Below are 51376 nucleotides of genomic sequence, written 5' to 3'. Positions count from 1 at the left end.
GAAAATCCAGGGACACATGCAGGGCCCTTTCTGTAATGTGAACTTCACCTCTTAAGATTGACCAAAATGGTTCCCACAGAAAAATGCCGACTCCCAGAAACACGAGATCTACCTCTATTTTTCAGTCCCCAAGTTTCCCAAAATATCTCCTGCTTTTTCACTGCTGTCTTGCCAGACTCATCATTTTAGCTTTCCTTAAAGTCTGGGTGCTGCGCGTGGTGTGCGCCGGTGCTGGGGCTGAATCCAACCAAGGCCTCCTGCTCTGGCTTAGCGCCTTCACTTAAGGCCAGCGCTCTACCGCTTGGGCCACGCCTCCACTTCCAGCTTCTTGCTAGTTCACTGGAGATAAGAGTCTCAGACATTCCTGCCCAGGCTGACCTCAAACTGCAATCCTATGATCTCAGCCTCCTGAGTAGCTAGAATTACAGCTGTGAGCCACTGGCTTCTCATTTCCTACGGTTCAGTTGTGTGTGTGCATAGGGAAGTAAGGGGGGGTTCTTGGCTGGGGGCAGAGTGGGGGGTGGGGGTGGGGGAACTAAGTGCTCTCCAGTCCACGGGGAGGCTGCACAGAGAACTCCGGAGGGATGGCATGAGCCAGAAGCTGGGAACAGCGAGCCTCCGGCTTCCCCGCTGCAGCTAGTTGGAAGGCCAGGCCTGCTCCCTCCTCTGCCACAGCCTACCACCTACCATGCAGCCCAAGAAGCAGGTGGGCACGCGCAGAAAGGGAAGCCGCCCTCCCCACTGCTCTTACAGGCTGGCCGCAGGGAGCTCTGGACACGTTTATTGAGGTGATTCACGAGACAGGGCACTGGGGTCTGCAGGCTGCGCACTCACCCCTACCCCCCACCCCACGCCACCCCAGAGCCTGCCACAGCTGGGTGCCCACCCCGCCCCAGACCCCATGGGGAGGAAATGCAAACACAACCCACAGCAGGAAAAGGGAGAGGGCGCAGGCGTCCCGGGGGGCCGCTGCGCGGTGCGTGCTGCGGGAGGGGCGCGGGGAGGAGCACCGGCGGCGGCCGCGGGCTGCTAGGGCGCCGGAGGCCTGGCGTCTGTGGCGTCCCCGGGGAAGAAGTCCTCCGTCCTGTACAGCGCAGGCAGCTGGTAGCCGGCAGGGGCTGGCGCAGACGGCCTCTGGAATAAAAGCAGCAGGAGTGTCAGCACCGGGACCCCAGCACCCACCCAGGCTTCACGACTGCGTGCTTCTTTTTGATGCCTGTCCTGGGGCTGGAACTCAGGGCCCAAGCGTTGCCCCTGAGCTTTTTGCTAGGTTAATTGGAGACTTTGCTGCCCAGGCTGGCTTTGAACCCCCACCCTCAGATCTCAGCCTCCTGAGTAGCTGGGATTACAGGCGTGAGCCTCGGGTGCCGGGCTTGTCGTGGCGATGTCTGTGCTCCTCGGGCAGTGCTCTCTGCTGCAGTGAAGTGGGGAGCAGGGGACACCTCCACTGGGGAGGCTCTGGGGAGCCCGTGGGTACAGACATCTCACCCAGGGGACAGGGGAAGGCCTGAGCCTGGGGCTATGCAGGTGGCCGAGAGGGGGTCGCGCCTGCACATGTGGTCATCCAAGGGGGGGGAGGTCCTGAGCTGCTTGTGCCACCCGCACCTGGGAGGAGCCCTGGTGGCAGGGGGCAGGCCGGGGAGCTTTCCAGGGGCATCTGTGAGGTACAGGGGCTCGGGGCTCGGCTCTGGAACTTCCTGGGGGCTCTGGGAAACACCAGGCCCTAGATCCACACCAGGGAGCAGGAAGTCGCTGCTCGGGGCAGAGCCCGGGCGTCGGCCCCCTTAAGCAGACCCTAGTGCCAGGGACCTCCACAGGGAAAGCCCACTGCCTTCCCACAGGGAGGCAAACTTCCCAAGCAGGGAGAAAGCCAGCGCTGCACGATGAAACCCAGGAGGGGTGGGAGTGGGGACCCTGCAGCCTCCAAAGTGAGAGGGGCGCAGCATGGGAGGGCGGCTGTGCGGAAATGACCGGCGTGGAGCTGTGGCTCAAGGGGCAGAGCACCAGCCTCGAGTGAAAGAGCCGAGGGACAGCGCCAGCACCAGAATGAAATGCGTGCGTGAATGAATGAGGGGCTGGCTGGGCCAGTGCGGCTCTGTCTCCACCGGGGACGAAGGCCTGACACCTCGGGGAGCACGTGGAGAGGTCCGCGTCCTGAGAGGCGGGGAGGGGCCGGGCGGCCCGGCCCTGCGGAGGGCGGCAGGCGGCGCTGCCGCGACCTGCCCTCCTCCCCTTCCGGGGTCAGCACCCTGACTGGGCTGGGGCTCGGTGTCCCACATATCCTTAAGACCCAGATGTGACGGGCAGAGCGACCATGAAAGAGTGACTCATTAGAAAGCAGGATGGCGCCGGGCTGTGAGCTGCCCCGGACGGTGAAGTTACCCCAGAGGCCGGCTGGGCCGTGGGACAGGCCCCCGCCCTGAGCTGAGCAGCAAGGCCGGGCAGGCGGCCCCCGCCCTCCAGGCGTGACTGCGGGACGCGCCCCGCGCCCCCTCTTGACACCCGCCTTCCCACCCACCGTCTGGCCAAGAAACGCGGCAGCGCCAGGCCGGGGCGCCGGCGCCACGGAGCAGCCCCGCCCCCCCACGGCGATTGGGCCAGCGCTGAGCACGTGACCCCGGCGGAGCCAATGAGAAGCTGCCTGGGATCGGGCCGCGTGTCGCCACACAGGCGAGGCCCGGGCGCCAGGCCGCAGCTGAGGGGCGGGGCCCCAGGAGGCCGCACTCGGACCCGCCCGGCCTGTCCCCTGCCCTGGACGGCCAGATCCACACCGGAAACCTGGCGCCCAGCGCCCCAGCGCCCCAGCGCGGCGCATGCGCGGCCGCGTGCCCCCCCCACCGCAGCACCCCCTTTATCTGACAGATGCCAAGCGGCCGTCACAGCACCCCACAAGACGGGGCCACCTCTCCTGAAGCCTCTGAACCAAGCCAAGCCTCGGACCTCAGGGCCTTTGCTTGCCCCATGCCACTCCTGCTTCCAGAAACTTCCACCAGCCCTCCAAAGCCCTAAGGCCCAGCCCAACCTGTCTGTCTCTCAGAAGGCCCCGCTTGGGCTGCTTTCTGCTCTCTCTCTCGCCACTTTGTCAAGGTTTCAGGGTTAGGGACGATAGTTTCTTTTTCTCCTTTTACTTTTCCCCTGGACACTGTCCCTGAGCTTCGAGGCGTCCAGGGCCGGCCTTCTCCCTGATGAGCCACAACTCCGCTTCTGACTTTAAGCGTCTCAGGGGCTTTCGTGCGCTGGCTGGCTTCAAACCTGGATGCTCAGATCTCAGCCTCCTGAGTGGTTAGGATTTCAGGCAGAGCCACTGGCGCCCGGCCACAGTCTCTGCTGTAGCTACTGAGCTCCGCCCTGTAGTCAGAAGGCTTCCTTAGCCCCAGTGGCTCACGCCTGTCATCCTAGCTGCTCAGGAGGCTGAGATCTGAGGATCGCAGTTCAGAGCCAGCCCGGGCAGGAAGGTCTGTGAGACTTTTATCTCCAATAAACCACTGTGAGACTTTTATCTCCAATAAACCACTCAGAAAACCAGAAGTGGTTCTGTGGCTCAAAAGGCAGAGCGCTCACCTTAAGCTGAAGAGCTGAGGGACAGCGCCCAGGCCCTGAGTTCAAGGGGAAAAAAAAAGAAAAAAGAAATTTCAAACTGGGAGCTGGTGGCTCACGCCAGTAACCCTAGCTACTCAGGAAGCTGAGATCTGAGGATCACAGTTCGAAGCCAGCCATGAGATTCTCAACTCCAATTAGCCACCAAAAAGCCAGAAGCAGAGCTGGTGGCCCAAGTGGTAGATCACTATCCTTGAGCTGAAGAGCTGAGGGACAGTGCCAGGCCCAGAGTTCAAGCCTCATGACCAAAAAAAAAGGCTTCCTTAGACAATATGTAAATCAAAGCATGGCAGAGCTCCAATAAAACTTTATTTACAAAAACAATGGCGGGCCAGTTGGCCCCCAGTGAAGTCTGATGCTAATAGTAAATCTGTCCTCCCAAACAGAAGAGAACCGGGAAACTCTCCCGACATGGGCCACCCCAGGGGGCTCCTCCAAGCAGGGGACCAGCCAGGGGCTGCAGGGTGGGCGGCCAGGCTGCCTCAGACCGTCCGCGGGCCTGAGTTCCCATCTGCTGGGTAGCTTTTGGGTGACCACTGCAGCCCTAGGCTGTCCTAGTTTTCAGACTCTAAACAAAGACTTTACTGAGTCCTGCTGGGAGCACAGCTGTGATGCTGGTGGTGCTGCAGCCATCTTGGGCCCAAGAAGACAAGACCACACAGGAAAGATAAGGCAACAGCCCCCAGGAGTCTGCTTCTTGAGAAGCCAAGTGAGCTCAAATGGCTACCTCAGGACTTCTTTATCATGGGAGGAAAAGCCACAAAACCCTTTCGGTTAAACCACGTTGGTCAGGTTTCTAGGATACAGCCACAGGCAGCCTGACCCACGTGACCATGACGCCCCAGTCCCCAAGGCTATGCGGATAGTGGTGGGCGGAGCCAGAGCCGGCAGGGCCATGGACTAAGGAAATGGGGGATCTCCACAGGAAGAGGCCGGCCAGCTCCAAGAGTGAGCAGGGCACCTGCAACCCTGAATCATCCACAAACACCAGAACTTGAACGTGGTGTCTGCGGGGGGCACCTGGGCCAGCTCCCCAAGGACAGCTGAGAAGCCAGGGCATGTCCTGGCTGGGAGGGGTGACAGGGGCCCACCCGACCAACCCCTCCCCCCCAGCCCGTTCCTGAGACCCTGGCAGCCACCCCGAAGAGAGGGTACTGTTAAGACCCACCCAAGAGCGGCCCTCAAAACCTTCACACCGCCCAGGATGGCTGAGGAAGGCGCCTTGGCCAGGGAGGGGAGGGAGAGGGGAGGGAGTCCCCGAGCAGCCGCCGTCCCTGCTCACGCCTGTCATCCTAGCTACTCAGGAGGCTGAGATCTGAGGATCGTGAGTCAAAGCCAGCCCGGGCAGGAAAGGCCATGGGACTCTTATCTCCAATAAACCACCAAAAATTCTGAAGTGGGGTTGTGACTCAAGTGGTAGAGCGCCAGCCTTGATCAGAGAGAGCTACGTGCTAGTAGCCCAGGCCTGAGTTCACGCCCCAGCACAGGTACACACAGACACACACAAAGAAAAATAATGAACACACCAGCCCAACGCCATCAAGCACCCGAGGTTGCTGCAATTCAGCCGCGTCTCCCACTGTCCCTCCCCACCCCAGGCCTGGGGAGCCCTGCAGCTCTGCACCGCCTTCTCCCCCCCGCTCGGCCACCGCTGAGGGGCAGGGGTCCCCAACCCCGTGGCCACACGGAAAACCCTCCGAATATCCCGGCCACACCACCCAGAAGAAACGGGCAGAGCTGGGATTGGAAACCAGGCCTGTGCGGCTCTACCTGTGCCCCTTCCCACGCGCGCGCAGAGACCTCAGCGCGGCTGGCTCCGCAGAGGCCCAGTGGCCAGCGCTGCAGGACGTGCCCACCGCCCCGGCCTGCGGGCATCGAGAGGGTGGAGGCCGGGAAGGCCGGCCGGGGGCTGCCACAGGCCCAGGGCCCTCCAGCCCCTGCGCGCCTGCCGCACCAGAGAGCCGGCGTGAGGCCAGGCGCGCTGGGCTGGCAAGCGGCCAGGCTGGAATTCAAACCAGGCTCTGCTGAGCTCCGGGCAGGGTGTGGCAGCTGTGCGGCCACGGCCTTCCGGGGGGGCCCAGCCTCCCAGCCTCCCCCCTCCACGTGGATCCGGGACGTCTGCCGGTCCTGCCTGCAGCCTAGGTGTCTGCTGGGGACCGCTAACGTCCAGAGGCTCCTATAGCCAGGCACAAGGTCCTGATGGTGCAGCGGGGCGGGGAGGGGAGGGAAGAGGTGAGGAGGTGAGGGAAGGGCAGCTGCATCCCGGCTCACTCGAGCCATGGTGGCAGCTCCAGAAGCTTCTCCGCCCCCAGCTCTGCCTCCAGCTGGGGGGTGGGGGTGGGGGGGGAGAAAGCAGGATGGGAAACCCGCACAGGAGGGGAGCCGTGCGGAGCGGATCTGGTCCAGGGATAAGTGTGTCCCCCTCCCTGGCAGTGGCTTCCCGTTTCCAGCACCTGCTGGCCCCTCAGTGCTGGGGATGCCAGACCCAGCCTGCCACCGTAAATGCGGGTGCCCCCCAGCACCATGGGAGCTGTCCGGCCTGGGCCGCCCCTGCCCTGGGTCTCGCCAGGGCCCATCCCAACTCGGGCGCTTGGTACCCGCTGTCCCTTCCCAGCTTCTTGCCAGGCTGCTGCTGGTCTCAGCTCAGGGAGCCCCTCCCAGTTCTCCTGCGAACCCCAAGTTCCAGCTTCCATCTGATTTGTTTTTAAGTAATAGGAGTTGAATTCAGTCATACTTGCTAAGCAAGAACTTTACTATCACTTGGACCAAACCTCCAGCCTTTTTTTGGCTTTATTTTCAAGTAGCTTTCAGATTTCAGGCCAGCCTCAGGCTGCAGACCTCCTGCCGGGGCCTCCACACCTCCAGCACCGGGGACAGGATGACAGGATCTTGGTGCAGTTTTATTTGCATTTCCTTTATGACTAAGGAAGTGGAACCTAGGTCCATGAATCTATTCACCATTTGCACTTCTGAGAACTGTCTGCTCAATTCACCCAGCCGTTTATTAACCGGGTCTCTCCTCTCTTCTCAGCTAGAATTTCTAGCCAGAGCAATAAGGCTGGAGAAAGACATAAAAAGGTGTTTAGGTAGGGGAAAATGAGTTCAAATGACCCCTATTATCAGATGACACAATTCTGTTCTAACAGACCCTACATACTCCATGACACGTCTAGGTCTGATCAACTACAGAACCTTGCAGAAAGTAAAGAAGACACCAGGAGCTGGGCGCCGGAGGCTCACGCCTGTTATCCTAGCTACTAAGGAGGCTGAGGTCCGAGGATCTCAGATCAGGCAGTTAAGTCTGTGAGATTCTCATCTCCAATGAACCACCAGAAAAAAAAAACAGAAGTTGAGCTGTGACTCAAAGTGGTTAGAGTGCTAGTGTTGGGCAAAAAAGCCCAGGGACAGCGCCCAGACCCTGAATTCAAACCTCACAACTAACAAGAACAGAAAAAGCTGGAAGTGAAGGCGTGACTCACGCAATGGAGTGCTAACCTTAAGCCAAAGAAAGTGCCCAAGCCATGAGCGCAAGCCCCAGGAGCAGAGCCCACGCACGCACGCGCACACACACACACGGAGTCAGCCACTGTAGCCACCTCTACTTGTAATCCCGGCATTTGGGAGGCTGAGGCAAGAGGATATGTGTTTGAGGCCAACTTGGAACAGAGCAAGACTATCTCAAAACCAATAAACAAACTTTGGGGTGGAGGCGCTGCTCCGGTGGTAAAGCATCTGCCGAGGAAGAGGAAGCAAGTAACTTCAAGTAAGTCACTTGCACATATTAACTAGAAAGGTGGGCCAAAGGGGGGGGCACTCTGGCAGGGAAGGAATTAAACCCGGCCCAGGGCCCAGGGCCAGGTAGGCCTGGCGGGTCTGGGTGCAATGCGGGGCAGGAGGATCTCCGGGTGCACAGGGAAGGGAAAGCAGCCTGGCGGTGGCGGTGGCGGTGGCTGCAGGCTGAGCTTGGCTGCCACCCCCTCCCTGGACGCACCCAACAGAACCTGAACTTAGTCCTCTGGGGCTGGGGGCCGGCTCAGGGTCTGTCATCTACCGAGCCCCTGACGCTCACAGGAAGACTGGCCGGTCTCCAGTGCTCACTTTCACATCCCAGCGGCCCACACAGGGCTGCCAGCCCGAGCATCCCTTCACTTAGCCGTGCCCCCTGCCCGGCATTGCTAGCACTTATCACACACACACACACACACACACACACACACACACACACACACACACACACACACACACACACACCCCACTTTCTAGCTGTGAGACACCATCAAAGTTACCAAAGTCTCTGTGCCAGTCTTCTTATCTGAGCTGAAGAGATGAGGGACGGCGCCCAGGCCCAGAGTTCAAGCCCCACGACCAACCAAAAAAATAAATAACTAGATAAATAGCATGCACATTGCGCAGAGAATCCTTGCTAACTTCGTAGCAGTAGCGGCCCCGGCCTCACATTTGCTTTTAGATGCGGCCGTTAGCTGCGAACAGCCCAGGAGTGTGGTTTGGGACGTCGTGTTTGCAGTACCAGAGGCGTCATTTTAATCAGTGAGCAGGTGCGTGAGACGTGTGCGTGGAGAGGCGGCCAGGCTGCTGGCCAGGCGCTGGAAGGGCCCACGGAAGCTCCGAGAGGCGCCGGGCGCAGGGGAGCCGCGGCTGCCTGGCCTGGGCGGGGTCCACCGCGGTCCCCAGAGCCAGGCCCGGCCGCCCGGGGTGGCGGGGTCTGGGACCCCAGGAGCCACCAGGCACGCATGGGAAGAGGACCTGGAAGTGCAGCCCGGGCCCCACGGACGGGGAAGTGCTGGAGAGCAGCCAGGCCCGGCCCCGAGCGCCACTTCCCCGTCCTGGTCTCTCCCTCACCCCACCGGTGTCTGGGGTTAATTATTAGGACTCTCCGATGCGGGGACTTTGGCCTTACGCTGGTGACCGTGCGCAGGTGTGAACACCTCTGAGGCAGCCCCAGCAAGCCTCGGCTTCACAGCCGAGGGGAACGCTGACCCAGAGCCCGGCCAGACTCACGGCTTCCCTGGCCCTGGCCTCCCCTGCCCCGACCTCCTCAGACCACAGAGGGGACCTTGACAGTCCCCGCGGGCCCCTCCTCCCAGCACAATCCTGCGCCCGCCCCAGTGAGGCTGGGGCCCTGGGAGGTGGTGGAAGGGTCAGGACAGGGGCCTGCTGTGCGGGAACTCACCTGCCTAGAGGGGACGTTGGACCCGGGCCCTTCTCCCTTTCTCTCCCTTCCTTCCCTCCCTCCTTCCCTCTCCTTTCTCCCTCTCCATCCTGTCTGCCCCTCCACACTCTCCCACTGTGAACCCCCATAAATCCTGGCTTGAACTCCCACTGTGAACTCGTGTAAATGGGGCTTGACTATCACAGCAGCACCTCCTGACTGACACACGCGGGGCATTTGCATCAACGCAAACAGGTGCCCTGCTGAAATCCCATCAAACACTTCTGGATTCTGGAGACCAAGAGGAGGGGGGTCCCCAGGGCTGGGGAGGAGGGGGTGAGGGTGCTGCCCTGCGGCTCAGCACAATGGCAGCACGCGGGTCCTAGCCGGAGTGTGGCAGCGCTAGCCCCGCGCCCAGGGCGAGCCGGGCCCGCCCGCCCGGCCCCCAGCCAGCACCCCCAGCCCCGTGTGTCCAGGGTCCACCGCACACTATCAAGTCCCTGTGGGCTCCACGCGTGCCCTTCCGCAGGACAGGATGCCCGCTCAGAGCGGGCTCTGGGTGTGAGGCGCGCTCGCCTCTGATGTCAGCAGCTTCTGCCCTGCACGGGTCCGCAGACCGCCGTGGGGATCCCGAGCTGGCCAGGGCCTGGCATGGCGGCCAGAGCCAGGAAGGTGCGGGCAGGGGACAAAGGGAGGGCTGTGGTCGTGTGTGAGGGCCTTGGGGCGGGGCCCGAGCGTGGCACTCAGTCTGCAGGGACTGGCACAGGGGACTGGCATGGGGGACACTTTTTCTGACACCGAGCAATGACCACAGGGAGCCAGGGCCTGGCCGGCCAGAGCCACACACGGCCCAGTCTCCGCCTGCGGCCACCAGGCCACAGAGCCGCCGCCCGCCACCAGAGCCACGCCAAGCCCAGGGCTCCATCCCCGACCAGGGCCAAAAGCAAGGCGGCCAGGACACACCAGGACAGGGGCACTTGGCATTCTGCATTCTAGAAACTTCTCGACTACAGGAAACACAGGAGAGCCAAGCGAGGACACCAGTGTCTCTTCACCCTGGCAACTGTCAGGGCTCTCTTTCTCACTGGGGCGCTGGCTTTGCTCAGTGCTGGGGAGGCGGTCCCGGTCCCCCCAAAAAACAGCCCCATCCCAAAGGTCAGAATTCTGTCCACAATGCTGAGAGCAGGACACCATGGGGGGTTGCCCCCAAACAGGGAGATCGGGGTGCTTCCCAGGCCTCCACAAATAGCCCCAAAACAAAAACCCGAGGTGAGAAAAAACAGCCCCCCCTTAAAATTTTAACCAGAATGCAATGCTTTCAAACCAGGATCTGGTTCTCAAAGCCGGGCCTGCCCGGAGCCCCCACCGCACCCCCAGAGCGCAGCCCCCCATGGCTCTGGCTGGGCCCCTGTGTGGTGGGGGCTGGGAGGGGGGCTCCGTCCTCCATGGTCCCCTTAATATCTGCCATTTTGCCGCAAGGGCTGCTGGGACAGGGGGAAGGCCGGTTCAGGGCCCGAGCAGGCGCCTGGAACCTCCGGCCGCTCTTTGTGTCTGCGCAGGCCCGGCCACCCCAGCCATCCCCCCAGGAGGCCCCGCTGCGGCCCGGCCTCCTCCCTGCCAGCCAGCTGGGTGAGGCACCGAGGGGGAGGGGCGGGACTCCGGCCTGGCACCGACGCCTCCTACAGGCCAGCCTGGGCAGGGCAGCTCTGCCCACAGCCTGCCTTCCGCCCAGGGCTCCAGGGCCTGGGCCTCCAGAGAAGCCTGGGAGGCTGGTGGGGAGCAGAGGCCTCCCAACCCCTGCTGGTGGGCATTTACTGAATACCTACTGTGTGCTAGTATTGGGCAGGCAGCACAGGCACGCACAGTAGGTACTGGGAATGTCCCTGGGCAGACCAGCTGGGCCCGGAAGCTGACCAAGGCCACCCGACCTCTACGTCGCAAGGAAAAAGACTGGCAATGAAGTCTGATGAAAGCCATGCACACCCTGGGCTGGCCCAAGAATGTGTCAACTGGGTAGATAGTGTGCACCCAGGGTCATCAGCCCAGGCTCCCAGGCAGACAGAGGAAGGAGACACAACTGAGCCAATCCCAGCTCTGCCACTTCTGCTGTGTGACCCGGGGCCAGTGAACAGCCCTCTCTGAGCCTCAAGTCCCTTACTTACAAAATGGAATCATGACATCTACCTCCGTGGCTGGGATAGGAAGCCGGGGTCAGGCACCAAAAGCCCTGCCGCGATGATAGGCACTCAGTAACTCCGTGGGCTGCCACGCAGGCTGGTGCCAAGGGCCAACGGCTCGGGTGGACCAGGTGCATAGGGCGGGGCTAAAGTGCAGAGCTGGGAAGGCCCTGGCACAATCCACAGGTTCAACGTTAGAAAGACAAGAAAACAGGCATAAAATACCCACTACCCGCTTTCTCCCCCCAGCAAGAAAACCTGTCCAAACGGGGCCCCTACTTCTGTCCAGCCACAGCCTGGCACCCCTTTGCGTGCCCACCCGCCCCCGCTGTCAGACGGGTGGGGGGGCTGCTCCACGCATGCCTGCTCCTCCCGCTGGGCCTCACCCAGGCGCCTCGGACCGTGCTTCCTTCCGGGCAGGTCCAACCACCGTGGTGTGGCCAGCACCGCTGGCCCTGCCGGACAGCAATGGACAGGCGGCCCGGGCCAGGCCAAGCCACCAGGGCCTGGCAGCCAGCTCTGCGCGGGAGGCCAGCCCTGGCCACAGCTGGTTCTACCATTCGCCGGCATCTTCCTTGGAAAGCACCACGTTCCGCTCGGTTGGAAAAATTAATCAAAATGACACCTCGTGAACAAGATGTCTTGGCTCGGGAACAAGACGTTTTGGCTTCACAAAAAACAAACAGTGGTTTACAACTAATGAGCAAGGCTGCCCTGCGTTCTTAGCACAGAGGCCGGGGCGAGGCCGGGCCGGGCCGGGCCGGGGGACACCCGCCAGGCCTCCCGCATGGCGCTAAGCCCCAGGCCTCACAGCTCCAACCATCTCCAGAACCCGCCCCAGGACCACTCCAGACCCGAGAGCCTCAGGGTGCGGCGGGGCAGGAGACAGGGCCCCACCCCAGCCTCTTCCCCTCTCTGTCAGGACAGGGGCACGCGGCCCCCAGGCAGGGATTCTGGGGAACCCAGGACCCACAGAAAGAAAACCACCAGCAAGTGAACTCTGCAGCCCAGAGGGAACCAAGCACCCTGCTCCACCATCAGGTTCAAAGCTCCCCAGGAGCCGGGCACAGGCGCTCACGCTTGCCATCCTAGCTACTCAGGAGGCAGAGATCTGAGGATCGAGGTTCAGGGTGGGCTGTGGGGTGCTTACAGGGTTGTCCCCAACAAACATCACCCCAAGACTCTCTCCACGCCTGGGGTGCAGCCGCAGCCCCGACGCTTCGGCCTTGCACACTTGTGCACACGCGCTCACTGCACCTCCCCCCGGGCACACACAGGCTGTCAGGTGACTCACCGCCCCAGCAGGACCCGCTTCCTGGGACAAGTCTCCACAGGTAGGCCGGGGGCCTCTCTGGAAGTCTGGGAGAGGTGAGAGGGCGCGGGTCCTGGCATGTCCCAGCCAAAGGACCCTGCCACAGGGAGGAGGGTCCCCCGGTGAGGCCCAGCACTGACTGACTGCCCTCCGCACCTAGTCTGACCCTGGAGAAGGTGACCGCCACCCCTGCCACAGCCTGGGTCTTCCAGCCTCTCTCCCCCCAGGAGGCGGGCAGGTGCGCAGCAGGTGCTCCAGGCAGATAGGGGATGGGATGGAGCCCCTGTAGGGCCAGGCCTGAGGCCGAAGGTCCCAGAAGACCCGAATCATGGAGGCTAAGCCTGGCCAACAGGACGTGGCGGCCCGGGGCTGCGGCGCTTTCTAAAGCCCCCTCCCCCTCCCCTCTGCCCAAGGGCGGTGAGGTGACCGCAGTGACCCAGCGGGCACAAAGTCGGCAGGGCAGCGCTGGAGGGCCGACACCCCGAGAACCGCCAGCCAGGGCTCCCCAGCCTGGGCAGTCCCGGCCACGTCCCTTCCCTTCCCTTCAGCCTCAGCCATGTCTACACACACAGTGCCGCCAGCCGCTCCCTGTAGGGCCAGGCCCGCTAGTGGTTGACACGGCGTTGGGGCCCCACCCCACCTGAGATGCCAGCATCTGGCCCACCACGCACACAGCTGCCCCAACCCAGCTGTCCCACACGCGGCTGACCACGGCCTGACCCGCAGAGAAGCAGGAAGACGGGGGGCTCTACTTCAGGAGATGGGGCAAGGCGGCTCGGGAGGCTGCTTGCAGGTCACTTCCCCGTTCCTCGGCTCAGGTCCGGGCTGGCTGGAGACCCAGGAAGGGCGAGGCTGTCGTGGTGGCCCTGAGGCCTGAAGAGATTGGGGGGGGGGGGGGGGGGAGGCGGCCTCTGCTTGCTACGGTCAGTGTGGCAGCTGGCAAACAACAGGAGCTCAATAAATGGTGGATGCACAGGGAAAGCAGTCAGGGCAAGGCTGAGCTCCTGGCTCCCTGGACCACGGCGGTGGATGTGGGGGGGGGGGGGGTGGGGAGAGGCCCTGGCTTGCTGGATGGGGGGAGGGGAGGCCCTGGCTTGCTGGATGGGGGGGGCGGGGAGGCCCTTGCTTGCTGGATGGGGGGGGGAGGCCCTGGCTTGCTTGACGGGGGGGGGGGGGGGGGGGGGGGAGGCCCTGGCTTGCTGGGGTAGCTACTCACATTCTGGAAGGAGGGGACCCCCACGGAGCGCAGCCACCTCTGCAGGACCTGCGGGAAGGCGCCATGCTCCTGCTCCGCCTGCACAACCAGGGCTTCCAGGAAGGCGGCGTGGCGCCCGACCATCTTGACGAAGGCCTGGAGGAGAGACGGGAGCGCGATGCCTCGTCGGCCCCGTCCATACTTTTGACCACAGCGAACTCCTTTTAGCCCCACCCGAGGCCCAGGGAGCTTGAGTCGCTTCACCAGAGCCACACAGCATGAAGTGGCAGAGAGGAGATACAAGGTACATCGACAGATGCTAAAGCCCTCTTTTCTAGCTACTCAGGAGGCTGAGATCTGAGGGTCATGGTTCAAAGCCAGCCCGGGCAGAAAAAGTCGGAGATTCTTACCTCCAAAGAACCACCAAAAAAACTGAAAGTAGAACAAGAGGTAGAGTGATCGCCCTGAGTAAAAAAGCTTAGGGTCCAGCCAGGCAGCGGTGGCTCACACCTGTCATCCTAGCTACTCAGGAGGCTGAGATCTGAGGATCACGGTACAAAGCCAGCCTGGGCAAGAAAGTCCATGAGACTCTTATCTCCAATGAACCACCAGAAAACCGGAAGTGGCGCTGTGGCTCAAGTGGTAGAGCACTCACCTTAAGCTAAAGAGCTCAGAGACAGCGCCCAGGCCCAGAGCAAGCCCCACAACTGACAAAAAAATAAAATAAATTAATTTTTAAAAAACCTACCTAGCCAGGCGCCGGTGGCTCCCGCCTGTAATCCTATTTACTCAGGAGGCTGAGATCTGAGGATCACAGTTCAAAGCCAGCCCTGGCAGGAAAGTCCATGAGACTCTTATCTCCAATGAACCACCAGAAAACCGGAAATGGTGCTGTGGCTCAAGTGGTAGAGCACTTGCTTTGAGCTGAAGCGCTCAGGGACAGCGCCCAGGCCTAGAGTTCAAGCCCCATGACCAACAACAACAACAAAAAAAAAACCACCTACATGGGGGCGAGCATCCTAGTCTGGGTGAGCCCAGGTAGGAGTGGAAAGGGAGGGGCTAGCGAATGGCTGGAGGGTGCTGCCCTGCAGGCCTTGAAAGGATGAGAAGCTGAAAGGTGAGAGTCACCAACCTACCAACCCTTCACTGGGCTGGGGAGGCACATTTGGAGCTTCCGACCTCAGAGCTGTAAGATAATGCGTGGCCAAGTGTGGCTGTACACACCTGTAATCCAGAGCCTAGGAGACAGGCAAGAGGACCCAGGGGCCCAGGCCAGCCTGGGCTCCCCAGAGAGACCCTGTCTCTAAAACGATGGTATGTTGCCAGAAGCCGTGTTTTTAGTAGTGTGCCACGCGGACAGGAGCCTGGCACGGTCAGCAACTGAACAGTAAGGAAAGAATTGGGCTTAAGTCCAGTGCAGTGTCACTGCCTGTAATCTCAGCACTCAGGAGGCCCAAGGCCTGAGTATTGGGAGTTCAAGGTCAGCCCAGTCTATACAGCCAGACCTTGTCTCAAAAATAAAAACAGCAACCACCACACAAAAGCAAATACGCCTATATTACAAAGAACCAGTGTGAGAATCTTCCCCGCATCTCTCCCCTTTCCGATGTGCAGAATAAAATTCAAATGAATCAGCCATTCCAAGGGCAAAGTTTTAATTACATCCCTGCCCCATTCTCTGCTGACAGGAATGTTAATTCTCTAAGTCAGTACTGATCACCACGCATGCGCGCTCCTCAGAGGCTTAGCGCTGAGGACCCCAGCGCCTCTGGCCAGAGACTTCAGAGCCTTGGGTTCCTCCTGGCCTTCATCAGGGAGAGAGACCAAGCTCCCATCCCCCTTCCCCATCAAAGCCAGAGCCCAGGCCCTGGCTGCTTCCTGCAGCCCGGGAGAGGGGCTTACTGCCTTCCCTCTGGGAGCTCCTGCTCCTCCGCGGGGATGGAGGTCAGCTGGGGGGGGGGGGGGGGGGCAGGCCGGAGCACCGAGGCGGCAGGAACACAGTCGAGCTGGAAGGGAGCACTCTCCCTCAGCCCCGTCATCTTGTGGGAATTCACCGAAATATAACAACCGGCCCTTGGGGCACCAAGCAGACAATGGGAGCCCAAGGCTGAGTCTACAAGGCTCAAATGCAGATTTTTATATAAAGGAGCTTCTTATTTATTATTAGTCTTAGTCTTTTGGTGCTGGTCCTGGGGCTTGAACTTGGAGTCTGGGCGCTGTCCCTGATCTCTTTTGCTCAAAGCTATCACTCTGCCACTGGAGCCAAAGTGCCACTTCTGGTTTTCTTTTTTTTTTTTTTTTTTTGGGGGGGTCTGGTTGTAGGGCCTAAACTCTGGGCCTGGGCGCTGTCTCTCAGCTCTTCAGCTCAAGGCTAGCACTCTACCACTTGAGCCACAACGCCACTTCCGGCTTTTTTCTTTTTGCTTATGTGGTGCTGAGGAATCGAACCCAGGGCCTCAACTTGCAAGACAAGTGCTCTACCACTGAGTCACCTTCCCAGCCCCCACTTCTGGTTTTCTGGAGATTAATTGGACATAAGAGTCGCCTAAGGCCGGGCGCAGGTGGCTCACGCCTGTAATCCTAGCTACTCAGGAGGCTGCGATCTGAGAATCTCGGTTCAAAGCCAGCCCAGGCAGAAAAGACCGTGAGACTCCTATCTCCAATAAACCACTAGAAAACCGGAAGTGGCACTGTAGCTCAAGTGGTAGAGCGCTCGCCTTGAGCTGAAGAGCTGAGGGACAGCGCCCAGGCCCAGAGTTCAAGCCCCATGACCAACAAAAAAAAAAAAAAAAAGAGTAGCCTAGACATTCCTGCCTAGGCTGGCTTTGAACCTCGATCCTCAGGTCTCAGCCTCCTGAGTAGCTGGGATTACAGCTGTGAGCCTTGGGAGCCCAGCGAGACCTCAATGTCTTGAATGTGAGCAGTATTCCCACGTGAGCCCCTCCTTTGCCTCCCACCTCCCCTGGCCCGCCGGACATGGCCAGGCCACTCGCACAGCCCCACCCCCGCCCCGCCCGCCCCCGCGTCCTGGCCGCAGGAGGCAGGCACTCACCTCCAGCCGGTCCACTCTGGCGTAGACGCCGCGGATCTCCACCGCCTTGGCTTTCAGGAGTGGAAGGTTTTCCTCCAGGATCTGGGAGGTGTCACTCCTGATCTGGAAGAGAGCAGGACGGGAGGTCTCTGGGTTGCCATTTCTGCACAAATCCCACCCGTGGCTAGCACAGCACCCCAGGGTCCAGCACCTGCAGGGGACCCTGCCTCAGCCAGGCAGACTCAGCCCAGGAGGGCCCTGCCACCACTGTGAGGATCTGGGCCAGCCCGAGCTGTCCTGGCATGGAACAAACACTAGTTGTTAGTGTTGTTGATGTTGATATTTATCTAACTTTCATGTATTTATTTTACTTTGGTTGGCCGCGGGGCTTGAACTCTGGGACTGGGCGCTGTCCCTCAGTTCTTCAGCTCAAGACGAGCGTTCTACCACTCCAGCCACAGTGCCACTTCCTGTTTTTGGACGGTTTATTGGAGATAAGAGTCTCAAGGCCTTTCCTGCCCGGGGCTGGCTTTGAACCCTGATCCTCAGATCTCAGCCTCCTGAGTAGCTAGGGTTACAGGCACTAGCTATGGGCACCCGGCCATGTATTCATTTTCACAGGGCCCTGCACATGCTAGGCCAGGCTGTCCTACTGAGCCAGCCTCAGCCGTGGCAGCCACCGCCGCCACCATCACGCCACTGATGACAAGGAGGAGGTTTAGGAGCAGGCTTGGCCTGCGCACAGCAGGTGAGAAAGCCCAGGTGCTTTGGAGCAGCAGGATTACGCCTGGGGACAGGGCAGGGGGGAGGGGAGCAGGGTTAAACCTGGCCAGAGCTTTGGTCTGCTGAGAGCTCCTATTATCTGAGGACTGAGATATCTCAGGCCAGGCCTTGTGAGATAAGGAAGTCCCTGGCCCAGGGGAATTTCCACTGTCATCCCAGATGTTTATCCCTGAGCCGAGTCCTCTGGAATCCAAGGTGACCGCAGAGAACAGGGTCCTTGAGCTGACAGGCAAAATGGCAGCCGAGCATGCGCAGGCAGGCCCAGAGGCCTCTCTGCAGACGCCGTGTCTAAGTCCCCATCCAACCCCACAAGGCTGGAGAGGAGCTGAGAGCAGGGGGCGCCTGGCATCGGGGCCCTGGCCTGGGCACCTGTCACCCCTCCCTCACCAGGCCTGAGCTCCCTCCTGTGTCTGGAGTCCACATGTCCCCCCTGCTTCCGGCACAAGCCCAGGGGCCGCCGGTCTGCAGGCGTGCACGCTGCACCTCCTTTGTCCACAAAGCTGCTGGGGTTTTCACTGAATTTCCGACTGAAAATTCCAGAGAGCCTGGAGAAGTAAGCGGCTGAGTCCAGGGCCGCGACAAGAAAAGGTAAGACGAGGTATTACATTCATTAGGTAGTTAAAATAAAACGAAGCCAGGTGCTGGTGGCTCACGCCTGTAACCGTAATTAGGAAGCTGTGGTCTGAGGACCATGGTTCAAAACCAACTTGAGCAGAAAAATCTGTGAGACTCTTATCACCCATCAACCATCAAAAAGACAAAAGTGCCAAGTGCTGGAGGTTCACACCTGTTATCCTAGCTACTCAGGAGACTGAGATCTGAAGATTGCGGTTCAAAGCCAGCCAGGGCAGGAATGGCTATGAGATTCTTTCTTTCTTTCTTTCTTTTTTGTCGGTCTCAGGGCTTGAACTCTGGGCCTGGGCGCTGTCCCTGTGCTCTTCAGCTCAAGGTAAGCGCTCTACCACTCAAGCCAAAGAGCCACTTCCGGTTTTCTGGTGGTTTATTGGAGATAAGAGTCTCACGGACTTTCCTGCCTGGGCTGGCTTTGAACTGTGATCCTCAGATCTCAGCCTCCTGAGTAGCTAGGTTGACAGGCACGAGCCACTGGCTGCCTGGTTCTATGAGATTCTTCTCTCCAAGGAGCCACCAGAAAACCAGAAGAGGAGCTGTGGCCCAAAGTGTTAGAAGGCTAGCCTTGAATGAAAGAGCTGAGGGACAGCACCCAGGCCCTGAGTTCAAGCCCCACAACTGAAGAAAAAAAAAAGGTGCTGGAGGTGTGTGTGTGTGTATGTATGTGTGTGTATGTGTGTGTGTGTGTGTGTGTGTGTGTGTGCAGCCTCTGCACAAACACTATACCATTTCCTGCCAGGGACCTGGGCTCGAGCAGGTTTTGAAATCCAGGGATCCCTATCACTCCCAGAGCCCCCTAGCGTGGAGGCCATGTTGCCAGAGCACTCTTCTTCCCAAGGAGTCAGAAGGGAGCGACCATGCCTTCCCTCACACCGGCCCCACTTCCCAAGCGCAGGCTCAGCTCGGCTCAAGGGCAGAGCAGAGGAGCCAGGCTTGTCTTTCTTTCCTATTGATCGCTAGAGAACCACCTCGAGCCAGCGGGGTGGTGTGGGTCATCCCTGCAATCCCAGCTACTTAGGAGATGAACATCCAGAGAACTGTGGTTCCAGGCCAGTCAGGTAAAAAGCTCACGAGCCCCCATCTCAATAGCAAGAGTGGGCTCTGTGGTACACTTCTGTGATCCTGGCTACCTGGGAAGTGCAAATGAGAGGATCATCGCTCTGGCCAACCTGGACATATAAATATGAGACCATACCTGAAAAATACCTATGTAGCAAAAGGGCTGGGGGGAGAGGTAGAATGCCAACCCCAGTGCCCACAACCAGGTAGATGGGGAAGGCAATGCGGAGGTGAGGCTGGTCTGAGGGGTGGAAAGGTGAGGACCCCCAGCCCCGACTCCACCTCACTGGAGGACCGGAGGAGCTGCAGGCCCAGACACACGTTGCTCCCAGGGCCCCGGCTTCTCCCGGACAACAGCAGGCAGGAGAGAGCTGGGCGCACTTGCCACCAGCACGCTGCAGGCATGGGGGGACGGAAAGAGCCCCAACCCTCCTTCCAGGCTCCCCTTTGGGCCAGGAACAGTGAGAAGTGGCAGGCACTGTCCAGCACTGGCCCAACAGCGTCACCAGAGGACGGACGGCCTGTGCACGGGGCGGGTCCCTTTGGCTAAGGCCGAGGGGCTGGGAAGCAGGAAATGAGATCCCAACCCAGGCTGCTCCATGGCCCAGCATGGGCCTGGGGCCGTGTCCCAGGGAACGAGAGGCTGATGCCTCCAATTCCCACAGCTCTGGGCACCTGGATCTGGCTGCCCCGAGCCCGCAGACTACACGCTAGCCGTCAGCAGCTAGAGATAGATGCCCATGGCTTTACCACAGTCTCCACCGCCCCCAGACTCCCCAGCATGCAACACGGCCCCCCACAGCACCCTCCCTCCCTCCCTCCTTTCTTCCCTTCCTTTCTTTCCTTCCTTCCTTCCTCTCTTTCTTTCTTTGTGCCAGTCCTGGTGCTTGAACTCTGGGCCTAGGGCATTGTCTCTGAGCTTATTCTGCTCAAGGCTAGCGCTCCACCACTTGAGCCACATCGCCACTTCAGGCTTTTTCTGAGTAGTTTATTGGAGATAAGCGTCTCACAGAAGCAGGCACTGATGCTCACACCTGGAATTGTTAGATACTCGAGATACTGAGATCTGAGAATCATAACTGGAAGCCAGCCTGGGCAGGAAAGTCTGTGAGACTCTAATCTTCAATGAACCACCCAGAAAAAGCTGAAGTGGCTCTATGATTCAAATGGTAGAGCACTAGCCTTGAGCAAAAGAGCTCAGGCACAGCTCCCAGGCCCTGGGTTCAAGCCCCAGGCCAAGGAGGGGGAAGGGAATCAAGGACTTTCCCGCTTGGGGTAGCTTCAAACCACAATCCTCAGATCTCAGCCTCCTGAGAAGCTGGGATGACAGGTGTGAGCCACCAGCGCCCAGCTATCACCAAGCATCTTTCCTGGGATCGCACTGTGTCAGAGGCTGTCCGGGAGGGCTGTGGATGCCCGCTGCCTGGCACAGGTGGGTGCTCTGTGCGCTACTCTGGCTTGGGACCCACCGGGCAGGAGAGCCACTCTGTGGGGAAAGGCAGGGCCTGGGTACTGCATGCAGTCTCCGTATGGAGCCTCTCTCCCCTTTAGGCTGCTGGTTTGTCCTTAGCGAGTGTGGGGTGTCACTGATCACCACCCTGGGGCTCCGGGCGTGGCAGGCAGCAGCCTGGGGCCCCATGGATGGTGAGGAAATGTCTGGGAATCTGAACCTGCCCCTGGGCCTTGGTCATTCATTGTCCCCCATCTTTTCCCCGCCCCCTGCCCTGGGGACCTGACCCAACAAGCCCTGAAGAGAACAAAGGGGCTCTGGCAGGGCCTCGGTGTCCAGCCCAGCCAGGAGCAGGAGCAGGCGCGGGGCTGGCGGCAGGCTCTGCGCGGGCCTCCAGGCCCGGCCACTTCCTGGCCGGCTCCATGCTTGAAGGGCGAGTTAAATATAGAGGCGTCCCTGCGGCGGGCTCCCGGAGAACCCCAGAGCGCCACCTCGTGGCCGGCGCCGGCGCCTCTGAGGACCAGAAACCATCTTGGGGGAAGAAGGAGATCAAGATGGCTGCCCAGAAAGCCCTTGGGAGAAAGACAGATGACAGACAGACACACAGACCGCCGCCCCTCACCCCTGGCCCAAGTTCTGGTGGTTACATCAAGGCCCTGAGCCCAGCCCGCAGCCCACTCACCATGTCCACCAGGCTGCAGAACTCCTCCAACATGAGAAACAAGCCCTCCATGGCGGCCTCCACCTGCCTTGCCTGCCAAGAGACCACACCGGCCAGCGTTAGCACGTGGTTTCCAGGGAGACAAACCCTCCAGGCTGTTCTTCTTAAGACTTCATTCAAGACCCTGCCTTTTCCAAGTCCTGAAGGAATTAGACCCCACCCACAGAGGACCTGCTAAAGCCTCACCGGGCAAGTAGATGTATCAAGGAATAAATACCGAAGCTGCTCCAATCCCCTCTGGTGTGCAGATGTGGAACCTGAGGTCCAGAGAGGTGTGGTGACCTGAGCAAGGTCACACGGCTAAAGGCAGGGGAGATGCTAAGGGCGGCTAGACCCCACAGCCTCAAAGCCACAGACAAGAGCAGTGAGCCCCAGAAGAGGTAGAAACACGCACAGCCACGACACCATCTGATGGAGGAGGAGGCCATGCCAGACCCACTGGGTATATTTGGGGTTTGCTGAGAATTCAGGTTTAACCAAACCTCTAGCCCAGCATGGGGGGCCCTGGGGTGGACCCTGGGGAGCTGCTCTGACCCCGCAGAGGTGGAGGCCCACGCAGAGCACAGAATAAATACCAACGATGAAGCCCTAGACTGAGGTTTCCCCATTTGGGCTGGGGTTGGGGGCTCAGAGGCAGTGTACTGGGATCCACCTCCAACACCATGGGGGGGGAGGGGAAGGGGGGAGGGGGGAAGGAGAAAGAAGCCAGGCACCAGTGGCTCACGCCTATCATCCTAGCTACTCAGGAGGCTGAGCTCTGAGGATCACTGTTCAAAGGCAGCCCAGGCAGGAAACTCCGTGAGACTTTTTTTTGTCAGTCATGGGGCTTGAACTCTGGGCCTGGGCACAGTCCCTCAGCTCTTCAGCTCAAGGCTAGTGCTCTACCACTTGAGCCACAGCACCACTTCCAGCTTTTTCTGCTTATGTGGTGCTGAGGAATCAAACCCAGGGCCTCATGCATGCAAGGCAAGCGCTCTACCACTGAGCCACCTTCCCAGCCCCTCTATGAGACTTTATCTCCAATAAACCACCAGAAAACCAGAAGTGGCGCTGTGGCTCAAGTGGTAGAGTGCTTGCCTTGAGCTGAAGAACTGAGGGACAGTGCCCAGGCCCAGAGCTCAAGCCCCACGACCGACAAAGAAAGAAAGGGGGGGGGGGGGAGAGAAGAAAAGGAAGGGAAAGGAAGGGAAGAGAAGGGAAGGGAAGAACAAAGGAAAAGAAAAGCAGTGCTGGGCTGGTGTCTAGCTGGAAGGTGCATGCCCAGGTCCTGCCACCCGAGGTCCCAGGGGAACGCTGGCCCTGACCTGTCCCATTTGCTCATTAATCAAGAGGAGCCAAAAGTTCCAATTCTGTGGAAATGCCCCAGTTTATATTGTGTGTATGTGCCGATAGTGAGGCCTGAACTCCGGGCCTCACACGCTGAAGGCTGGTGCTCTACCACTAGAGCCACAGCTCCACTTCCGCCTCTTTGGTGGTTAACAGGACATAACAATCTCATCTTCTTTTCTGCCTGGGCTGGCTTCGAACAGTGATCCTCAGATCTCAGCTTCCTAAGTACCTGGGAGTACAGGTATGAGCACCAGCACCCAAGTTGAAGTACCCCAATTTCTTTTTTTTTTTTAAGTACCCCAATTTCTAAGTCATGGCATATACCCAAAAAGAAGTCTTTCCTCTCCCTGGACCAAAGCTCTCCAGGTGTTCAAACCCAGCCACTCACTCATGTAAAACTCAGAGTGGACTTTCCTGCTCCAGGGAGCTGGAGGAGGGCGCCCCCCCATCCTTCCCCCCTGCTGGGCCTAGGGCTCTGTGTGGGAGGTGGAGGCAGACAGGACCTTGAGGCCTGGACACCTCCATACCTGGAAGCTCCCCACCACCGACCTGTCCCCCCGGGTTTAGAAAGAACCAGACACCCGCCTCCAGCACCAGCCTTCGCTACCACACAGAATAAACCGCTGGGCAGAAATCCTCTTTCCAGTTGGGGCTGGGCTATTTCTAGGCCTCCATAGGAAGGCTGGAAAAAAGGGGCCAGAGCGTAGGGGAGGCCAGGAGGGAAGAGATCCAGCCCACCCCTGCAAGAAGGAGGGAGGTTAAACAGGAAGGGGAGGGGGAGTGTGGGGGTCGTGGCTCTGCACCAAAGAAAAGCAGGAGATGCTGGTGGGAGCTGGAAACCCTGGAACAGAAGGTAGACCACCCAGATGCTAAGCCCTGATGGCAGATGAAGGGAGGCTGCCAGCCAGGGTGCCAGGTGCCCCTGTTGAGGGGAAGCAGGCCAAGCAGCACAGAAAGGGCGGGGCCCAAGCCTGGGGGCGGGGCTGGGACTGGGGGCGGGGCCCAGACAGAGCAGCTGGCTGGCAGGGGGCAGGGGCAGGGCCCAGGGCATGTCCTGAGTTCAAATCTCATCTCTTCTGCCGCCCCAACCCTGACTGGCTGCGTCCCAGGGCCTGGCCTGTGACGGAGGCCTCACAGCCTGGTGACGGTTGTTGGGAAGCCACCATGAGGTTCTAACTCCCAGCCCTGCCGCCGCAGGAGTGTACCCGGCATTCTCTCCCCCAGAGGAGCACAGCTGGGTAGCATCACTTCCCCTCTGTGAGGACTGAGCATGGGAGAGGTTAAACGGCTTGCTCAAGCCGGGGCTGGTGGCTCACGCCTGTAATGCTGGCTACTCAAGAGGCTGAGAGCCAAAGCCAGCATGGACTGGAAAGTCCATGAGGCTTTCTTTTGTCTTTTTTTGCCCTGGGGCTTGAACTCAGAACCTGGGCGCTGTCTCTGAGCTCTTGGTGATCAAGGCCAGTGCTTTACTGCTTTGAGCCACAGCTCCACTTCCTATTTTCTGGTGGTACTTGGTGGTAAAATCTCATGGACTTTCCTGCCTAGCTTTGAACCATGATCCTCCGATCTCAGCCTCCTGAGGAGCTAGAATGACAGGTGTGAGCCTCAGGCGCTCGGCTCTGAGGCTCTTATCTCCAACTAAACCAAAAAAAGCTGGAAGCGGAGCAGTGGCTTGGTAGCACAAGAACAGTGCTGGGGCCCTGAGTTCAAGCCCCAGGACAGGCACACACCCACATCCACACATCACTTGATCAAGTCATGCAGCTAAGAACTACTGAAGCAGAATGGAAGTCTGCCTGTTGAAGGGTGTCTGCCCTGGGGGGCGGGCACTGGGTGCCTCTCCCCACCCCCCTCTGTGGTCTGGGGCAGTGCCAGGAGGCTGGGAGGAGGGAAGAAAGCAGGTAATGCCTAGCGAACCAACAGAGGCAAAAGCCCAGAATATTCCCCACCAACAGGAAGCCAGGGAGCTAGCCACCCCACCAGGCCCACAGTTACCATGGGACTGTTTCCTCCCACGATAATCCTCTAAGTGGCCCCATGGGCCTCCGCGCCACACGCCCCCACCAGCCAGATGCAGGCTGCATGCCCGAGCTGCCCCAGACACACACCGGCAGGCTTGGGGAAGGAGCAGCAGAAACAGAGAGGGGCTGACCTGCACCATTCGAACCCAGAGCTTCCTCCTTCTCCAAAGGTGCCAGCTGGACGTGCCCAAGCCTGGCAGAGGGGCCAGCGCTGCTCCCCCAGAGCTGGCACATGGAACAGAAGGCCCTCCAACCCCACACCTGCAAGCTCTGCTGACCCTGGACCCTCCCTCCCTTCAGGTTCAACCTTCAAAATTTCTCTAGCTCAGCTGGGAGGTCCAGTGCTGTCGCCTGTAATCCTTGCTGCGCTAGAGGCTGAGATCTGAAGATGAGGATTCCAAATCAGCCCTGGGAGGACTTTGAAAGTCCATAAGATTCTTTTGTCTAATGAACCACCAAAGAGCTAGAAGGAGCCCTGTGGCTCAAGTGGTAGAGCACTAGACTTGAGTGAAAAAACTAAGGGGTGTACCGTACCCAGGCTTGTAAAAGCCTCAGCAGAGCGCATGTGCCTGCATGCACACACACACACGTGCATACACACACACACACACACACACACACACACGCGCGCGCGCGCACGCACGCACATCTCTCCATTGCCCTGATCACTGCCCTGCCATGAAGCACCATCCAGGCCCGCTGGGTGCTCTCTGGCCCACTTCCTGTTTTGTTCTCCTTCAATCCCATCTATCGGGTGCTGTCAAAAGCAAATCAGGGGGCTGGGAAGGTGGCTCAGTGGTAGAGTCCTTGCCTCGCATGCACAAGGCCTTAGGTTCGATTCCTCAGCACCACATAAGCAGAAAAAGCTGGAAGTGGCGCTGTGGCTCAAGTGGTAGAGCGCTAGCCTTGAGCTGAAGAGCTGAGGGACAGCGCCCAGGCCCAAAGATCAGGCCCCACAACCGACAAAAATAAAATAAAATCATTAAAAAAAATGGGCTGGAGGTGTGGCTCAACTGGTAGAATGCCTGCCAAGCAAGCTCAAGGTCAAGCTCAAGGTCCTGAGTTCAAAGCCCAGCATTACCAGAACCATCCAAACCTCCATCTGCTCAGAACCATCCACTATGGGCCACTCCACACCCACTGAGAAGGTCACAGCCTCCACAGTGGAAGTGAGGGGTGTGGCCGGGCCGCGAAGCAGCAGCCAAGCCCCTGCCCAGGGCTGTTGGCCCAGCAATCTCTCCAAGAGCAAGGCTTTGAAAACCCCAGGACCAAGGACCATACACTGTGGGGACACATGCTCTCACAGAATTACACATTCGGAGCTGGGAAGGTGGCTCAGTGGCAGAGTGCTTGCCTCACATGCATGAGGCCCTGGGTTCAATTCCTCAGCAACACATAAGCAGAAAAAGCTGGAAGTGGCACTGTGGCTCAAGTGGTAGAGCACTAGCCTTGAGCTGAAGAGCTGAGGGACAGCGCCCAGGCCCAGAGTTCAGGCCCCATGACCAACTAAAATTAATTAATTAAAATAAAGTAAATTACACACTATCATCATAAATGTAAGAAAAAAGAAGGAATAAGACCCCCACACTGGTGAGGTAGAGGTAGGAGGATCACAAGGAGGAAGGAAGGAAGGAAGGAAGGAAAGAAAGAAAGAGCGAGCCAGGCACCGGTGGCTCACGCAGGTCATCCTAGCTACTCAGGAGGCTGAGATCTGAGGATCACGATTCCAAGCCAGCCCAGGAAGGAAAGTCTGTGAGACTCTTTTTTGGGTCTGGTTGTGGGGCCTGAACTCTGGGCCTGGGCGCTGTCCCTCAGCTCTTCAGCTCAAGGCTAATGCTCTACCACTTGAGCACAGTGCCACTTCCGGCTTTTTTCTTTTTTCTTATGTGGTGCTGAGGAATCAAACCCAGGGCCTCAGGCATGCAAGGCAAGTGCTCTACCACTGAGCCACCTTCCCAGCCCTCTGTGAGACTCTTATCTCTAATAAACCACCAGAAAACCGGAAGTGACGCTGTGGCTCAAGCAGTAGAGCACTCGCCTTGAGCTGAAGAGCTGAGGGACAGCGCCCAGGCCCAGAGTTCAAGCCCCATGACTGAAAAAAAAGAAAAAAGGAAGGAAGGAAGGAAGGAAAGAAAGAAAGAAAGAGCCAGGCACCGGTGGCTCACGCGGGTCATCCTAGCTACTCAGAGGCTGAGATCTGAGGATCACGGTTCCAAGCCAGCCCAGGCAGGAAAGTCTGTGAGACTCTTATCTCCAGTAAACCACTAGAAAACCAGAAGTGGCATTGTGGCTCAGGTGGTAGAGCGCTTGCCTTGAGCTGAAGAGCACAGGGACAGTGCCCAAGCCCAGAGTTCAAGTCCCACGACCGGAAAAAAAAAAGAAAAGAAAAGGGGCTGGGAAGGTGGCTCAGTGGTAGAGTGCTTGCCTTGCATGCCTGAGGCCCTGGGTTCGATTCCTCAGCACCACATAAGCAAAAAAAAAAAAAAGTTGGAGGTGGCGCTGTGGTTCAAGTGGTAGAGCGCTAGCCTTGAGCTGAAGAGCTCAGGGACTGCGTCCAGGACCAGAGTTCAGGCCCCACGACCTACCAGACCCCCCCCCCAAAAAAAAGAAAGAAGAAAAGAAAAGAAAGGAAGGAAAAAAGAAAGAGAGAGCCAGGCAGGCACTGGTGACTCAAAAAAGAAAGAGAGAGAGAGAGAGAGAGAGCGCAAGGCACTGGTGACTCACAACTGTAATCCTAGCTATGCAGGAAGCTGAGATCTGAGGGTTGGAGGTTCAAAGCCAGCCCGAGCAGGAAAGTCCATGAGACTCTTATCTCCAATTAAATTCTACCAAAAGGCTGGAAGAAGAGCTGTGGTTCAAGTAGTAGAGCACTAGACTTGAACAAAAAGAAAAAAATCTGTACTCAGGCCTGGAGTTCAAGCTCCAGGACCAGCATGTGCACACACAGATGCGTCCTCTGGGAAGGCGGTTTTTATGTTACTTCTTGGTCTATGTGTTGAGCCGGGGCCTGGGCTCTGTTCTTTGGCTCCAGGCTAGCACTGCACCACTTTGCTCCTCCAATCTCAGCTCCAGAGTGGCTGGGTTACCCGATGAGCACCAGGCCCGCTGTGAGCTGTGTAACCCTGGAACCTGCTGGGCTTCTGGCTGGTGAACCCGGGTAACTCTGCCCAGCACCTCACCACCGAGACCGCCCGCAGCTGGAAGGAAGTCTAGTTTGAGACCCACTTTGTATTTATGCTTTAAAATAGAAGTGCAGACAGCGACTTGCTATTTCCCTCCTAGCAACCACAGCCACCGAGGCCTGGGGCTTCCTGCACCCACGCCCCATGGCTGGCATCAGGCACAGCTGGGGGGAGAGGAGGGGAGGGGGGAGGGGAGGAGGGAGAAGGGAGGAGGGAGGATAGGAGAGGGGAGGAGGGAGGAGGGGGAGGGAGGGGGAGAGGAAGAAGGGTAGGAGAGGGGAAGAGGGGGGGAGAGGAGAGAGGGATGGGGAGGAGGGGGAGGGAAGGAGGGGGGGAGGGGGAGGGGCAGGGGAGAGGGGGAAGAGGAGATAGAGGAGGGGGGAAGGGGGCAGAGGAGAGGAGGGGGAGGAGGGGGAGAGGAGATGGGGAGGAGGAGGAGGAGAAGAGACGGCGGGAAAGGCCCTGGGCAGCAGGTCCCAGGCCTTTGGCTGGGGGGCCCAGGGCACCGCGGATGAGGGGGGCCAGGTGCGGATGGAGCTGGGTGTTGGGAGTCTGAGTGTGGGGGCCGGGGGGGGGGGGGGTGAGGATGGGGCCGGGTGTCGGGGGCCGGAGGCCAGGTACGGAAGGGGCCGGGTGTTGGGGGGCCGGTGCGGATGGGGCCGGGTGTCGGGTGTCGGGGGACCGGGTGCGGATGGAGTTCGGGGCCTGGGGGGCCGGGTGCGGATGGGGTTCGGGTGTTGGGGGGCCGGGTGCGGATGGGCCGGGTGTCGGGGGGCCGAGTGTCGGGGGGCCGGGTGCGGATGGGCCGGGTGTTGGGGGGCCGGGTGCGGATGGGCCGGGTGTCGGGGGGCCGAGTGTCGGGGGGCCGGGTGCGGATGGGCCGGGTGTTGGGGGGCCGGGTGCGGATGGGCCGGGTGCGGATGGGCCGAGTGTCGGGGGGCCGGGTGCGGATGGGCTGGGTGTTGGGGGGCCGGGTGCGGATGGGGTTCGGGGGTTGGGGGGCCGGGTGCAGATAGGGTTCGGGTGTTGGGAGGCCGGGTGCGGATGGGCCGGGTGTCGGGGGTCCGGGTGTGGATGGGCAGGGTGTTGGGGGGCCGGGTGCGGATGGGGTTCGGGTGTTGGGGGGCCGGGTGCGGATGGGCCGGGTGTCGGGGGGCCGAGTGTCGGGGGGCCGGGTGCGGATGGGCCAGGTGTCGGGGGACCGGGTGCGGATGGGGTTCGGGTGTTGGGGGGCCGGGTGCGGATGGGGCCCGGCGTCGGCGCAGCCGGAGAGGGCCCGGGCCTGCGCGCATCCGGGGCGGCCGCGGCGCCGGGCACGGGGCGCCCCCTTCCCGGGCGCCCGAGGCGCTGCCGCGGGACCCCCGTCCCCGAGGGCGCCCTCCCCCTCCCCCTCGCCCCCTACCTCCGCCCCCGGCTCGGGGGTCAGGAAGAGCGCGAGCTCGCGCGCCCCGCTGCGCACCGGCTCCGACCGGCCAGCGTCCACGAGCATCCCGGGGTCCGCAGGCCGGGCGGAGGGCGTCGCGGTCCCGGCCCCGGAGCCCCGCCCCGGCCGCTGCAGGCCCGGAGGCCCGCCTGGCGGAGGCGGGGCTGGGGCGCGCGCGCCGGCCGGCAGCGCCACCCGGTGGCAGCGGCGCGCGCTGCGGCCGCCGCGGCCCGCGGAGCCCCGGCCTCACCTGGAGCGGCGTCCGGCCCGCGCTCGCCAGGTGCGGGGGACGTTTGCGCGGGGCGCCTCCCGCGCGGAGCCGCCGCCGGCGCCTGTGACTGCCGCGAACCTGCTCCCCGCCGCCCGGGAGAGGGCGAACGCCGGGCCGCCGGGGGCCCACCGGCCGCACCCAGCGGGGATGGGGCGAATCCCAGGCCCACTCGGGACCGCCACGCTGGAGAAGGAAGGACACCGGGGCCCGGGCAGCTGGAGAGGAGGAAGTCGAGGGGCCAGGAAGTGGGGGGAAGCCCCCCGCGGCGCCAGGCCCAGGAAATGAGAGGAGCTAGGCCCCTCTCCCCCCTAGGCCCCCATTCCACTTAAAGTAAGTTCCCTGCAGGGGATTCTTAGTCACTAAGCGTGACCCCTCCCGGGCTCCAAAAAGGAGGGGTAGCCCCCCAAAACAATGCAGTTGAGCTAGGCACGGGACTCCCGGACTGTTCGAAAACTCATGCCTGTGTTCAGTTCGTTGTTTAACTATGTATACACACACACACATATATATATAGTAGAGATACTGTACAGAGGGGTTACAGGTACATGAGTAAGGAAATGAGTCCATTTCCTATCGAGCATTGTTACCCGCCTCCCCCCACCAAAGTTGTGAAGTTCGTTTTTAACATAGTGTCTTGTACATCTCATCGTTACAATGGGTCCACCTGTCATGACTTTTCCTTTTTTTGGTCAGTTATGGGGCCTGGACTCTGGGCCTGGGCGCTGTCCCTCAGCTCTTCAGCTCAAGGCAGGTGCTCTACCACTTGAGCCACAGCGCTTTTTCTGCTTCCGGCTTTTTCTGCTTATGTGGTGCTGAGGAATCGAACCCAGGGCCTCTTGCATGCAAGGCAAACGCTCTACCACTGAGCCACCTTCCCAGCCCGACTTTTCTTTTAAAGTATTAAATTTTTCCCGCTTGAGCCACAGCTCAACTTCTACCTTTTGGTGGTTAATTGGAGATAAATGTATTACACTCTTTCCTTCCTGGGCTGGCTTGGAACCTGGATCCTCAGATCGTGGTCTCCTGAGTAGCTGGGAGAGCAGGTGTGGACCACTGGCTGTGTCCAGCTGAAATGCGTGTGTGTGTGTGTGTGTGTGCACGCGCGCATGCACACTGCACTGGGGTTTGAACTCAGGACTCTGAACTCTTAGTTTGGTTATTTGCTCAAGGCTGGTGCTCTACCGCTTGAACCACAGTTCTACTTCTGGCTCTGTGCTGGTTCCCTGGATTTACCTGCCAGGACTGGCTTTCGTGTCCTGTTTTAAACAGCCTGGGGAATGGCGCTGGGGCTCGAGTGGTAGAGCGCCAGCCTGGAGCTGAAGAGCTGAGGGACAGCACCCAGGCCCCGAGTTCAAGCCCAGGACGACCAAAAAGGCCCAGGCCGGGCTTGGCGCTGCCAAAGCGTTGAGCTCCGTCTGCAACCCAGGTGGGGGGTCGCGCGCGCGCACGTCCCCGCACGCACGCGTCCGGCACGCACGGGCACGCACGTGTCCCCCCGGCCGCACCATCCCCGCTTCCCCACCCGCCCACCGCAGGTCTCTCCACTGGGCCTTAGGCCACAGGCGTTTTCTGGAAGATTCCCGGCAAAGCCCTGCGGCGCAGGTGCGCAGGCGGAGGGCTTCCTGGGCGCCGTCTGCGCCTCCCTAGGCCGTGGCCACGGCGCCCAGCGCGGCCGCGGGGGTCGGGCGCGTCCCGCGCTGGGAGCGCCCCGCCGGGCGGGCAGGGAGCCCCGGCTGCAGCCCGTGTGGCCGGGGCGGGGCGGGGGCCCGGGATGCGCCCCACATCTGGGGACGGCCCCGTCCGGGCCCGGGGCGGGCCGAGACCCGCGGGGCCTGCCAGGCCTGGAATGCAGCCCGCCGGGCCGCGCCCTGCCCAAACCAGTTTGAACCAGCCGAGGGCGGGAGCCCGGCGCGTCCCCGCGAGCGCCCCCTGGCGCCCGAGCGTGCGCCGCCCGCGGCCGGTGCGGCCTCCGCGGGGCGCCCGGCCCTGGCCGCCGAGCCCCGCCGGTGCCGGGCCTCACGCGCGGGTCCTGGACCGGCCACCGCTCCCTCAGCCGGAGGGGCGCGGGACACTCTGGAGAAACGTCCAGAAAAGAGCGACGTCGGGCTGGGAAGGTGGCGCAGTGGCAGGGGCCGCGGGTTCGATTCCTCCGCACCACATACGCAGAAAAGGCCGGAAGTGGCGCTGTGGCTCGGGCGGGAGAGCGCTGGCCTTGAGCTGGAGAAGCCCGGGGGCAGCGCCCAGGCCCTGAGTTCAAGCCCAGGGCTGGGAAAAACAAACAGGCCAGAAGTGGAGTGTTAGAGTGTTTTAGACTTTGCCAGAAAACTACGCAGACACCGGGTCCAAAGAACAAAGAAAAGGTTTATTGCCGGGAAAGAGACCAGCAAGACCCCTTCTCACAAGGCTACTGTCTGAGCTGACCTATGTGACCTATAACCTAGGAGGTCTAGAAGGGGCTAGGAGGTGGAGACCCGGTGTGGACGTGAGGGCCAGAGGCTTCATCATGGCAGACTAGGACTGATGGCTGCTGCCCGAGTCGCACACCAGGTCCTGCAGCTGCCCAGACCTGAAGATCACTCTAAGGGGCTCTTGCTGCCTTATTTGGTGGTGGCTGCCCCAGAGAAGTGCTATCCCAAGGTAGAGGGGGCTGGAGGCTGATTACTTACTGCCTTTACTAAGTGGACCTAGTGTTGCCCGGGAAGGGAGCGTGCTAAGCTGTGGGAAAGGAGAGGAGCGTGCTGAGCTGAGGGAAGGGAGCTCATTGGGCTAACATGGAGTTATGGCTCAAGTGGTAGAGCAAGAAGCTCAGGCACAGCACCTAACACAATCAGATCTCAGTCTCCTCAGTAGCTAGAGGCACCCAGCTAAATTCTTTTGAGGACAAGGATAGGTTGTTTGTGTTTTTGTAGCTTGAATGCCGGTGTCGTGGTGGTGGTTGAGCTTGCTTGACAGGCATCGTACCATTTGAACCCTGCCCCCAGCCCTTTTTGCTTTAGTTTTCAGGTAACCTCTCATACTTCTCCACTCAGCCATCCTTCTGCCTCTGTCTTCTGTGTAGCGGGGACCATAGGCTCATACCACCACACTAGGCTTGCTAATGAGTGGGGCCAGAGGGGGGTCTCACTAGCTTTTGGTCTCAAACTTCAATCCTCTGCATCTCTGCCTCCCTGCTAACTGGGATTACAGACATGAGCCACCATGCCTGGGAATGCTATAGGCTCTCTAAAGAGGAAAGCAGGTGTTGTACAGTGGCCTGCACTGGCCATTTAAGGAGCTGCCTCACTGGCCACCACCTCCCACATGGAGCCCTAACAGGTCCCGGGCGACTCTAGGGCCCTCGACACAGGACACAGCTCCACTTCTGGTTCAAAGTCAGCCCAGGCAGCAAAATCCGAGAGTTTTATCTCCAACTACCTACCAAATGGCTGGAAGCAGAGCTGTGTTTCAAATGGTGGAAACCATGTATGGAATTCACTAGAAAGAGCAGAGCCTGGCGAATGTTCCAGGCTCTGGGAAGGCTCATTTGGGCTTCTGCAGTTCAAATCCTGACTGCTCATCTGAGTGCTGTGTGACCTTCGCAGTTGCTCAACTTCTCGGTGCTTCATGTAAGTACATGACAGGCCCCAAGGCACTGGCTCATCCGCGTGCCTGGCTTCAGGCTGTTTGGCAGGAGAGCGCTGGATACACACGTGCTTGTAAACGGGCAAAGATGGCTGGGTAATAAGGTGACAGAAAACCCTGCGGGAAACAGCCTCTGCCACTGAGTGGGCATCAGATTAAAGCTGGGCGTGGGCTGCTGTGGCGCTGGGTGGGGTGTGCGGGCTTCGCACTGCCCGCGTGGCCACCAGGGGGCCAGCATGGGAGCAAGCGTGGAATTCCCAGCCTGGGCAGGGCTCAGAGGCTGGCCGTCCAGGCATCCGTGCCCCCGAGGGACCCGGGGAGGGCATGGAGGGGGCATGCTGGGCATGAGGTGGTGTATTCTGCTCACCTCCCGTTCCCAGATGAGAATGAACTGGTGAACTGCCAGACCCTGCTACAATGAGGATCCTGAGCCGCCCTGCCAACTCCTGAAGACCACTGCCGTTCAAACTGCCTGCACGGAGGCCAGTAGGATCCCTCCCTCCTTCCCTCCCTCTTTCCCTCCTTCCTTCCCCTCTCTTTCTCTCTTCTTCCTGTGCTAGTCCTGGGACTTGAACTCAGGGCCTGGGCACTGTCTCTGAACTTCTTTGCTCAAGGCTAGCACTCAACTACTTGAGCCACAGCTCAAGTAGTTAATTGGAGATATGAGTTTCCTAGACTTTCCTGCCTGGACTGGCTTCTAATAATGATCCTTAGATCTCAGCATCCTGAGTAGCTAAGAATGGCAGGTGTGATCACTGGTGCCCAGTGAATTTCTCCTCCTCCTCCTCTTCCATTTTTTTTTTTTTTTTGCTAGTCTTGTGGCTTGAACTGGGGCCTGGGCATTGTCCCTGAGCTTCTTTTGTTCAAGGCTAACACTCTACCACTTAAGCTACAGCGCCACTTCCAGTTTTCTGGTAGTTAATTGGAGATAAGAGTCTCACGGACTTTCCTGCCCATTGCCCAGTGATTTTTTTTTTTTTTTTTTTTTGTCGGTCGTGGGGCTTGAACTCTGGGCCTGGGCGCTGTCCCTGCCCAGTGATTTTTAAAGAGTTTAGCACACAAAATTTATTTGCTAAACAGCCAGGTGTCAGTAGCTCACACCTGTCATCCTAGCTACTCAGGAGGCTGAGATCTGAGGATCGATGATTGAAGCCAGCTCTTTTCTTCAATTAGGCAGAAAAAAAAAAAGAAAAGCCAGAAGCAGCGGCATGACTCAAGTAGTCGAGTACTAGCCTTGAGCAGAAAAAGTTAGGCAAGAGCATGAGGTGAAGTCCTGGGTTCAAGTTCCAGTCCTGGTATAAAAACAAAGCAGAAAATGATGGTTTATCTGTCCAAGAGTGGAGCATGAACTGTAAGAGCTGGCCTGAGGAAATGGCGCTGTAGCTCAAGTGGTAGAGCACTTGCCTTGAGCTGAAGAGCTGAGGGACAGCGCCCAGGCCCAGAGTTCAAGCCGCATGACCGACCCTCCCCCCCAAAAAAAATAGTTCCCCCTGAATATTCCTGCAGTTACACACTGCTTGTACCATCACACACATTCCGACATTTTTCATAAGATACATTTATATCAAGAAACACATTTTCTTTATCCCCTTTCAGATCTCCCTTTGAAGTTCCAACTGAGGTCTAGCCATGAATACAAAAAAAAATCCTGTCTGCAATTTTTACTTCTGTTGTCTGTGGATGAAAACAACCTCCAGGAATGAGCAGATCTACCAGAAAAATGTAGAAACAATTAGCCTGAGGGAGGGGAGTCAGGAGGGCCGGGCGGTGGGGGGGGGGGCAGCTGGCAGAGCTTCCTGTTCTGGGAACTCCTGACTGACAGCAGCGTCTCTGGCTGCAGTAGGCATGCGCCAGCACTGGGAAATAAATTATGCATGGCCGCTGCTAAATATTTCATCCATCCTTAACCATTATTTGTCTTCCTGCAGCTAAAAGGGGAATGGGAAGGAGCTGGCCCACACCATAGCAGGATCCATCTTTGTCACCCTTCCTCTCTCCCCTCAAAAAGTGCCACCAACACAGGCTGGGATGCGGCGTGTGTGGGAAAGGAGCAAGTGCGTGGCTGCTAGGGGTGGACGGTGGGCTCAAAACCAGCAGCACAGGGCTGGGAAGGTGGCTCAGTGGTAGAGCGCTTGCCTTGCATGCTCAAGGCCCTGGGTTCGATTCCTCAGCACCACATAAGCAAAAAGAAAAAAGCCAGAAGTGGCGCTGTGGCTCAAGTGGTAGAGCACTAGCCTTGAGCTGAAGAGCTGAGGGACAGTGCCCAGGCCCAGAGTTCAGGCCCCAAGACCGGACCAAAAAAAAAAAAAAAAAACCAGCAGCACACTGGGCGCCGGTGGCTCACGCCTGTCATGCTAGCTACTCAGGAGGCTGAGATCTGAGGATTGAGCAGGAAAGTCCATGAGACTCTGATCTCGAAAGAAAGAAAGAGAGGGGGGAGGGAGGGAGGGAGGGAAGGAGGGAGAAAGCTGGAAGTGGAGCTGTAGCTCAAGTGACAGACCACTAGCCTTGAGCAAAAAAGCTCAGGGAGCTAGGTGCCAGTGGCTCATGCCTATAATAATCCTAGCTTCTCAGGAGGCTGAGATCTGAGGATCATGGTTCAAAGCCAGCCTGGGCAGGAAAGTCCATGAGACTCTTATCTTCAGTTAACCACCAGAAAACCAGAAGTAGCGCTGTGGCTCAGGTGGTAAAGCACTAGCCTCGAGCTGAAGAGCTCAGGGACCAGTTTAAGCCCCAGGATCAGCACAAAGCTTTTTCTGGGAAGCACTGAGCTCTTACTAGGGTCCAGGAATGAATTTTTCTCCCATCTTGTAGGTGCAAACTGCACACCTAGCCTCTGCCTGCAGCCCGGGCCTTGCCCTGAGCCGTGTCTGCTGCAGTCACTCTGCAGCCATCTTGGATCTGGAAAGGACAGAGCTTGCCCATCCCATGCCCATCCAGACCTGTGCCTGGGTCCATGCGTGTGCAGCTCCGCCCGGCCCCCCAGTTCTCCTCGCTTAAACTCAGGCAAGTGTCTGTGCAGACAAAAAGGCAGTGCTGGGTTCAAATGCTGCTTTTCCTCTTCCCACCATCGCCCAGCTCATAATCAATTTGCTTTCCCTGCCTTCCTCCATGTCTCATTCCCCAGTGTCGGAGGGTGCAGGGCCAGCCGGGTCTGTGGAATCGCTGGTGTTTGGGATAAAATGTTTCCCCAGCCACCCTGCACGGCTTTCCACGATGGCATTTTTTGGGTGAGATCTGTTTGTAGCCCTGGTTCAAGCATTCCCCGGCACAGCCAAGCATGCGTGCGCAGAAACTCAGGTCACATCCTGACAGGCCAGATGTGCACCAGGGTCTTCGTGGGGTGTGTGAGCGCATGCTCCCTGTGTTGACAGTGTGTTGCTGAGTCAACGTGCTTTCCCAACTTCTACAGCGATTCAAGCACACGACCGAAACTGGGGGTTACCCAGGGCCCTTCCTGATTCCAGGTGATTCTTGGGTTGGCCAAGGGTCATCCAGAGAGACTGGGCTGCTGGCCTCGGCAGGTTGCTCCAGAGGCCCTGCCTCCCCCCCTTGCCCTCCCCCCCCCCCCCCCCGTAGGTATTCATCCCATTAATGATTGAGTTTCTTCTTGCATACCTGACCCAGCAGTGGAGACTGGAAAAAACCTGATACAGCCTCCTGCCTGTCAAGGTGGAAGGCAGGGAAGGAAGCCGCCATAGCAAGACCCTGTCACAAAACATTAAGCACAGCCAGGCATGGTGGCTTACACAGTAACCCCAGCTACTCGTGAGGTCAACATTGAGAGGATTGAAGTCCAGGGCCGGCACGGGAGAAAAGTGACAGACCCCATCTCAAATAATAGGGTGTGATGGCCCAAGGCCAGCTGTGACCAAAACAAAAATAGAACCAGACCCTACCCCAAAATTAAAGCAAAAGGGATGACAACTCGGCTCAAGTGGTAGAGCACCTGCCGAGTAAGTGAGGCCTGGTGTGCAAGCCTCACTTTGCGAGAGGAAAGTGCTAGTCTTTCCTGTAGCAAAATTTTGTATTTAAAATAATTTTTCAGGCTGGGTGCCAGCGGCTCACACCTGTCATCCTAGCTACTCAGGACACTGAAATCTGAGGATCATAGTTGAAAGCCATCTTGGGCAGGAAAGTCTGTGAAACTATTATCTCCAATGAGCCACCAGAAAACTGGAAGTGGCGCTGTGGCTCAAGTGGTAGAGCGCTCGCCCTTGAGCTGAAGAGTTGAGGGACAGCGCCCAGGCCCAGAGTTCAAGAACCACAACCGACAAAAATAAATAAAATTGGGTGCTGGGAATGTGGCTTAGTGGTAGAGCGCTTGCCTGGCATGCATAAAGCCCTGGGTTCGATTCCTCAGGACTACAAAAGCAGAAAAAGCCAGAAGTGGGTCTGTGGCTCAAGTGGTAACCTTGAGCAAAAAGCAGCTCAAGGACAGCCCCCAGGCCTTGAGTTCAAGGCCCAGGACTGGCAAAAAAAAAAAAAAAATCATGGCTAAACATAGCAAATTTCTTCTCCATCATCTTCTCAGAGATGGGCATCCAGCAAACAGCAGGCCCTTGTCCCGGGAGGCACAGCTAACTCATTTCCGGATGTCACTGACAGCACCAGCATGTGGCTACAGGTCAAGGCCCGGGGGGCGGCCAGGATGGGCATTACGGCATACAGCCTCCCCGGCCCCCCCAGCCCGGCATGGCCAGACCAGGCCGCCTTTCCCAGCACCAGGCTGGGGCACGCTCGTACCCCGTGTTCCTCACAGACTCCCTGCTGCTAGCAGAGACACAGAATTGGGCTGCAAGACAAGAGGCTTTCCTTTCATCAACTCTGTATCTTTTTTCCTCAGAAGTTTTGTCTCTGTGTGTGTACACACACACATACACATCAGTTCTGAGGCTTGAGTGCTGTCCCATGCTCATGCCTAGCGCTTTACCACTTGAGCCACAGCTCCATTTCTACTTTTTGGTGGCTAATTTTTTGGTCTCCAATTAACAGGACTTAGCTGCTCGGGCTGGCTTTGAACAGGGATCCTCAAATCTCATCCTCCTGAGTAGCTAGGATTACAAGAAGGAAACACTGTGAATGGCCCATTCCGGTCCATGCCACGTGCTCATGTGGTGCAGGATGGCAGTGCAGTGCCGAGCTCACTGGAAACAACCAAGTTGGGGAAGCAGATCTAACGCAGCAGCTCTCCTCCGGGCTTGCACGCTGGGCTTCCGGCCTGCTGTCCTGAGGTGGATGGTTTTCGTACAACTTCAAACAAGAAAGGAGCCTTTACACAAGTCTACCTTTATTTGTAAAAAATAATGTACAACTAAAGCTAATTTGATTTTTAAAATCAAACTTCATTTAGTGATAATGTACATTTTATAATAAAATTGTAGTAAAATACTGACATTTGATAGTTTAAACAAAGTATCATTCATGTAAAAATCATGTTTAGCATGTAAAATTTAATTAGAAAATTCATAGTTCACAAAAGTACATATATGTTGTTGATAGCTTGAGAACATTATTATAATTTTACTTAGGATACAGAACAAAATTCACAGTTAGGCCTGACACTTAGAACTATAACATTTTACACTGGATTAACTGATACTTTTGTTAGTAAGGTGCACTTGAAACAACTAATTCTGATGACCAATGAACTGATATTTTATTGTGTAACAGAGACCTATTGGTTTTTATAATGCTTAATCATTGAGCCAATAATTTAGATGACAGATCTAATTGAACACATAGTATGTAGAATTAAAAGAAAAGAGTACTAGCAGCTTTGATTTACATTTCTATGAACAGACACAAGACAAATCTGTATTGTACTCTTAAAATCTGTACAAAAGTCAAGCCCTGAAGCATGTTTCCCCAAGAGAAAAGTTCTAATGTTAAAACTTTGTTTAAAATAAAGAGGGGGGGAGGGAGAGAGAGGAAGAGGGGGGGAGAGAATTGGGGAAGAGAGAGGGGGAGGAAGAGGGGGGGGAGAGAGAGAGAGAGAGAGAGAGAGAGAGAGAGAGAGAGGTAGTGTGTACAGGTATTTTCTGTGAGCTGCTTGCCTGGCACCAGGTCTGGTCCCTTCTCTGTCTCCTCTGGCCCCTGAGGGCTCACAGAGTGGGTCCAGCCTGGAGGGGACAGGGAAGGGGGGACCGAGGGGGGCCCTCAGCAACGCAGCCACCAGAGGACTGTGCTGGAGACCCATGGACACGCAGTGTGGGGCTGCATCCAGCAATCTGCGTGTCATCTTCATAGTTACCACAGAGAAAAGAAATCATCCTTCAACACGGAGTCATCTGAACCTTCATGGTGCGCGGCACACTGCTGCGGCGTTCATTCTAGCCCTAGCATGGCATTAATTAATAAATACCGTAAGTCCCGGGCACGCTGGGTCTGAGCAGCCACGGGAGCTGGAGGTGTGCAAGCCAGGCGGCGGGGCCCTTTGTCCGCCCTGGCCCTCAGTGGAGGCATCCATCGTGAAGTCATAAAATAAATAGCCTGGCAAAGTGAGTGCGCGCTGCTGTGAGAAGCTACACGTTCTTCCTAAGTGGAGGCGGTGGTCCCGGACCGCCCCCCCGCCCCCCAACGTGGTGGAAAGCCTGGCTTTTGGATAAAAAGTGCACAAGTATATCCTGCGAGGCGTTTGAGTCCAGTGATTCCTGGGACCACGAACACAGGTTGAGAGAGCCACGCTCAGCACAGCGCAGCGCAGCAGCCGGGGCTCCAGGGAGGTCAAGGCAGGCTGGAGCCCGCGGGGAGACCCGCACCAGGCCCCCAGGGAACCAGCCTGGAGCCGAGGGGGCAGACAGGAGGGACCGCCCGTGCACAGCCCAGCCACGCGGGGAGGGACTCCCACAGCCCACCGGTGGGACTTCTTGCAAAGTGGAGAGCAATGCATTTGAAAAAGGAATGTTACACTTAACACTACTGGACTACTAATTAAAACAAAAAAGCCAAAAAAACCACAACACAGTACTAGGAACAACAGAGGGCTGAGGCTCCCGGGGCGCAGAGCTCGGGGCCCTCGTGTGTCCTGGGGCGTTAAGCAGTTAAGAGGCCAGGCGGCCGCCAGGCAGTGCGCCCAGCCTCCGGTCAGCACACAGAAGAAGCGAAGCACACGATTTCACCAGCAGTGGCTGCGCCTTACACTCCACCTGCGCCGGTTCACAAATCCGCTGTGTGTGGCACTGTCAGCCCGCAGGGCTGCTCCCCGTCCCAGCCCGCAGCCTGGTGTCGGGGTGGGTATGCCCGAGCCCACGAGCGCCCACACGCTCACAGGGTTATGATCGTTCCGTCCTCCTCCAAGAGTTTCTGACCAGGAGCCCGGGCTTCGAACTCCGGGCTTGGGCCGCTGGCCGCAGGCACCAAGGCCCCGGCACTGGAGGGGATGAAGCCATTGTGGGGCGACTCAAAGCTGAGTTCTATGTGCGTCAGGGACTCCAGGCTCTGGGCGTCGGGCGTGGCCTTGGGGATCTGCCGGGGGACCCCGTTGTCCTCGATGATGATGTCCTCCTCCTCGCTGTCCTCGTCCCCGGGCTCGAAGCGAGGCTCGACCGGCTGTGGGTAGCCCAGGCTGGTGTCCGTGGACTGGCCCGAGCTGCCCGAGGTGCGGCTGTTCCTGACCACGTTGTTCCTCTGGTTGGCCGGCCGCACGGTGATGATGAGGTTGTGGCTGTTCGCGATCATCATGTCCGTTACCTGGTCGAGACTCTTCCCTGACACCTCGATGCCATTGACTTCCAGAACTTCGTCGTTGACAGCCAGCAGCCCTGTGCTCTGCGCCAGGCCTCCCGGGACGAGCCGGGAGATGAAGATGCCCGGGACCTTCTCCAGCCCGTGCGGGGTGACCCTGACGCTCGAGCCGTCCCGGATGTAGAAGCCCAGTGGCTTCTCAGTGCCGTACTTGTAGAGGCGCACCCTGCGGTGCGTCTCCGGGAGGATGTCCACGTCGATGATGGACGACACTGGCCGGAAGTCCTGCGGCATGCTGATGACCAGGTGCGGCTTCCTCCTGTGGTTGTCGGGACGCAGCACGTTGGTGAGCGCGCTCTTCTTCTTGATGAGCGTGTCTGTACCAAAGGCACTGTAGTCTGCTTCTTCTGTTTAAAAGTCAAATATAATACAGTTACAGAAGGGTTATGAAATGCACGCCTGCCCACCGCGGAGCTGCAGGGGACAGGTGAGGCAGGGGTACCTGGCTGGCACACAGCAGGGCTACACCGAGGGAGAGCAGCCTCAGGCAGAAGGGTGGGAAGGAGCACTAGGGGGCGCTCTCTCAGCAACATGGAACACACTACATCTGGAGGCAGACCTCTCAGATCTCTCCAGCTGCCCAGGTGAGCCTCCAGCCTCCTCCTATCTCGGTCTCCCCAGTTGATGGACCACAAGTGTGCAGCACACCACTGCACTGCCCTCTACCGACTGATGCCCGAGCACCACTTTGTAATAGCTGCTTTAAGCTGAGTGCAGGTGGCTCACCCCTGTAATCCTAGCTACTACCAGATCTGAGGATGGAGGTTGGAAGCCAGCCTGGACAGACAAGTCCATGAGACTCTTATCTCCAATGAACCACCAAAAAGCCAGAAGTGGAGCTGTAGCTCAAGTAATAGAGAGCACTAGCCTTAAGGAAAAAAAAAAAGCAGCTCAGAACCAGCACTGAGTCCCTGAGTTCAAGCCCCAGGACTAGCACCAAAAAAAAATAAAAGAAAGAAAGAGCTATCAATCTGGGGCTGATGTTGGGTGAGTGGGCCTGCAACAAGTACTTAGGGTCGTGGTCTTCTGCAAACAAATCTGGAGCCACCCCCCACCCCTAACTGGGCTTCTCAGTCTTTCATTTCCCATATTGGGAAGAGTGTAAGACCTTTAATTTTCCTTCATTGTGTGAGCAATAAGGGACAATGACATTGTCATACACAGCAGACACAAGGGAGTAGCAGGGACTCTGGCACCCATCCCCAATCCCAGGCCCATTTTCCTCATGCCAGAAAGTCTGCCTTTCTGGCCCAAGTTTTGCACCTTAATGCTCTGCACTTCATGTTAAATACCACAACACCTGTATGTACCAAGAGATACACATGAAGGCTGAAATCATCCTAAAGCCAGCATGGTCATCTAGCCCATGGAGGTAGGGCCTGGGATGGAAGGAGAATCTGCCAACGCACCAGAGAAGTGGAGTGGTGAGAAGCCATCAAGGCTGACAACAGGAAGGTTGAGAAGGCTGAAATCAGATGTTTAGGGCTGGGTGTGGTGACACACACCTGCAATTCCAGCACTGGGGAGGCAGAGGCTAGAGGGTCAGGAGTTTCATGGCAGTCAGGGTTACATAGGCTGCACCCCGTTACAAAAGCAGGCAAGCACTCAAGAAACAAAAAGCAAAACCGTAACTAACTGGAGAAAGAATAAGTAAAAAAGTCAAATTTCCAACAATTAAAAAAAATACCTTATGGACTGGGAATGTGGCTGTAGAGTGCTTGCCTAGCACGCATGAAGCCCTGGGTTCGATTCCTCAGTACCATATACACAAAAAAGCCAGACGTGGTGCTGTGGCTCAAGTGGTGGAGTGCTCTCCTTGAGCAAAAGAAGCTCAGGGACAGTGCCCAGGCCCTGATCTCAAGCCCCAGGACTGGCACACACAAAAAAAAATATATGGTTGTTGTTGTTTTCGGCCTGGCCTGGGACTTGAACTCAGGGTCTGGGTTCTGTCCCTGAGCCTCTCTGTGCTCAAGGCTAGTGCTCTACCCCCTTGAGCCACAGTACCATTCCCAGCATTTCCTGAGTAGTTTATTGGAGATAAAAGTCTCACAGACTTTCCTGCCCAGGCTGGCTTTGAACCGCAATCCTCAGATCTCAGCCTCCTGGGTAGCTAAGATTACAGGTTTATAATAATAGTTTTGAAGCCAAGTAGTTCACTCCTGTAATCCTAGCTACTCAGGAGTCTGAAATCCAAGGATCATGGTTCAAAACCAGCTAGAAGTGGAGCTATGGCTCAAGTGGTAGAGCACCAGCCTTGAGCAAAAGAAGCCAAGCCAAGAGTGCAAGGCTGTGAGTTAAAGCCCCACTGCTGGCACGCATGCACAGGCAGGCACACACACACACACACACACACACACACACACACACACACACACACACACACACACACACACACACACACACACACACACACACAGTGTTGGAAATAAAACCATTGATGCAAGAATCTTTTTTGTGTAAAATGTTGTCAGAAACTGGGTGTGTTTTCTGACATGCATTTTTATTTGACAACAAGCAATAATGAGAGGCTACGCAGCATGAACAAGGGAAATTCCAGACCCTACACACTGGGACCCACATCAGCTGCCCACGCATCTCCCCATGGGAAACCTGACCAAGAAACTCCAAATCTGCATAATTTGGCATGGCATGCAGACTCCGTGTGAACGCTCGCCACCGAGTTCTCAGAAGCAATGTGCCCCAGGACAAAGGCACCTTTGTGCGTCCATCTAGCTAATCAGTTTCCAGCCACTGGGAAAGGGCTGTGCTGGCCGGAAGCCAGGGTGCAGGGTGTTGGTGTGAAGTGTAAAGGTGAATGTCCACGGGCCGGGGCTGGTGTCCCTCGGCGTGGACCCAGGGTGGGAGAAGTCCGCTCCTGACTCACAGCAGCACACCTGACTCACAGCGAACCTTCTGCCCAGCACGGGAGGATTACTCAACAGGGAGGAGACAGCAGCACCTCCTGGCCCCCAGCCCGGCTCTAAGCAAGGATCCGCCAACAGTCTTCCTTCATCCCACACTCCACCTAGCCACCAGGGCCTCTGCCTCTTTAATGTGACCTCGAAAAGCCTGCCTCTCCCATCCTCAGCAATTTGCAGACTCCAACCACGCAGGTACACAGGCTGAGGGACTTGTGAGCAGCACACAGATTCAAGAAATGAAAGCCGGTGCTGGTGGCTCATGTCTGCCATCCTAGCTATTCAGGAGGCTGAGATCTGAGGATCATGGTTCAAAAGCCAGCCAAGGCAGAAAAGCCCATGACACTTCTCTCCAATGAACCACCAGAAAGCCGGAAGTAGAGCTGTGGCTCAAAGTGGTAGAGTCCTAGCCTTGAGCTAAAGATTAGTCTAAGGACAGAGCCCAGGCCCTGAGTTCAAGACCTGCCAATAAAAGGGGAAAAAAAGAAAAAAGGCTTGGGGCTGAGAATATGGCTCAGTGGTAGAGTGCTTGCCTTGCATGCATGAAGCCTTGGGTTTGATTCCTCAGTACCACATACACAGAAAAAGCCAGAAGTGGCACTGTAGCTCAAGTGGTAGAGTACTAGCCTGAGCAAAAGAAGCTCAGGGACAGTGCCCAGGCCCTGAGTTCAAGCCCCAGGACTGGCAAGAAAAAAAAAATGGCTGGCTCCAGTTCCAGCAAGTCAGACAGTGCTGGGCATGCCTGTAATCCCTGCACTGGGGAATTTGAGGCATGGCATGCCTGAGCCTCACGGCAAGACTCTATCTCAAAAGAAAAAGCCACACAGTGTGTGTCTCCCGTACTGGGGGCCAGTGGGTTCCTCTTGCACAAGTGGCCATAACAACACACAGAGGAGCCATCGGGGATGTGTTCCCCAAGAAACTCGACAAGACCGGCCAGCAGCCTGAGTTCTCCGACCCTGCTCGGATCCAGTGCGAGGCCTGGCAGTCCCTCAAAGGGCAGGACGCCACTACGAGCGGCACGCAGATGTTGCATACTCTTCATTTCGCAGTACAGAAACATACCAATCACCAAATATTCAACCAACCGCGCCAGGCCAGGCCCTGCACCCGGTGGTGCTGCCCCAGAAGACAGCAGCAAATGTCCATCAGGAGCAACGGAATCGAAAGGGGCGGGGGCAGGGGCTGACGGGGGACCCAGCCTGGCTGGTAGCGGGGTGATGCAGGACTTTCCTGGGGAAGTGAGGTAACCAGGAGGAGGAGGAAGGCTCCAGGCTCAGGGTGCGACCCATAGGGAAGTCCAATGGAGGGGTGGGGAGAGATGGAAGGGTAGAGAGCAGACACCAGGCCTCCAGGCCAGGGACAAGGTTTGCACTCGCAGCCCCAGGCGGGGGAAGAGAAACAGGGCCTTTAAGGGAGAGGGAAGGTAATCTCATCTGGTTTTTCCCCCCATAGAGTATCCCTCCACATCGGGAAGCTGGAAAGGACAGGACGGAGGCTCTGCAGGAGGCCCCCCCACCCTGTGGAGGGGCTGGGGAGGGTAATTAGAGCACAGTTCTGGCGGGCTTGGGGAGCTGAAAGCAGGCAGGGTAAGGGCCTATGATAAGACATCCAGGTTTACACCCAAGCCATTACTGTCATGTCTGAGACGTGACTCCACAAGTTCGTTCTTTTTCTTTTTGTCATTCGTGGGGCTTGAACTCTGGGCCTGAGCTCTGTCCCTCAGCTCTTCAGTTCAAGGCCAGCACTCTACCACTTGAGCCACAGTGCCACTTCCAGTTTTTTGGTGGTTCATTGGAGATAAGCGTTTCATGGCCTTTGCTGCTCGGGCTGGCTTTGAACCGTGATCCTCAGATCTCAGCCTCCTGAGTAGCTAGGATAACAAGCGTGAGCCACTGGTATCCAGCCCCACAATTTCTTATTCAAGATCCTGAGTGAGCCCAAGCTTAACCTTCTAGTTTCTCTTCACCTCCTTTGAATAAAACCATGATGCAAACATATTTGTCCCATTTGCAAAGAGCAGCAGGGATGGCGATGTGACTCAAGGGGTAGAGTGCAGCTAAGGGACAGTGCCCAGGCCCTGAGTTCAAGCCCCGGTACCGGCACAGAGAAACTGAGGTATGGCTCCTAATTCAATCTTGAGGAGGGAGGTGTCTAAGCTCCTGTGGGCACAGCCAGGATCTGGATCTAGAAGGCCACCTCTGGCACCGGCTCAGTCCCAACCTTACGGGAGCAGTGTGTCACTGTAAAGGTACAACACGGAAGTGTTTTCTCTTTTCACTAACTGTTTAGTACTCTGGTGCCACCTAAACCAGAAGAGACGGGACTTTGTGACCCTCCTTTTGTCCCTCTCCCCAATCAACCAGGACAGCCCAGGGCTCCAGGAGGGGCCAGCAAAGGAGCTGAGGATCCGCCATACAAAACCTTTTCGCTTTGTTTTTGCTTCCTCGTTTACAGCCTAAGAAATAGGATGCAGGGCTGGGAAGGCAGCTCACTGGGAGAGCGCTTGCCCTGCATGCATGAGGCCCTGGGTTCAATTCCTCAGCACCACATAAGCAGAAAAAGCTGGAAGTGGTGCTATGGCTCCAGTGGTAGAGCACTTGCCTTGAGCTGAAGAGCTGAGGGACAGCGCCCAGGCCCAGAGTTCAGGCTCTACAACCGACAAAAAAAAAAAAAAAAGAAAAAAAAAAAAAAAAGAAATAGGATGCAATAAATTGTCTGAACAACGGAAGGGGTGACACTGACAAAGATTTATGGAATTGTAACACCTTTGTACAACTACTTAATAATGATAATTCACCCCACCCCCCCTCTGCTGACACAGGGCTTGAACTCAGGGCCTGAGCCCTGTCCCATAGCTTTTCCACTCAAAGCTGGCTGTCTATCGCTTGAGCCACTGTGCCAACTCCCACCTTTTGTTGGTGAGTTGCAGATAAGAGTCTCTTGTTTATCTGCCTGGACTGGCTCTGAACATTTCAGACCCCTGGCTCTCAGCCTCCTGAGCACCTAGGATCATAGGCGTGAGCCACTCGTGCTAGGCTGTTAAGAAGCTTTTCAAGAACTGAAATAACCCCATCTCGGAGTCTGTGCTATGAAGTATTACATATTCAACCATAAGCTTGCACTCAAAGAAACTTTACTTAGTGGAATATCAGATTTTAAAAGATTACATGGTTTTAAAGTCATTTTGGAATTTTTTTAAAGTCACTGTTTCAGCAGATAATGTGTTGTAATTAGGCAATGAAGTCGAACGAGACTTAATGTCATGCTATTTGATTCAGGAAGGTTTACATAAAATCAGCTTTTTATGTAAGCATGTTTGGCTTTGCTTGAAAGGGAAGAAAGTATCAACACAACTCCAACACGCTGTAAGTCTCTCCTGAGTTAGACACTGACAGGCCGTGGTAAATAGAATGGAACTGAAGCAGTTCACTGAGTCCCGTGGATCTGGTACGGCTGGAAGGGGCAGGGAGGTGACCCCAGGACTCCAGCTGGGCACAGCAAGGGGACTGCCTGGACAGAGCCAGGGAGGAATGCTCTTCAGGGAAGAAAAGGCAGGCCTACGCCAGACAGCAACAAGCTTGCCAGTCCAGGGACAGAATGCCAGCGGCTGTGGGCACGGGGGCCACTGGAGTGGGGGAGGCAGGGCTGCTGTCCATAACATGCAGGTCTGGCTGCAGTGGGAAGCCATCACAGGAACCAGCGAGATGCAAACAGACTCCCATATTTTTTCTGGTCATGTTGGTGTCTGTTAATTTTTAATTTTTTTTTTTCTGTCGGGCATGGGGCTTGAACTCTAGGCCTGGGCACTGTCCCTCAGCTCTTCAGTTCAAGGTGAGCACTCTACCACTTGAGCCACAGCGCCACTTCCCATTTTCTGGTGGTTCATTGGAGATAAGATCTCACGGCCATTCTTGCCCGGACTGGCTTTGAACCATGATCCTCAGATCTCAGCCTCCTAGGTAGCTAGGATTACAGGAGTGAGCCACCAGTGCCCGGCTAACTTTTAATTTTTAAATAATTAACAATTTACTTATTGTCAGTTGTGGGGCTTGAACTCTGGGCCTGGGTGCTGTCCCTCAGCTCTTCAGCTCAAGACAAGCGCTCTACCATTTGAGCCACAGTGCCACTTTCAGTTTTCTAGTGGTCTACTGGAGATAAGAGTCTCACAGACTTTCCTGCCCAGGCTGGCTTAGAACCACAACCCTCAGATCTCAGCCTCCTGAGTAGCTAGGATTATAGGCATGAGCCACTTGTACCTGGCTAAGTTTTAATTTTTATTTATTTTTTGCCAGTCCTGGGTCTTGGGCTCTGTCTCTGAGCTGCTTTTTGCTCAAGGCTAGCATTCTACCACTTGAGCCATAGCACCACTTCGGATTTTTCTTTTCTTTTTCTTTTTTTGTTGGTCGTGGGGCCTGAACTCTGGGTCTGGGCACTGTCCCTCAGCTCTTCAGCTCAAGGGTAGCATTCTACCACTTGAGCAAGCCATAGCACCACTTCCAGCTTTTTCCCTTATGTAGTGCTGAGGAATCGAACCCAGGGCCTCATGTATGCAAGGCAAGCACTCTACCACTGAGCCACCTTCCCAGCCCTCGGCTCTTTCTATGTATGTGGAATTGAACCCAGGTGTGGAATTGAACCCAGGGCCCTGGGTTCAATTCCTCAGCACCACATAAGAAAAAAGAAAAAAGCCGGAAGTGGCGCTGTAGCTCAAGTGATAGAGTGCTCACCTTGAGTTGAAGAGCTGAGGGACAGCGCCCAGGCCCAGAGTTCAGGCCCCACGACCAGCCAAACAAAACAAAACAAAACAAGGCTGGGAATGTGGCTTAGTGGTAAAGTGCTTGCCTAGCATGCATGAAGCCCTAGGTTCAATTCTTCTGTAACACATAAACAGGAAAAAGCCAGAAGTGGCACTGTGGCTCAAGTGGTAGATCTCTAGCCTTGAGCACAGAGAGGGCTCAGGGACAGAGCCCAGGCTCTGAGTTCAAGCCCCAGGATGAGCAAGAAAAAAAAAAGGTAAAAACAAACAACAACAAAAAACCATTGCTCATACAATGTACTATGTGTGCGTGCGTGTGTACATGTGCTTATTTTAGACAGGGTCTCACTATGTTGCTTAAGCTCCTTGCATCAAAGTTCTAGCTGCCAGGATTAAGGATATGTACCACCACACATAACTCAAAAAATACTTCCAAACACTCAAAATATTCAAAGGTTGATTTTAAAATTTTAAGAGATAGCCGGGTGCCGGTGGCTCACGCCTATAATCCTAACTACTCAGGAGGCTGAGATCTGAGGATCACTGTTCAAAGCCAGCCCGAGCAGGAAAGTCCATAAGATTCTTATCTCCAATAAACCATTAGAAAACCAGAAGTGGTGCTGTGACTCAAGCGGTAGAGCACTTGCCTTGAGCTGAAGAGCTCAGGGACAGCGCTCAGGCCCAGAGTTCAAGCCCCACGACCGACCAAAAAAAAAAAAAAAGATTATGTCATAACACCAAAAAGAAGAAAAATTTGGGGGTGGGGTGGGACTTGAATTCAGAACCTCAGTGCTACCCTGAGCTTTTCTGCTCAAAACTACCCTGCTTTACCACGAGGAATCGAACCCAGGGCCTCATGTATGCAAGGCAAGCACTCTACCACTGAGCCACCTTCTTGATTTTTTGGTGATTAACTGGAGATAAGAGTCTCACTAGTTTTCCTGCCCCAACTAGCTTCAAACCATAACCCTCAGCTCTCAGCCTCCTGAGTAGCTAGATCACAGATGGGAGCCACCATCACCTGACAGGAAAAGTTTAAGAGAAAACTGAAGTACAAGGTGCTGTGATACACACCTATAATCCCAGAACTAGAGAGATTGGGATTGGAAAACTGCAAACGTGAGGCCAGCCTGAATCCTACACAGCAGGACCCTGTCTCAAAAATCCAAAAGAAGCCAGTGGCTCACATCTGTAATCCTAACTACTTGGGAGGCTGACATTGGAAGGACGGTGGTTTGAGGCCAATCTGGGCAGAAGAGTTCAAGACTCAAGGAAACTCTGGACATGGTGGCTCATCTATCACCTTAGGCACACAGGAAGCCTCATGTGGGTGGCTCACACCTGGGCAGGAAGTAAGACCTTCCTTATCCCAAAGTAACAGGTAAACCTCAGGGCTGGAGCTGTGGCTCAGCGGCAAGAGCACCTCACCAAGCAGGTTTGAAGCCCTGAGTTCAGATACTTGCAATTTAAGAAAAAGTTTTAAGGACTGAAGCAGTATGTAACTCATGTGGTAGAACACCAGCCATGAATAGAAAAGGCCAAAAGAAAAGCCCAAGGCCCTGAGTTCAAGTCCCAGTACAAACACACACAAAGAAAACATTTTAAGGCTAGAGGTATGTCTCAAGCAGTAGAGCACCAGCTGCAAAAGCACAAGGCTCTCAGCTCAAACTCCAGTATGGCAAAAACAAAACAAAACCCACCTCAAACCTACACACATTGCCAAAGGGCCCCTGAAGAAGGAAGGGAAAAGCCACTAAACCTTGTTAATGTGGAGAATGCACGTTATGCAGAATGCATGTTCACTAGGTTCCCAGCAAAGTCTATGCATCCTTTCTGTGCAGAAAACCATTCCTACTTGTAACTCCACCCTGTGATCAGCGGCACGCTCAGCCGTACTCACCCTTCTTCTGAATGAAGATCCGGAGCAGCGGATTGGCGGTGGAAACAGCCTTGTGGTAGTTGTCGTCGTTGTTGATGGGCAGCAGGTCTCCGTGGATGTCTGCGTAGCCCACCAGGACCTCGACGTTGGGGATTTTGTGGACGTGCTGCAGCAGCCCATAAAACTCCTCAAATCTCCCTGGCTTTGACCTTTCCAGTGAGAAGCGCCGGAACTCAGCACCAAACTGCAAAGACAGCAAGCAGGTGAAGTAACAACAGAGGGACCCAACTAGGAAATGCAAAAGGCGGGTGTGGTGGAACCCAACCCGCCAGCTATCCCAGCTGCTGAGGCTGAGAGTTCAAGGTCAACCTGGGCAATATAGTAAGCCATCTGAAACCTCCAAAAGAAAAGGAGAAAGTCCGCTGCCAGAGGAGGAAAAGCAGAATGGCGTGAGAATGGGTCTCCCTCTGCCCCGCCGTGGCTCCCACGGGAAGGACATCTGCCCAGGCACCGGCTCAGCTCGACCCCGGGAGCTCAGGTCCCTCGGGGACCTGTCCTGCAGGGACTCAGCTCAAAGCCTGGCTGGAGCCTAAGCTGACAGCAATAGTCTCCCCACGGTGGTCATGGCGGAGGAAACATGACTCCCAGGTCTTCAGTCTGACCACTAGCCTGAGCACTTCCATCTCTTCTCCCATGTTCTCATGGGATGTGGCAAGAATCAGAGCAGGCTTCCAGAACAGACTACGCTGGGCAGCAGGGGCTACTCAGCAGGGTGTATCATCTAAGACCTAGGTCTGGAGATAAGCACTGTTTTCCCCATGGAAATACAAAATGATAAGCGTCTAAATACATTGTACATATGTGTGCTACAACTATCCTGAAATTCATGCAATAAGTGTTTTATGTGCCGACCTGGGCACTGGAGGTGCATGCCTGTAATCCTAGCTACTCAGGAGGCTGAGATCTGAGGGTCACAGTTCAAAGCCAGTCTGGACAGAAAAGTCCCCAGGACACTCTTTTTTTATTTTGGTCCATCGTGGGGGGCCTGGGAGGACACTCTTTTTTTTGGGGGGGTCCATCGTGGGGGGGAGGGGCCTGGGCG

At 57.1% G+C, this 51376-nt stretch overlaps 2 protein-coding genes across 3 annotated transcripts in view; both read right to left on the bottom strand.

The window, feature by feature from the left end:
• Positions 1-761: 761 nt before the first annotated feature.
• Positions 762-29195, bottom strand: Bcas4 (breast carcinoma amplified sequence 4). Of its 2 annotated transcripts, none has more exons than XM_042699249.1 (5): positions 29060-29195; positions 21087-21158; positions 16504-16605; positions 13473-13607; positions 762-1134 (listed from the first exon to the last, which is right to left on the bottom strand). In XM_042699249.1, exons 1-5 carry the CDS (start codon positions 29144-29146, stop codon positions 1030-1032), a joined length of 501 nt encoding a protein of 166 aa, XP_042555183.1. In that variant the 5' UTR covers positions 29147-29195; the 3' UTR covers positions 762-1029. The 2 variants fall into 2 exon arrangements, with proteins under 2 accessions (XP_042555183.1, XP_042555184.1); XM_042699250.1 differs by lacking the exon at positions 762-1134 and adding an exon at positions 6329-6655.
• Positions 29196-38241: 9046 nt separating this feature from the next.
• Pard6b (par-6 family cell polarity regulator beta) overlaps positions 38242-51376 on the bottom strand; it is an 18598-nt gene continuing 5463 nt past the window's right edge. The window contains exons 2-3 of the mRNA XM_042699298.1: positions 50296-50518; positions 38242-41065 (exon numbers count right to left, since the gene is read on the bottom strand). Of these exons, the coding sequence (XP_042555232.1) occupies positions 40239-41065; positions 50296-50518 (1050 nt within the window). The 3' untranslated portion in view covers positions 38242-40238. The remainder of the gene's footprint in view (positions 41066-50295; positions 50519-51376) is intronic.

The sequence above is a fragment of the Dipodomys spectabilis genome, unplaced genomic scaffold (assembly GCF_019054845.1).
Source record: "Dipodomys spectabilis isolate Male_0828 unplaced genomic scaffold, ASM1905484v1 ptg000240l, whole genome shotgun sequence".
In the NCBI taxonomy this organism is placed as follows: Eukaryota; Metazoa; Chordata; class Mammalia; order Rodentia; family Heteromyidae; genus Dipodomys; species Dipodomys spectabilis.
This window is presented reverse-complemented; position numbering and strand designations above follow the sequence as displayed.

Coding starts and splice junctions, on each gene's coding strand:
- Bcas4 (XM_042699249.1), bottom strand. CDS start 29,146: ATGCTCGTGGACGCTGGCCGGTCGGAGCCGGTGCGCAGCGGGGCGCGC. Junction 21,159..29,059: donor CCCCCGAGCCGGGGGCGGAG/GTAGGGGGCGAG, acceptor GTCTCTTGGCAG/GCAAGGCAGGTGGAGGCCGC. Junction 16,606..21,086: donor TCTGCAGCCTGGTGGACATG/GTGAGTGGGCTG, acceptor GCTCTCTTCCAG/ATCAGGAGTGACACCTCCCA.